The following is a 72089-nucleotide window of genomic DNA, read 5'->3' on the forward strand; positions in this document are numbered from 1 at the left end:
GGGGTTTGTGGAACACATGCAAATGGATTCACAATGGTTAGATAGATCATAAGGTTTGGATATTACTGGTCCACCATGAGATTGATCAAGCACAATTATTCCAGAATCTCTTCACTCGAAGATCATAGAGCATCAAGAGATAGAGACATACGAGTAGATTCAAATTGAGCAAAACATGATTGAAGGCATCAGAATGAATTGATCATTGGTTCAATACCATGAAACACTTGTTTGAGCCTATTTATCATTTGTTTTCATAACCATGAACCATGACCTACATTATGTGCCTTAAAAAGTCATTTCTAATCATACATGGATTTCTAAACAGAATAGACTATCTTCAGATTTCATCCCACACATCAAGATTAATCTTTATTTGCAAAAGGTTTTCTAAAATCTTTAATGCATGATAGAGAAAAATAACAAAGAGGGTTCAAGACGTAAATTTTGAATGACTTTTTGAAACTGAATGAGGATTCAAGTTAAAACCCTAAAAAGGCAGCTCGAGTATAAAAATGATGCAGCTGAGACGATCACACAAATTCCTTGATAAGACATTGCATAATCCGAGTGTGACTATGAGAGCATGGAGTCGGAGAACAGTTCCAGTAGATGAGCATACAAGCTACCCCATCAGATCAGTGAAAATCAAAGAAATAAGAAGGCCAAACCATTGACTAAACACAATAACCTGAGACTTTCTTATCCTTTCCTTGCCTAACCATTTTTCAAAGATAGCTTTGACCTTGACACTTGTCAAATAGCTATAATTTATTGAAGGATTAACAATGTAATTAATTCTTTGATATCCAATGAACTCTTGTTTTATGATTTGCCAATTGTAAAACATAGAAAGGGGTAATATTTTCAAATCTTTGATTAAACATTTTTCAAAACTCTTCTAATTGATATTTTCAGATTTTAAAAATAAAAGAAGAAGAAAAACACTTTTCAAACAAGATAATCTCTCTAGAGTAGATCTTGGTATTTGACATGTGACTCTCAGAAACAAAGCTCATACTTAGAATCAGCGCTGAAACAAGCAATGAGGAACAATGGGGCATCCTTGAAGATACAACAGCAAACGATGGGGCATATTTGGAGATTCAACATTGAATATTTGGGTATCTTTGGGGATTTAATATCCTGATGTGAACGATTAGATCTTCTGAAGGCATTTCTTCCACCAACAGGAACAAGCAGATTATCAGACTTTCCTATGAAAGGGAGTCATCCGAAGATCATCTCACTTGGTTCAGACCCGTTAAGGGGAACCACCTGAATAATTATAATCGGCTTAGACCCGTGAAGGGGAGTCATTTTTTCGCTTAAAGGAACTATTCACAGCATAACTCAAGGTAAGAAAGGTTATCTGTCAACCAAGACCTTCGAGTTCGACTATACTCATCTCAAAGGCATATCAAATTTACAGCATAACTAAAGGCGAAAAGGGTTATCTGTCAACCATCCTTCGAGTTTGATTACATTCAGCTCAAGGACATGTCAAATTTATAGCATAACTCAAGGCGAGAAGGGTTATATGTCAACAAACACCTTCGAGTTTGATTCCATTCAACTCGATGACATATGAACCGCATGGTAGCAACGAGGAACTACTTTCTGGTTGAAGCTGAGGTCTTCAAGTCAAGAAGAAGATCTGAGGCAATCTTTCAGCTCAGTGCAACAAAGCTTAAGTCGAGAAAAATTATTTGTCAATGAAAACTTTCGAGTTCGATTCCATTCAGCTCGAGGAACTACTTTCTAGTTGAATTTCAAACCAAGGTCTTTAAACTGAAAAAAAGACCAAGGTTGACTACGATCGAGTAATAAGAAGTCACCCACGATTTCAACTTCACGAAGAAGGATATCGTGCCCAATGGATCGACTTAGTGTCACAACAAATAGTGTCAACTCAGATAACCAGTCGTCCCCAACAGAGTGGAACCGTGTTATCATCATTCCAAAAGATGGAAAGAACCCTTCATCGCGTATGGAGCAGTGTCATCTTTAGACAATCAGACTTCCTCATCACGAAGGAACCGTATTATCCCCAAATTAACCCGATTTCCTCAACATGAAGGAACGTCATAATTTATCGAAAATGACCTGATCTCTTTAACACGAATGAGCAATGTCATCTTCAACATCAAATTGACCTGATCTCCTCAACGCGAAGGAGCAGTGTCATCATCAGACAATCAGACTTTCTCATCACGAAAGAACCGTATTTTCCCCAAATTATCTCCTGATTGACCCATTTTCCTCAACGCGAAGGAACAACGTCATAATTTATTGAAAACGACCTGATCTCTTTAACACGGATGATCAGTGTCGTCTTCAACATCAAATTGACCCAATCTTCTTAACACGAAGGAGCAGTGTCATCTTCAAACAATCAGACTTCCTCGTATCGAAGGAACCGTATTGTCCCCAAATAACCCAATTTCCTTAACGCGAAGGAACATCGTCATAATTTATCGAAAATGACCCGATCTCTTCAACACGGATGAGCAGTGTCGTCTTCAACATCAAATTGACCTCATCGATACGAAAGAGCAGTGTCATCTTCAGACAATCAGACTTCCTCATCACGAAGGAACCGTACTATCCCCAAATTAACCAGATTTCCTCAACACGAAGGAACATCGTCATAATTTATCGAAAACGACCCGATCTCTTCAACACGGATGAGCAGTGTCATCTTCAACATCAAATTGACCCGATCTCCTCAACGTGAAGGAGTAGTGTCATCCTTAGACAATCAGACTTCCTCATCACGAAGGAACCGTATTGTCTCCAAATTATCTTCTGATTGACCCGATTTCCTCAATGCGAAGGAACAACGTCATAATTTATCGAAAACGACCCGATCTCTTCAACACGGATGAGTAGTGTCATCTTCAACATCAAATTGACCCGATCTCCTCAACGCGAAAGAGCATGTCATCCTCAGAAAATCAGACTTCCTCATCACGAAAGAACCGTATTGTCCCCAAATTATCTCCTGATTGACCCGATTTTCTCAACGCGAAGGAACAATGTCATAATTTATCGAAAACGATCTGATCTCTTCAACACGGATGAGCAGTGTTATCTTCAACATTAAATTTACCCGATCTCCTCAACGCGAATGAGCAGTGTCATTTTCAGACAATCAGACTTCCTCATCATGAAGGAACCATATTTGTCCCCAAATTATCTCTTGATTTACCCGATCTTCTCAACGCGAAGGAGAAGTGTCACCCTTAGATAGCCAGACTTCCTCATCACGAAGAAACCATGTTATCTCTAAATTTACCTAAAAACGACCAGAGCTCTTCATCGCGAATGAGCAGTGTCGTCTTGAGCAACAAATTACCTCCAAAAGAACTTTATCAACAAACAATGATTATTCGAAGAAAATAGGGTTGGTCAAAGAGAGAAGAACTCGTCCGAAGAAAAACAAGAATTTAAAAAAGAAAAGAACGGGTGGATAAAGAATTTAAGTAATTCAGGCAAAAAATGTGCTTTAAATCTTTGCTCCATTCCTGTTTCACAGCAACGAGCAAAGAGGGGCAACTGTAAACACAATTTTTTATCCACCCTGTCACCAGCCAATGCTCCACTTACCAGCACCAGTACCATACCCTGCTGTTCCCCACGCCAGCACTCTGCCTAACAACAACTAACACACCATCAAATGCTGCCCACGCATTGTTGTTCCCCATGCCACACCATGCCCTACAGCTTCTCATGCCCATGCTGGTACCATGCTTGTTAACCACTAGCATTGCCCATACCGTGTCCATGCTCCACTTTTATTTTTATTTCTCTATGTAAGGGTATATAACCCAACCGACTGAAACATTGTAAAGGGGGGATTTTTTCAGCAAAAAAAAGATTTTATCAGCAATTAAAAAAGAGGAACCGAAAATTGTTGAAGCAAAGAGGTATTTTCTAGTTTATTTTCATTCTCGGTTTATTTTCTAAATCCTTAGAATACAACTGAAAAATAGATTTTAGTGTATAATTTTTCGTTCTAGGTTATTTATACAAATTTTGCAGTTTCTAAAAAATAAATAGAGATAGGGAGTTAGATTACCTCGCTGTTAATGTGCTTCGTCAAGGCCAAGGGTGTCGTCGGGGAAGGATAACGGGGGTCTTGCGAGGTAGGTTTAGGTCGTGGCACCACCGTATATGGCGGTCGACCATGGGTTTGGTTCGTTCGGCCAAAAAAATAAGGTAAAGAAACATTGTGTCGTTGAGGGGGTTCCGTTGGGTGGACTTCCCTTGTTTCACAAACCGCCGGTTGGAGTGGAATGACCACCCTTAGAGGGTGATCCAGGCGTTTGAGAGTCGGCCGCCGTTTTCACGAAGAAGGGAGAGCATTTGTTCCTTTAGAAAAGGGAGAGGGGGCCAAATCGTTTAGGTTTCACTGAAAATGACAAAGAGTATGCTTTAAAATCAATTTTGGGTTAAATAAACCTATGCTCATTTTATTTCTTATCATCCTTTACATTGGTCGCTCAAAGTATTGGATTATTCAATTTAAAGCCCTTTAACATTTAACGAGTTTTTGTAAATTGGTCACTAAATATTTGCGTAAAATTATGTTTAAATACCTCTAATGTTGCCGTGCTTTTATTCCAGTCCCTAAGCTCTATGTTTGATATATTTCGTTTTTAGCACTTAAGTTTTTCTATTCATAATTTAGTCACTAATATTCCATATTTTCTGTTTTATTTATTTATGATGTGGGTACATTAGTTTTTGTTATTTTATTTTAGTCATTGATTTGTTAATACTCTAACATTTACTTCATTCAAACTAACCCCTAACTTTTATATTTATGCAATTTATTTATTTTTATTTATTTATTTTTCAGCACCTTAATTTTAGTATTTTATTTTTCTACCCTTTAACTTTCCAGCATTTTATTTCAGTCCTCTTTAATTTCCAGCATTTAGTTTTTCAGTATTTACATTTTGGCATCTTAACTTATTATTTCATTTTATTTTAGTCATAGATCTTACTTGTGGTATATTTACATTTTTGTTTCGGTCTTATTTATTTACACTCTGGTTTGTTTGATATTTTTAATCTTGATGGATAGTTTAGAAAGCTTGCATATTTGTCCCTTATTTATGTGCATATTTAAATAATTATTAACACCCTTTTTTATAAACCATCATTGTTTTCTAATATACAAAAATATATAAAAAAAAAGAAATTTCAATATGAGGGAAATCTATGAAGACATCTCCCAACTAAAGGGAATGTATTTTTTCAAGGATTTTTAGCATAAATGTCTGCTTTGTATTCGATAATTCTTTGTTCCACGTTTATTTATTTTGATTATTTTTCAACTCTTTTCACTTTTATTTCATTTTGTTTTGTTTTATTTTACCTTTGCAAAAATTGTGAAATAACGTTTTTGTAAGGAGAATTTATGAGAAAGTCTCCTAACTATAAAGGAGGTGTGTTCTCGAAGATTATTCACTTTTTTTTAAATAAATTCAAATGAATAACATGATTATAATTTGAATATATTTTCGAGTTTGTAATTCTCAATATTTAAATACCGTATAATCATTTAGGTACCAAAATTTGGGCGTCGTGAGGGTGTTCACCCTTCCCCACACGTAACCGACTCTCGAACTCTTAAAAAAGAATATTTGGTAAAACGCAAACCATTTTTGACGTTTAAGGTTTCCAACCTACCTAACTTAAAGGTTGATGGCGACTCCAAAAATCAAATTATTTTCAAATCGAATTTCATCGTCTTCCCCCCAAAACCAAAATTTTAAAGTCTAACGGATCCTCACAGTAAACGTTATGACAAACTTTATAGCATATTGTAGCACATTAAATATGACAGGTCTTTTATAATATTTTCAAATTTTAAAATATAGTCATTATGTATATAGTTCTAAATTGATTTTTTAATTTACTTTTAAATGGATTAATTTAATACATATATTAGTAAACAGAATTAAATAAGATCAAAATTTACTGTTTGAAAAACCCAATGATCATTGCTGCTAAGATTTCATTAGCTCATCCAGAAATGAAGAAAACCAGAGCTGAAGAGAGAAAAAGACTCATTTTATTGATACTTAGCTGTAATATCTCAGAGAGAATAGCTATTTATTTATTCACAAGATTAAGTTGATTTCCACCGAGCATTGCTGCTAACGAACAAGCCCAATCAACTGAGTTGACTCGGACGCAAACCATACTTAGAGACTCCGACAACCGAAATATAAAGCGAACACAGCCAGCATATAATAGCAACATATATTTCTATCACCGGGCAGTGATGAGAGAGATGATTAATGTAGCTTTAATAAGCCTTGGTGGAAAATAGCACTGAAGCTATCCAATTCATGGGAAGCAAATGCCATGTCAAATTCAACCCCGCCTTCTTCTTCATCTCTGTTCTCCGACATGCAAACTATAGAACGAGATCCGGATGATCTAAGCAGAGCGATTCCAGTCTTTCTAGGTCTTCCCCACCCAAAATATGTCTTTTAGAATCCAACTTTTGGTGATGAAGAGCCTAAAAGTATATATTTTTCCGTTTGGAAGTTTTCTATTATTTTTCTCATCGACTCTTCTGCATCTTTGAGTGGTTGTTTCTGGAACTCCATAATTTCCCTGGAAATAGCAGTTGCAGACACCAGAATTCCATTTTCTCCTAATAGTTCGCTCTTCTTAGCTGCGGCTAAACGTGATATAATACAATTCCCAAAGTATGTTGCGGGTAACTTTAGTTGCTCTCTGCATTCTGCTGCGAAGTGGAAATATGAAAGCGCGTTGGAATCAGCTGACGAAGGATGTTGATGAGTTCCGAGTTTGCCATAATTTGGTCAAACACACCCACAAGTAAGCATATGTTACTACATATGTCGACGTTCTTATTGGCTCCGATCCGTTCACGTCCGTACACTTTCTTGTCACCCAATCTTTCAATAACTCAACCTGAGAACGGTTGATTTTGTAAATGATATGAGAGTTATTGAAGCAAACGTTGGATGGAATCGAACCTTGGGGTTGCGTTTGGATTGCCCTTTCGACAGCGTTGGAGAAAAGGGAAGCTAGTTCTGGATCATCGTTGATTAAATCCCTGTCGAAACTGGGTAAATCATTGTCAAGACAAGCCGAGTCTCCTCGACACCTATGAACGGATGCCCATGTTTTCATAAAGTGAGCCAACGAGTTTGCGTCAGCTGCAGCAGGGAGCAGCCGACACCTATGGAAACGCCTACGTTGGGAAATACAGTGATTTGAATGGCCATCATGGTTACTTGCATGCATCCATTGGTGTCATTTGCAGTTGCAGGTGGCTTCTATGGGACAAGAGCTTGAAGTTCTTGATGGTCTAGTGCATGATCACCACCCACTAGACGGTTAAAATCCGCCGTGGATTCCTTAACCACAAACGAAGCAGAGTCACCCTCCGTGTAAAAAATGCAAGGCATCTGAGGAGGTGGGGGGAAAGGAAAGAAATGTTGCAGAGTGAACGATAGAGATGCTTTGAGATCGGGGAGAATGGTTTGAATGAAATGCAAAGTGGGGTGTTTGAATTCATAGAAAAATATGCGTCGCGTCAAGTGTACCGTGGACGAAGTAGGAAAATTCTATCAAAGAAGGTGAGTGGGACAGAAGTTGTGGGAACTGAACCGGGTGGAGGAGATACATGGCTCGTATCTTCAATAAATTTCACACTGCTCTCTGCTACGGTTGCAATTAATTCCAGACCTGTTTACAAGTAAAACAAAATCTTCCTTTGCATAAATCATTGGAGCTATATTTATACTTAATGATTATTTAAAGCTTAACTCAGCCTTTGCATAAATCATTTCTGGGAATAATATTATTCATGGTGCATGTATTGTCAAAATACTCCATTTCGAGTTTTTAATCTGCATTGTTTATAGCATTGGTTGTTGAGTTAAAATGACATAAACATAAGAAAATTCTAGAATGGGTGTCGCATACCAAAACATACAACTAATATGACATACTGATGCATACCAGTAACTAAATTGTTCTTATTAAATAAATACGAAAAAATATAATTACATATTCACAATTAATCATTTATTATTACTTAATTTAAATTTTAATAAGAATATAACTAGATTATATTTAAATTTAAATTTAAATTATTATTTAAATTATTATTTGTCTTCACCAAATGTTGCCCAACTCGCCTTGAAACGCTATTCATCGCAAAGATACCAAGTTCTAAATCAAACCAAACAACTAAATAATATTTTTAATAAAAAATATAATATAATTATATTCCTATTAAAATTTAAATTAAATAATAATAAATGATTAATTGTGAAAAGATCATTATTTTTTTCATATTTATTCAATAAGGACAATTTAATTATGGTGTGCATCGGTGTGTAATATACGCTCTTAACTCATCTCATAAACATATATGGTAGTGGATGTATACATAAGGTAAATTTCCTCCTAAATTTTTTAATATAATAGCATTTTAAGATATAATCAATTTAAATTTAAGTAAAATTCGATCTTTATCTCTCTAATATTTTAGATTTAATATAGAATAAATTTATATTATTTTAAATTTAAATATCTTATATTTCTCAATATTTAATCCTAACTCCATTTGGAATAAACATATGTCGAAAAAGCTCGTTGGTGTTTTGCAATCAGAGTTGGAGATTCAAGTTGAGGTTATTGTGGTAAAGATGTGAGATATGTGGCGGCCGTCTTTCGGTTGGGTCCGGAATTAGGCATCGGCTTAGGAAAATTGGGTTAGAGTCGCCACCGATTACTTTAAAATGATATTTTAGGTAGATCGGACACTATCTTACTTGATTTGCGTTTTACCATAAATGTGTCGGGTTCGGGAGTCGGTTACGGTCAAAGAAGGATTAGCACCCTTGAACCGCTCTTTCGATATCAATTAATTTGTCGGTTGTCTTAATTACGAAAGTTAAAAATTTAAATTAAAATTTTAACTATTTGATTCGAATTACTTACCTTGGATGATTGGAATTTCTCTAAAAAAAGGGATCGGAAATGTTAATCGAGAAATAATAAATGTTAAATATAGAAATAATAAACTAAAAAATAATCATAAAATCAAAAGAGAGAAAATAAATAAATAAATAAAAATAGAGGAAAATAAATAAATAAAAATAAATCGATGAAATAAAATGAGATAAAATAAAAATAAAATAAAATAAATGAATAATAATAATAATAATGCTAAAAAACAAATAAAAATATATAGTAATAATAAAAGGGAGTGAATTGAAAGAAAATCAAATTTGAGGGTCAATCTCAAAGTAAATCGAAGAATGAATGAAACTCAGGGGCAAAATAAAATGTATAAAAAATAAGGGGGACCAAAATCATAATTAATCCCAAAAAGGTGGGATGCGTTTGTGAGATTACAAGATGTGAAGGACTGAACCTGATATTCCCTAAATTCTGAAAAACACGATGTCAAGAGGTTCAAAACAACGTCGTTTTGATTCCAGTATTTAAGCCCCCACAACACCCCCAAATCTCTCATTTCTCCCCATTTTCCATTTTCCCCATCTCTCTCTAAAAACGAGAGAACATAATTCTCTCGCCTCTCTTTAACCATCCATCATCAGAGGGAAGCCGGCCGCCGGCCGAAACCCCACAAAATGCTTACCTCCACGCCCTCGAACATTACCACCAAATGGCTTCAAACGGCCTAGATCTCAAAAAAAATCTTTGGCTTTTTACCTTTCCCGGCGAACGGTTCGTTTTCCGATGGGCTTGCTTATTGCTTTCCTTCGACTTTCGGTTATTTTGTGTATTTCCTTGCTTGGTTGTACGTTGTGATTTACTATTGCGTTTACTTTTGTTTGATGTGCCGGTGTTTGGCTATATGGTTCGATGATGGTGTTATTGGTTTACTGTTGACTTTGTTGCTCCCGTTGGTTCTGTGTAGATGGTTTGTTGGCAGTGTTTGTTCACTGTTTTGTTTTCTCGTGGTGGTGACTGTGTTGTATGGCAGTGTTTGATGATGATGATACTTGTGGGTTCTCCACTCCCCGTTGCAGTGTTGTGGTGGGGTATTTATACCCACCACCGGTCGTTCGTCTGTTCCGAAATACGGGACTCGTTGGCTGTTGTGGCCGGTCATCCCGGGATGGGTCAGTCTTGGGATTTCCGCCGGTCGTTTTACACCAGACCCTTTGATTTCCTCCTTGTGCGGTGCTGACTATGTGATTCCCCTAAGTAGAAAACCCTAATCGGGTTAGGGCTGGGTCAGGCCCAAACCCGATTGGGTTTCCACTGGATCCGGACTGTGGACCCATTTGGACTAATATGGACCTTGAAAAAAATACTGAAATAAATAATAATAAAATATAATAATAATAATAAAGAATAAAATAATAAAAATAACATAAAAATGTTTTCAAAACCTTATTTCAAAAAATGTTTTTCAAAATAATATATTTTCAAAAAAATATTTTTAAAAAACTATATATTATATATGTTTTCAAAAATGTTTTAAAAACTATATAATATATGTTTTTAAAAATGTTTTCAAAAACTATATAATATATATTTTTTAAAATGTTATCAAAAGCTATATATTATATATATATATTAAAAATGTTTTCAAAAACTATATATTATAAATGTTTCCAAAAAATTTCAAAACTATATAATATATATAGTTTTTCGAAATATTTTCAAAACTATATATATATTTTCGAAAACCGTTTTCAAAAAATTATATTTTTCAAAAACATTTGCAAAAATTAAACTATATACTATATATATATATATAATAAAATAAAATAAAAACAAATCCGGACGAAAATGAGTGTATACAAGTTCACTTGTTTGTTTTGAGCCAAAAAAAAGTTATAGTTGTAACCAGAACATCCCATAAAAGTGGTTAAATTCATTGAATTTTCAATTTTCAAATAGAAAAGAAAAATAACAAAAAACCTATACAATAAATAATGGATGATGCTGCCATGATGAACACGAATAAGCACATTTAATGATGATCACTATTAAATTAATTTATAAAATATTAAATTATAAAATACTAAACATATAATTATAAATTAGTTACAAATCTAAATATAATTTAATTAAAATACAATATTTATAAAACATTAGTTTTTAGGATAAATTATATTGTTGACCACCTAACTATTTATCCCTTTTATTTTAACCACCAATTTTTCAATTTTGTCAATCGGGTCACCTAACTATTTAAATTTTGTCAATCAAGCCACCTGCCGTTAAATATTAACGGAGGATGTGATGTGACAGTTAATAAAATTTGTAAAATTATACATTTAGTCCTCATTACTTACATGTTTTATTAATTTGGTCATAGCTTTTATTTAATTCAATAAATTTAATCCTCAATCTGATGGTGACATGTGTCACTGTGTGATTGGATTTTTTTATTTACTAAATTTTCCATCCAGTCAAATAGTGCCACATGTAACTAATTGAATGAATGGAAAATAAATTAAATCAATAACCGTCGGTGGTAGGGTTTAAACATGGGACACAAGTTAAAAAATTAAACACCTTAACCACTAAGCCAAACCACTAAATTTGTCTAGTATGCATAATATAATTTATAATATAGTTAATGGTAATAAATGACCTTATAAAGACTCAAACATAAAATAATTGAACAATATAAATAAATATATATATATATATATATATATAAACAAATATTATAATTGATTAATAAATAAATATGTTTTATTTATATTTTAAATCACATTTAATGCAAAAATTAAAATAAAAGTGAATTTAATATGTTATAATTTAAATGTATCATTTTACATATTTTAAATTAATAAATTATCCTCATTATTCTAATTTTATTGAACTGAAATGTATCATATCTTATATTTTAATTTAACAACTCTATATTAAATAATTAAATAATTCTTACTTTAAATAATTAAATATAAATTTTTTAGTTTAACCGGGATATAAATAAGTTAATGCATAAGTTAAAATGCTTACTACAATAAGCCTTCAACTATCAAGAAAATTCAAGTCAACGAATCAATTCGTTATATTTCAATTATAATATATTAAAATTATTTTTATTTTTTCATAAAAATGATTTAAAATATAAATAAAATGCATTCACATATTAATCAATTATAATATTTGTGTATATATTTCATATTATTGAATTATTCAATTATTCAATGTTAGAGTCCTTATTAGGCCATTTCCCTTTTTTTATTGCCATTAAATATATATATATTATGTCATTTTTTGTTTGTCATTTGAATGGTGCAGCCTAGTGGTTGATGCGTTTACTTCATTTCCTCACATTTTGGGTTGAAACCTCACTAACAACGATTATAATTTCAATTTATTTTCTATTCATTCAATTGGTGACGTGACACCATTTGATTGAATAGAAATTTATTAAATTAAATAAAAATATTAAGAAAAAAAATCCAATCACATAGTGACACATGTCATCATTTGATTGAAGATTAAATTTATTGAATTAATTAAAAGTTAGGATCAATTTAATAGAATGTGTAAGTAATGAGGATTAAATGTGTAATTATACAAATTTTATTAACTGTCACGTCATCTCCTCTGTTAATATTTAACAACAGATGATTTGATTGACAAAATTTAAATAGTTAGGTGATTCGGTTGACAAAATTGAAAAATTGGTGGTTAAAGTAAAAGGAGTAAATAGTTAAATGGTCAATGGCATAATTTATCCTAAAAACTAATGTTTTATTAATATTATATTTTAATTAAAATATATTTATATTTTTAACTAATTTATAATGGTATGTTTAGTACTTTATAATTCAATATTTTATAAATTAATTTAATGATGTTTATCGTTAACGGTGCCATCCACGCTCGACAAGTGTCGTAGAATTTTTCTAAAATAATATTGAAATTTGATATTTAAGTTCAGTAGATATTTATTAAAATATATTATTCTTTTTGTCCTATTAATTTTGTCTTAGGTTGATCAAACGTATAATTTTAGAAGATAAATTTGATTACATGTCAAGTCATATATGATAGAGAATGATAAAATTGTTCTAAAAAAATTAATTGATAGATTTGACGAATTTGTTTTGATAGATATAAAATAATAATATATATAAGGGTAAAAGAAAAAACATAAGTATGTTGTTATTTGTTAATTTTCTAATAAGATATTTTGAATGAGATATTTTTAAAATTCAAATAATAGACATCTAACGAGGAGAAGAGAGTATCATTTTAGATAAGCTTTGTTTAGGGAGGGCTTTGAGTGTTTGGGTTATACCAAATTTTAAGGAATTTTTTCTATACTTAAAGTTTTTTAGAATCATAAGTAACGGGACTGTAAATAATTAAATATTTTTTATTATAATTCAAAATCCATTAATTTGTTTTAATTATATCATGTCATTATTTTAATAAGAGTTAAAGATTGAATTATCATTTTATAATCAACAATAATATTATTATTACAATAACTTTTCAAACAACACTAACAAAAATATAAATTTGTAATGACTTTCAACCCATTTATCTAAATATTAATATCTTTTTGAAAAATTCTACAACGCTCGTCGAGTATAGATGAACACCGTTTATGATTAGCACTATTAAATTAATTTATAAAATTTTAAATTATAAAATATTAAACATATAATTATAAATTAATTAAAAATTTAAATGTAATTTAATTAAAATACAATATTTATAAAACATTAATTTTTAGTATAAACTATACCATTGACCACCTAATTATTTACACATTTTACTCATAATATTTATAAACATTAACTTTTAGGGTAAACTATAACTATTGACCACCTGACGTTAAATATTAACAGAGGAGATAACATGACAGTTAATAAAATTTTTATAATTATATATTTAGTCATCGTCACTTACACATTCTATTAATTTGGTTTTAATTTTTATTTAATTTAATAAATTTAATATTGAATCCGATGGTGATATGTATCACTATATGATTGGACGCTTTTTAATAACTCTCGTCTCTCTTCCTTTGTGGGTGTTTTCTATGGAATTCTTTTTTTACTGTGTTTCAGAATTTTGCTTATGCTGCCTCTTTTCTCCCATCCTGCCAATTCCCAGTAGGTCTCTAAATTTAAGGTTGCAAGATGAGTTTCTCAATGATCTATCAATTACAAATAGCAGAAGAACTAGTACAAATAGAAAACTAATATCATGTGATTAGTCTCATTTCATTTACTTAGAAGGTGGCTTAGCAATCTCATCATCTTCATCTGCACCATCGTCGTCATCATCTTTATCCGCATCGTTGTCGTCATTATCTTCTTCTTAACTCCATCCATCCCCATTGGCTTCAGGGTCATCCTCGGGATCCCCTTCCTCACCTTCACCTGAGAAATCCTAATTAGATCTGTCATCGTCTGCGTTGTCATCCTCTTCATCTTCCTCATCATCCTCTGCACACTCGTATCTTTGTTTTCTGGACCAGAATGTTTCGTTTTTAGAAGTTCATCGAATGGAAACCTGAAAGAAGCCGATCCCACCAAGCAGTCAGATTTCCTCTTACCACCCATTAGCAGTAAATGAAGATGAAAAAGAAAAGCAATCCCCTTACCTCTCATCTACTGCAGTCAAATTAAGCAATGCATTCATATCATTTAGCACTGATTCTGTCTGCAAAAACAATCTTATATCTAGCTACAAATTATCAAAGCAAAACATAATCAATGCAAACTTCTATATGCAAATTAACAATGTTAAAAAGCAAAAACAAATTTCCATCATCAATTCAAATCCACCACATGATGAATGTTAACACTGTTAATATAATGAATATCATAAACAAATGGAAGGGAAGTGGACTACAGACATGGCTGTAGACAAGGAGGATCAACGGTTAATTTATATAATTTAATTTTTAATTTTTTTTATGATAAAACTGAGTATAATATAATAATATAATACAAATCATGAATTGTAAAATATTTGGCTGGGAAGTCAGTTTTAAGTCTCATAAATAAACTACATCCAAGAATACATATTGCAGCTTAACTTGTCTAAATAAATCCACGCATCATTTAATGATCCCTAGAACTTGTACTCATAAACACGGCTACTCAGGCTCAGCCAGCCAGCTTAACAAAAAAAAGGTTCCATCAAGGAAAGAAAACAAGTGTACGATTATGTAAAGTAGATAAATTTGAGTGGTTAAAATGCAAATATTAGAAAATCTACTAATTCTATGGATTGCTTTTATTTTCTGAAACAGCAAGACGGCTGGCTCCCTGTCAAAATTCCTAGGAATAAAATTGCTTAGGCAAAGTGGCTTCGGCTCTTTTGCCTTGGGGCTGGCTTCGTCATCATCAGTTAAAACGGCACGGACGCCAAAGTGGAAAGCGGAAACCACCCTCTCTTCCTTCTTTCTCCCCATTAAGTGCCGCCCCCGCACTTTTATTCGAAAACCAATTATTGGGCAGCAAAGTCAACCTCAGATCATTAAAAAGAATAAAAAGAAATTTGTATTTTTGTTTCTTTTTTTGGGGGGGATTGTTGGGTTTTTGAGAGATGTCGTCGGAGATCGAGGCGGTGGAGGAGGCTGTGCCTCTGAAGCAATTGGGTGACTCTGTAGCGAATGGAAATGAATATGGGGGAGGGAATCTTGGGATTGTTGGTGATGTTATTGATGATGAGAGCTTGAAGAACGATGTCTACACCGCTGCTGCTTATGGGGATTTGGAGAAACTCCATAGGTTGGTTGAGTTCGAGGGCTTCTGTCTTTCCGAGCCTGATGGCCTTGGTTATTATGCCCTCCAGTGGGCTGCTTTGAATAATAGAACCGCCGCTGCTCAGTACATCATCGAGGTTTTTATTTGTTTATTTTGATGGATTTGATGAGCCTTCCTTGTCCCAGTTGCCAATCTTTTTTTTTGATTCATCGAACTGGGTTTATTTGTTATCCAATTTATGCAATTTGCTTTCTTTTAAACATTGATTTGGGTTTTAATGTGCTTATTGAACTGTATTTTTGGGAATACAATGCTTTTGAGATATGCGAATGATTTTTTTAAAATTGTTTGGATTAAAAGGTTTAGTTGTGACATGTTACTCTTGAAGTTATCATTGAATAAATCCGGTTTAACTGAGTAGTTTTTGGGTTGTCTTGATATGCTAGCTTGGTGGAGACGTGCATGCAGTGGATCATAATGGACAGACAGCCTTGCACTGGAGTGCCGTTCGTGGTGCAATACAAGTTGCTGAGGTTTTACTCCAAGAGGGTGCTCGGGTGGACGCAGCTGATATCTATGGATACCAGGTTAGCTTTTCTTTAATGTGGTGCATTGTACTATAATTTTTCTTATTCAAGAAATTGGTATGGTCTCCACTATGGATTTGGGACAATGATCATGATATAAATTATTGTTTCGGCTAACTGTTTTAGATATTCTTCTCCACTTGAAGTTGGCCGATATTTGCATGGACGTTATTTATATGTATTTTTAGGAGCATGCGAACTCATCAACTCATGGTTTTTGTCAATGGCGGATGTATGTGTTCTCTAGGGTGAGCCCGTGCCCACCCTGAAATCTGAAATTTTTTATGTTAGTTGTCAATTTTACTGATGATGTCCACATTGAAATTTTATGTGCCTGCCCCATACAAAAAAATTATGTTATTAATACATATGTGCCCACCCTGAAAAATATTTCTGAATTCGCCACTGGTTTCTGTAAGACAAGTAGATCATGTTGATATTATGAGGCTTAAAGAGGATGTTTTTACAATGCATTTTAGTTAACTTTATATATGTTGCTGGAGATGATTTTACTCCCGTGTTCTACTATTTGTCTGGCACTTCAAGGATTGTCTCAAAGCATAGCATTTCATACTGTCTTTCTTGTTTGCTCTGGCTTGATAACATATCAAGTCCTCATTATATTATCCCAAATCTTTTTCCCCCTAAAATTCTCCTTCTGCTATCATCTAAATCACATGCAATTTTATACAGTTGTCTACTGCTGTTTTTTTTATAAGAATTTGTCTACTGCTGTTGCTGATGAACTTACTATTTTTCCTTTTTTCTTTTTGATTTTTTTATTATCTAGAAGTCTAGAACATGAAGTTGGGTTTCTATTTCTTAATTTAATGCTTAAACTTTATGTTTTTTTGTTCTTTACGATTTAATGGTGGGGTAATAACTCAATCGATATATTTCTTGCTTTTATTTCTATCTCCTAACGGATGCATACTTAGTTTTGAAATTTGATGCAGATAACACATGTTGCTGCCCAATATGGTCAGACTCCTTTTCTCTATCATGTTGTTTCGAAATGGAATGCTGACCCTGATACTCCTGACAATGATGGGCGAAGCCCTTTACACTGGTACTTGAGTAGTTCTACATGCACCTTACCCTTATTTACTTGATGGTCTAGGATAAGGCACTATGGTGCCTATTTTCTTTTGTATCTTTTTTTTTTTGATAGGAATAGGAGGTCTCATTAAAAACCTCCCTCATAGTTGACTCTTGAAAAGTGGCAACTAATTGAGGGAGGAAAAGAGTACCTCAATTTATTAATAGACCAGAATTACATAAGATACACAATACATTCTAGACCTGAATAACATAAGATATACATAACACTCTAACCCTCGATAATAAAACATGACATTAATACAAATAGCGTTGGGAAACAAAGACCCCTTAGCCTAACCCATCCTCAGCTAGGTCATCAGACTCAACAGAAAGCCTGCAACACTCAACCGATCCCCTGCTTAGCTAACCTGTCGGCCTCCATATTGCAACTCCTAGGAACCCATCTAAGAACGACGCCCTTAGCAGTAACAAGAACTCCAATTTCCTCCACCAAATCACTGAAAAAAGTAGGAGCAGGTTGTAGCTTTAAAATCCATTCCACTGCACATTTGCTATCACTTTCCAAAATAAGTCTACCCTTGTTAGCCCAATTGGAAGAAAAGAAAAAAACCAATCCATTCTTAATAGCTTTCAGTTCAGTCACTATAGGGAGACCCGACCCTACTGCAGAAGAAAAATTAGCTAAAGAGCAACTAAAGGAGTCTCTCAAAACACCACCAATACCACCCTGCATCCCATCTCCAGTCACTGCCCCATCAACATTAAGTTTGAACATATCCGATGGTGGAGGAGTCCAGCCAATAACCTTCTTAGTAATCGTACTATGGAGGAGTTTATCAGCCCGCGTAGGATCCCCTATTAGAAGGTCGGTCTGAATCCGAACCCCAGGGTATTTAGCTAAGAACCATTTCGCCAATCTAAATTTAGTGATAAAGAACAGAACATTAGAGTCACACTTGCCGTTTTCAAAAACAACCAAATTTCTTGCCTTCCAAATAGACCAGAAGATGACAGCCGGAATAAACCTCCAAATAAGTGAATTATGACATAGGTTCGACCACGAGCACAGAATAGCAGAAGGGTCTTGAGGCAACACCGAAGAGATATTCCATAACCTTAGGAATTTGCTCCACAAATCCGAGGCAACAGTGCACGATAGGAATAGGTGTGCAATAGACTCATCCTGAGAAAGACATAATGGACACAAAACATCCGAAATCTGAATCCCTCTTTTCTTCAATTCCACTCTAACTGCTAATTTTTTATGACAGATCTGCCATAGAAAAGTTTGTACTCTAGGAGGTGCCAATCCATTCCAAACCCACTTCTTCCACTCATAACTCTCTTCCGACCTACCTTGTAACGACTGTCTACAGGATTTGACCGAAAACATGCCATCCCCCTTTCCTGACCATCCCATGAAGTCATCCACAGATCGTTCCAACGAAATTTTGTCGATCAATGACATTAAAGCGATCCACTGGTCTAATTCCCAATCACACAAATTTCTTCTAAGTTGAATGTTCCAAACCCAGACATCATCTTCATACTCCCCAAACTCAGAAACCATCCCCCATTTATTCGTCGACAAAGCAAATATTCTGGGGAAATGGGTTTTTAAAGGCAGATTAGTAATCCAAACATCACTCCAAAAAGCAATCGACCGACCATTTCCCAAATTCATCTTTGAATTCTGTCTCAAACAATCACCAATCTGATCATTCTTAGCATAGTTACTGAGGATACCTCTCCATATCCAAGAGTCTAAAGGTGAAGCCGCATTTGAAATTGAAAGAGACATACTACTAACGTTGTTTTTGCAACAAATCATATTCTTCCACACACTATATTTTTCATTAGCAAATTTCCAAACCCATTTCCCAAGTAGGACCCTATTAATCAACCTTAAGTCAAGAATTCCTAGACCACCCTCTTCGATTGGTTTACTAACCGATTTCCAATTCACCCAGTGAATTGTTTTTTATCAAGATCTTCACCCCAAAGGAAGTTAGCCATCAACGAGTTCAACTTCTGAGTCACTTTTAGAGGGATCTTGAAAATAGATAGAAAAAAGATTGGCAAGGATGATAATACGGATTTAACCAAAACAAGTCTGCCCGCCAACGACAGCGATTTAGCTTTCCACCCAGCTAATCTCTTATTAAAATTCTGGACAACCGGTTCCCACATACCCTCTGAATTTTTCCTAGTTCCAATCGGTAAACCAAGATAAGACATTGGAAAAGACCCCACTCCACAGCTCGCTTTCATAGCCCAATCTTTAACTCTGTCAGCTTCCATATTAACCCCAAATAATGAACACTTAGACAAGTTTAAGTGTAACCCAGACATAGCACCGAAAACCCTCAATACTCTCCTAATATTTAGAATTTGCATTGGAGTATCTCTGCAAAAAAGGATTAAATCATCTGCAAACTATAGGTGTGACAACTGAAAGGAATTACCAACCCTACCAATACTGAACCCTTGAAACAGACCTATATTAACAGCCTTAATCAACATAAGATTTAATAATTCCCCCACTAAATTGAACAGGAGAGGGGATAGACTGCACCCTTGTCTCAGCCCTCTGCTAATATTGAATTCCTCAGTAGGTGAACCATTAACTAACACCGAAATAGAGGCAGAAGAAACACAACATGTAATCCATGAGATCCATTTTTCCCCAAAACCCATAACCTTCAAAATTCTGAATAAGATAGGCCACTCAACCGAATCATAGGCCCTACAGAAATCAGCTTTAAAGACAACTCCTTTTCTCCCTAGTTTTCTCCAATATTCAATGCCTTCATTTGCCAAAAGAGCACAATCTAGCAATTGTCTACCCGGAATAAATGCGAACTGTGAAGGGCTTACTAAACCATTAATAACAGAGACAAGCCTTTTGGAGAGTACTTTAGAAATAATCTTGTAAAGACTGCCAACAAGACTAATAGGTCTGAAATCCTCAATTCCTTGAGGATTCACCTTCTTGGGAATTAAAGTAATAAAGGAATGATTCACTCCTTTTTCCCATTTTTTCCCTCTGTGAAAATCTTGAACAAACTGCATGATCTGGTCCTTTAATATAGTCCAGAATTTTTTAAAAAAACCCATTGTAAACCCATCTAGACCAGGTGCCTTAGCACTGTCCGACTTAAAGACAGCATCCCACACTTCCTGTTCAGAAAAATCAGCCTCTAACCCAGTCTTTTGTTCCTCTTGTCAATTTTGCGAAATTCAGATTACATTCATCCACCTCCAGAGAAGTTTTCTCATTGTAATTGACTTTAAAAAAATCAAAGATAGCTGATCTAATCAGAGTAGGATCAGAGATATCTATCCCAGCCACTTTCAAAGACGAAATAGCATTCATTCTATTCCTATTAAGAGCACATATGTGATAGAATCTGGTATTTCTATCCCCTTCCTTAATCCATTTAAGATGTGCATTTCTGTGTGATAATCGAGAGGGTTGATTATTTTCCTCGTCCAACATTTGAGGAGTTTTGCATGCATCATACTATTATTTACTTGATGGTCTAGGGTAAGGCACTGTGGTGCTGCTAATTTCTTTTGTATCTAAATATGTGCATTTCTGTGTAATATTTGGGAGGTTTGATTATTTTCCTCGTCTAGCATGAGCTTCGCTTTGTTATGTTCCTTTGATTACTTTGCTATTCCAGATTTCCTTTTAATAAATAATGAACATTTTTTTTTGGTACTAAACAAATTATTTTATTTATTTATTTGATGGTGAGTAAGACTACTCTTGAAACACCTAGTTTGTGTGTGGATGTTATTTATTTGTTATCTAAAATTTATAAAACGGATTTCAATTTTGTGATTTTAGGTTGCGTAGTGATGATAGTGATATGGTCCTACAGAGTGCTCTACTTTTGTAAATCTTGATTTACAATTTTTTGAGAAGAATTTAACCTACTTGGGAAAATTTCATTTTAGTTGTTTTCATTCTGAAAATTTCGAAGAGTCTTTAAATTTGTGTTGAACTTTCCTTCAGTGAAATCTCTCTTTGAGTTATTAAATTTAACAAGTTTTCTTTCATATTCCACTTACTTAATTTGTTTTCCCCTTGAATTTGCTTGATTTTGTAATGAAGTTTAAAATTATGAGGCCTGTTATTTTATTCTAACTTCCTCTCTATATGGACAACACCAGGGCCGCTTATAAAGGTTTTACTGATTCCATACGTCTTCTTTTATTTCTTGATGCACATAGAGGGCGTCAGGACAAGGAGGGTAATTTTTTTTATTCACAGGTTTAAAGTGTCATTTCTAGGGAATTTCATTTGGTTAATCTGTTGTTCTACTCTGTTGACTATTTCATCTTTACATCAGGTTGCACTCCTCTCCACTGGGCTGCTATTAGGGGTAATCTAGAAGCTTGCACAGTCTTAGTACAGGCGGGTAAGATGGAGGACTTGTTGGTCACTGATAATAGTGGCCTTACACCTGCACAGCTTGCTTCTGATAAAAATCACAGACAAGTTGCTTTTTTCCTTGTAGGTGCCGTAACATTTTTACTTTGTTAATAATTATTCTTTGGTGAATTGTTCTTTGGATATTTATTTGTTTTTGTTTTCAACCTTGCACATTCCATCTCTTTCTTGTTAGTGATGACTGCTAAATGCCCTCTGCCTTAATGAAAGACATTTCTGGCTTCTTCTTCTGCCCACATGTATATTTTCGGGTGAACTACTAACAAGAATACAAGCAGAAGATAATTAATAAAATATTACATAAATGTCCAAAATGTCTTATGTATTCATTTAAATTTCGGGGAGCTTCTTGAAATGATTGATTCCTTGTGCATTTGCAAACTCAGCATTTTCCTCACCTTTATGCAGCATTAAGGTTTATGATATATGAAGCTGGGATTTCTCTAGAAATAGTAATTTTGTTCTTAAATAGTGAAACCTTCTACCTTTCCTTGTATATGTGCAACATGGGAGTGGCATTTGAAAATTATTGACTTCACTATGGACATATTAGGATGCCATTATTATTTATTTTGATTGGTCGTTTTAGTGTTTCAATTAAGGCTGTAAAATTACTCTATAAGTGGCTTAATATGTCTCCTAGCTGTTCTGTATCATTAAGATGATAAGCTTATGAAATCAGCTGAATTACTCCCCACCTATTAATGTTTTTTGTACATCTGATACTGCAGGGAAATGCTAGAAGGATTCTTGAAAAACGATGTGATGGGAACAGCCGTTTTGGACGATTGACAAGAGTAAGACTTGCACCACTTCTTTGGTGCATTATCTTGCTACTACTGGTGACCTATATTCACTCTGTCATAATGAGTATGCCTTTTGATCTCTTCATGAAAGTCAATTGTGCCATAAGACATTACCTGTCTCTGTCTCTTTATGACCTATTAACTTGTTTTTTGGACATTTGCTGCAGATTCCAATCTGCCAAATTTGACAGCTGGGTTTAGCCTTCTGGCATGGTTTGGTGTTATCCTAGCATCTACTGGTTTGGTCATGTTTTATAGGTGTACCAGGTATATTCAGTTATGCAGTCATTTCTAATTTCAGAAAGTCTGTCAGGTCATTGCGGCACTGAATACATTTGGTTTGAACTCTGAGATTTACAGGGGCAGTGTCTATGAATCCATAAGATTATGTCAGATGCATTATCAAAATTGAAGTATATCTTGTAATTTTCTCGTTTCTTAATTTAGTTAGGTCGTTCTCTCTAAGAGAAGTAAAACTAGGTGTATATCATGTTCATGCCTAGCTGTGCTATAGTCTGGATCCCTGCATGTATTTGCTAGTATTGAGATTCATTGAGGAGCTTACTTATCTAGTTGTTTTGTCATTTTATTTTTCTTTGCAGCAAGGATCCTGGTTACCTCAAGACAAATGTCCATGATCCTCAGACTATGAAAGATGATGTGTGTTCGGTTTTTCCTTACAAAGCCCAACTGGTTTTGTTTTATTTGTTTTCTTGTCCTCTTTAAATGTAATTGTTGTCAGTCCTATATATTTTGTTTCTTTATATCCTAAATGTATCTTTTCTTTTAGACAATTGATGTAGTTTCTATGTAACATATTTATCCTATATATTCTGTAGGAACCATTATTGAAGATCGAGACAAATAATCCTTCTTTGCTAGCTGGAAATTGGTCTCAACTTTGTGCGACATGCAAGGTGCTCACCTAATCTACCCTTTATTGTTTAAATTACTCATTTGATAATTTCTGATTGTTTTGCTATGATATTTAACATGATAATCAGATTGTCAGGCCTCTTCGTGCAAAACACTGTTCCACTTGTGATCGTTGTGTTGAACAATTTGACCATCATTGCCCTTGGGTATCAAATTGTGTTGGCAAGGTGCTTTATTGTTGATGAGTTTAATGTGCTTGTTTATTTTATTTTCCCCCCTCTATAAATTTAACATTTCAGCTTTTGTATTTTTAAGATCCTGCACATCAATTAAAAAATAAAGTTGAGGGAATCAAAAGCTCTTATATCTGAGACTCTTCCAAATCATAGACAATCATGAATGATGTGTTATTGCATGTTGGCTACAATTATGCTTATAGGTTAATTTCATGTTCAAGGAGGATATCATATTGTTACTTGATTATTAGTGATTGTATCTGTTGATTAATTTCGTTAAGGTATCTTGTGATGCAGAAAAACAAACGGGACTTTTTTCTTTTCCTTGTTTTAGAAGTTTCGGCGATGTTGATTACTTGTGGAGTTACTATTGCAAGTACGTCTTTTAATCTGTTCCAAGTTCAAACTACTTTCCAAAGATAGCAAATATTTTTCCGAGCTGATTGTCCTACCTCCATATATGTTCTTGTCGTATGCAGGAATTGTGCAGGATCCGTCGGCCCCTTCTTCATTTTCCCCATGGATGAACTATTCTGTTTCTCATCATATTGGTGCTATTTCCTTTTTAGTTGTGAATTTTTTCCTCTTCTTTGGTGTGGCTGCATTGACTGTTGTACAAGCTTCTCAGGTATGACATGAGATCTTGTGATCAAATTTCGGAATTACTTTCTCTGGTTTTATATAATGTCTCATATATTGAGCTCATTTATATGGAACAAGAATTATTTGAGAAACAAGAGAGAAAATACTCGATTTGTTCACTCTTTCCAGAGACTCATTTTGTACTTTTCTCGCTACAGATATCTCGCAATATAACAACAAATGAAATGGCAAATGTCACACGGTATAGCTACCTAAGGGGCGCCGGTGGTCAGTTTAGAAACCCATATGATCACGGATTCCGGAAGAATTGCTCAGATTTACTGATCAAAGGCTACAACGAAGACATACAGGCTAGTGAAGATTCAGCACATTCTGAAGGCATTGGGATGGTCCAAATGTCTAGGGATGATGGTGATTTGCATAGTCTTGCCAACCAAAATGGCCATATTGCCATAAATGTGAATTCTAGCAGCACCAATGCGCATCATGGGCATGTTCATTCTTCCCAGTGCAGCCATAGTAACCATGGCAAGTTGGAAGGCGAGAGCAGGAGTTTGGGATCGGGTATTGGTAGTGGAAGGAGTAGTGCATATCAAGTATGAGTAAAACTGATTTGCATTGTATTCTAAGCATACATCCAATTTCGGCTTTTGTTTTGTAAATCTAAGGGTTTGTTTCTGTTTTTCTTTTGTTAAAAGGTTATGCATGTGCAGTCATTTCCTTCTCATGAGTGTAATTGTGTATTGTTTTGTTATCTGATGTTAGATTTTGCAAGGTGTTATTGAAAGTCCAGGAATGCATTTACGGTTAAACCGCGTACTGCAAATAGTACCCATCATCATTAATATTATTCCAGGTTCGGAGAAAATACATCTATATATAGTAGTAATGAATAGCATAATTATTTAAAATATAATTTTATTTATTGGTGCTATTATATGTGTGTGAAGTGCAAAATTAAGCAAACGGCCTCTGGTTGTTGCAGTCAAGATTGTCGCCATAGCTCACTTGAAGTATGTCACAGTATCTCTTGTAAAACCCGATTCGGTCCTCGACTTGAGGGTTGGATCCTTTGCCACATTCAATGCCACCATTGATGATGTTGGTGATGACACCATATCCTGGGACCCGATTGGCAGATGTGTCATCGGCAGACGGCTTCCATTGGCCGGTGATGACATCGTGACATGAAGGTTTTGGCGACTGAGGTGTCATCCAGAACCAAAGACCGGTCTTGAAAGAAATGGTCGGGTCCTTCGCTACCAAATCGGGGTCATTCAGAAGATCAGCATTTATCGCTTGTCCTGCTGGACCGTAGTTGTAGTTGCTGCCAAAGTCATGGTCAATGAGCTTTCCATACATTAAAATGATTGAATCCATCGATTTATATTGAAAAAGAGAAAGACACTTACTATGAGATTTGGATAGGACCACGGCCAAAATATTTCTTACCAGGGGCACACGGCCATTGTTGATTTTGAACACAGTAATCCCCAGGGTTTCCCTGTTCCTGAACGTAGCAATATCCCCATGCGTATGAACCGTCAGGTGCAGTTGGCCACCCACCTGTAGTTTCATGGGAAGTTTGAGCCAAGAAGGCAGCGATTTCTCTTTTCTGAGTATCAACATCGCCAGTGGTCCCGAAAGCACCGAAGGAGTTGGCAGCAGCGACGAAAGCATCGTATGTATAGAAACCATTCCCGGGGCAGTTTGCATCATTACGATGCTTTAACATATCATTGAACATCTCTTGGCTGATGAGCGAACCGATATCAGCCGAGGCCCTCAATGCGGAGGCCGAAATGACCACAATCATCAGAACCAAAAACCTCATTTTTTTGCAGCTATAAACTTAAGTGTTATACGTCTAAGCTGTGGATTTCATATGAAGGGATCAAGCTGGTATTTATAGAGTGACCGAGGGGAGAGAAATAGCATACAAAACCCTTAAAAGTCTCTTCTTTATCATTACAAAATGGAAGAATGATGTAATTAACTTGGAAAAAAAGCCCCATATGGGTGACTAGTTTTCATCGGTCTCGATTTGTTATATTGAAAGAAGGAAACTTGTCTTCTTAGACTTGGTCCAAGCTTAGCTTCCATGCCAAGAAATTGGAACAAGTTAAAAGCATTTTTAAATTCAGACGTTTCTGTATTTATTAGTGGAGTTGATTGCGGAGGAAATATTGAAGCTGAGCAGCCACGAACAAATTACAGGTCTTATCCCTGTCTAATTAAGGTCTTAAGAATTGTATGAAAATTAAGCCTACTGTCTGTAAAAACGAGAAGCCATACAAGAGCAGCGTCCGAGAAACGCAAGGATTTTTTTAGGTAAAAACCTATTTCGGAATGTACCTGTTGAAACTGGAAGAAGTTTGCATCAAATTATAGTGTGAACGTTCCAGTGATAATTTACTAAAATATAATTTGTAATCGTTTAATTGATGAAATAGTGGCTGCTAATATTGCGAATGCAGATTCTACTCCAGTTCTGGTAAGATGACATTTGGCGTGGATTCAGCCTCCCACTGGCTGGATCAAGGCGAGCTCAGATGGTACTGTTAGACTCAGTGATAACATAGCGGCTGCTGGTGGAATCCCTCAGAGGATGACTGGATTTTCGGTTTCACACGAAGCCTTGGCAGATGCTCAGTCCTTGTTGCTAAGATTTGGGCATTTCGCAACCTCTTATTGCATGCTTGGAGACTTGGTTTCCATTATATGGAGCTCGAAACGGACAATCATGAGGTTACTAAAATCTAAAATAACTTGTCTGATAAATCTAATATATGGAGCTGGAAATGTACTGGTTTCTATGATTCTTGCACTTCGGGATCGGGGACTGGACTACAAAGGTATATCTGTCAAGAACAAAATGCTGCTGCGGATAGAGTCGAGGTGATCCAGTTGGTAATAATGTCTTTATGGAACCGCCGGTGGAGTTGGCTACTATACTCCTCAAGGATTATCAGGATTCTAGCTAGATGTTTGTTACTCTCCATTATCGAAAAAAATATATAATTTGTAATTAAATAACGCAAAATATAATAAAACATTTTATAAATCAATTTTTAATATTTTCCAATGGAGTTAGCATCAGGGATTTAAATTGAGTTTTCGGTCGCGTCGCGTTTAACGCGGTTGCGGACATAACGGACGCCATCGCGGTCACTATGGGTGCCGAGGTCGTGAATTATTTTAAATTTTGTATAACTTATTATAAAACATAATAATTATAATTATAATGAGTCATTTTTAATGATTTTTAGAATGTTTTCTAAGCTAAAATGACATATATGTAATATAGTTTAACTATACAGAAGACTTTAAAACTCTGGTAATAGGATAAGATAATTAATTCATGATAATATTGTGAACACATTATTATTTAAATTACTGAAATTAGGACTAAATTAAACAAAAATTAAAGTTTACATTCTAAATTATAGATTAAATTATAAATTTTAAAAATTGGAAGGATAGCAAATTAATATTTCCTAAAGATATATTTTATAACTTACTTAATAAAAATGGGTCTAGAATGTTTTGTTTTAAGACTAATAAAGCCTAAAATATTTAATCATAAACTCTATATATATATATATATATATATATATATATATTTCCTATATATATATATACCATTTCATTTTACTTATTTTTATTACTTAGGTTTAATATATATTATACTTATTACATTTTGTATATCATACACATACATATTGCTTCACAAAGAAACACACATATCATCATACAATTCTGATCACACATTTCATAACACAAAGTAAATAAATCATATGTAATAAGTTTATTATTATCTCTTTAATAGTCTTATATTCGTTCTTTATCTTTTAGTCATATGATCTTGTACCTATTCTTCTTAACCAAGCTATATACATATATATACCCCATCATATCACATATATCATTTAACACCATAAAGATTACAAACAAAACACATAATATCATACAAGGTTCTTTTATATCATCTTCTTTATTAGCCTATGTACACATGTGAGAACTATAGATATGTGAGTCTATAGAGGTTGTGCACTAATGTTGTCACCAAAGCTCGTATAATTGCACCGAAGTGCCACGTAGAATTGCACCGTAGTGCCGCGTAGAAATGCACCGAAGTGCCGCCTAGAAATGCACCAAAGTGCCATATAAGATGTCCCTAAGGACCACGTAGAAAAAAAATCCTTAAGAATCATATACATATGCTAAGGATCAAGTATGTGTCGCAAAAGACCTCACACATGTTCCAAAGAATACATATATATCCCGAAGGACCGCATAGACCCTCGACTCTTGGCATGCCCAACTATACTTCTAGCTCTCATGACACATAACATGGGCAGTAATATTCATATTATTATGCATTCACATATTCATACCACATATACACATAGTCTCATAGCTCTTTCACATAGCTCATTATCAATTTTCATAAGATCACATCCAGTAACGTAGTTCATTTCAATATAATTCACATGCACATATATTCTTTTTCATATAATTACGTAGTCATATAATATTTCATATGACCTCATATATCACATCACATAGATACATATTCAAATACTCATAGTCACATAGCACTTAAATTGTTCCTATTTACAAAATTAATGGTCATATAGTTTCTATCACAAAGTCACTTATTTTATCTCTTATTCTCATATGTTCATATTTATCATATAACACATAACTTTTATTTCATATTTATATCACATTCCTACATCACTAATTCATAATATAGTTTATATCATATCATCTATCTTGTTCTTTATTTCTGGGTATGCACTGATATTACATAACCTATGTCCTATTTATAAACATATATCTTATTTTATAGGTGCATATCATCACTTTATATTCAAGTTTCCTAAGTGATATATTATTCCAGTTTATTCTATAATTTAATCTTATCTAGTTTTCTTTAACTCTACACTAATTCTCATAATTGATCATATTCTCTTGTTATTACATATTTTATCTTATAATCATATATTCACATAGTCTTATGTTTTACTATCATATAACTTATATTTATTCTCTTATAACTCTTCCTATTCATATATTTTCATTTCCATAAATTCCATAAATCTTATCACATGACTTATCTTTTTATACTCATATAATTTCATATCTATTCTGATATCATCATATAATTTATGTAAACATATATCTTACTTATACCGGTCCCTATATCTTATCACACTATCATATATTCATACAAATCATAACACACATATAATAACATAACATATTACTCATACACTCATAGCAAACACATGCTCAGATTCATGAATTCATGCATAATACTATCGGAAATAGACTTGTCGCAAGTCTTATTTCCATTAAACATCATATAATATCTAATATGCACTCACTTGGCCTCACTAGTTAATTCGATCTCTTATCTTTCCCTTGATCGATCTTACTTGCCAAATATTCCAGAATTGCTTTAAGCTCAGAATCTACATAAATATACATTTTAAGACAACTATTAGATACCTACACCTTGTAATTTGATACTAGCAACTTAAACAAACTTAATAAACCAATATTCACATTTTTCCTTTAGGGGGAATCGGTTCCCTACTGTGGGAGTATCGGTTCCCCCATGACATTCTGTAATTCTGGTTCGTTTGAGGGGGTATCGATTCCCCTTGAATGGGTACCGATTCCCCCTAGCCCAGAAATCACGTTTTTCAGCACGAAAATTACTTCATTTCCTCTCAAACACTTCATATATCATCCCATTTCTTATTCTTAACTTACATATACATGCTTAAACTCATTACTACTCATTCAATACATCTTTAACTTCAAAATCTAATCCTCTACATAGAATTCAAGAATCACACTAAATTTTCTACTTGTTCTAAATTCAATTCCATCACTTCATATCTCTTAATTCAACCATACACAAATCAAATTTATTTTTCAATTTGAGTAAAGAACTCTATTTCAGAATTTCATTCAAAAACTCTTAATCTTTAATCTCTCCTAATTCTACCATCCTTTGTTTTTAAGCTAATTTAAGCTTTCCTTAAGTTTAATTATCACCCAATGATCATAACCAAATCTTAAATTCAGCTAAATATCAACCAACAAGAGATCTTACCTTTGCTTATAGCTTCACGGTGGAGAAGAAGAGAATGAAAAAGAGAAGTCTGGAAACTTTCTCACAATTTCCACGTTTTATAATACTCAAAAAGGAAAGATAAAAATATTTCCCATAAAAAGACCATTTTGCCCTTTAATTCATCCATCTTTGCTATTTAATACACTATTAAAATTCTTTACTTAAATCCCGAAACTTTTAATTTATTTCCAAATTGAACACAAAACTTTCAAAATTCCCATTTTAGTCACTAATAGGATTTTTGGGATATTACACACACACACACACACACACACACACACACACATATATATATATATATATATATATATATATATATATATATATATATATATAAAGTACATATTATATATCATGACGACCAGATCAAAAGAAATAACAGCCTTAAGATTATACAACAATGATGAGAAAGAACAAGGATCTGATAATAAATTTCAGAAAAGAAACATGCACTAGAATTGAAATAAAACCAATACCAATAGGATTAAAATGGAGATCTACAAAATAATATGCACAAAATTAAATGACGTAAAAAAAAAGAAACAACATGAAATAAGGACTGGAATGAAGCAAATCTAAACTCTAAGGCTAAAAATCAAATAAATACACAAAACATGTAAATGAGGACTAAACGAACACAATGCAAAATAAACAACCAAAAATCTAAATATTTAGAAAATATAATACTAATCATTTAGGATTAAAACAAAACACGAAATAAATAAAGAGCTCGAAATAGAAAGATGAAATTTCATTAAGGATCAGATTACAAACATTACAAAGCTCAAGGGATTTAAACTGTAATTTACCCCGAATATGGAAAAACACGCGTATGAGAATACAAAATAATGAGGACCAAAGTTATAATTAACCCTTAAATCTAACACTCGGTCTTCCTCCCTTGGCCTAAAACGACACCGTGTTGAAGAGCTTATATTAGCTCACTTAGGGTTTCAAAACCCTCGGCCTCTCTATTATCTCTTACCCACCGTCTCCCTCATTTCAAGAAAGGGAGATAATCCTCCCAAGTCTCTCCAAAAAAAAAAAAAGAACCGAGGCTCATCGGCCGCCGCAGTCGGCGACGATGGCGTGGGAAACCCCCACGAAATCAACCCTTGGCCTTCATTTCTCTCTCCCTTTGAACACTAACCCTTCTACTACCCCAAACAAAAAATTGAAAACCCCCTATTCGAAAAACCTAGATCCAAAATAAGGGAAAGTTTACCCTCGACGTTGGCTTCTCTACGTTCTGGCGAGGCTACAACGACGAGGTTTTCTACAAGGGTCTCCTTCTCTTTCTCTATTTGGTTTTTTCGGTCTTTTTTTAACCCCGAATACCTCTATTTCTCTCTTCTTCTTTTTTTGAGAGCCTCAGAATCCTCGAATAAAAATCCCCTGATATCTCCCTCTGCTTCTTTTATTAATTACATGTGGGTTGATGATAAGATATTGTAGGGGAATGATTTCCTTAAGCTTGGGCAAGTGAGAAAATCTCTGACCCCGATTTGATTGGATTTTTTTTTAATGGGGTTTCTCTGATTTATCTGTCCTTTACTATTGCTTGTCATTATTGGATTGATTTGTGCAAATCGGCTCCGGCGGCGGCTAGGGGAAGCTCAACTGGGAAGCTGAAGAGGCAGCGCGACTGCTCTTTTGGTTTAGGGTTTTAAAAACCCTAGAGTTGATGGGTCGGATCCAGATTATGGGCCTCAGTCGGATTGGATCTGCTGAGTGGCTGGGTCGGATTCGAGCTCCAGTTGGGCTCTAGTGGGCTGGGTTATTACTGCTGATACATTCATCACAAGGCTCACATCAAAGGAAGAAGTAATAACTCTTCCAAATGATCCACTCGTCCAAGCATTGGAAAAGAAGATCAGAACAAAAGAAGACTTACGACGACTTTTTGAATGGGATCCTGATCTTATTTAGTCAAGATGTCTTCTGAAGATACGACCTTCTATCTCTTATCTTTCCAACGGTTCTTGAATCGCATTAATCCGATATCAGGAACTCAAAATATGGCTATTTTACTGAAGACGGTGCATGCACAAAATCCTATACGGGATTAATACGAGATTTTGTAAATATTACGAATTTTCAATATTTTTATTGATTATTTGTAATATAACTTAATATAGGATGATGCATTATCTTTTAGGATTAGATTTATTATTTATTAGGAATTAAGGTTGGGTTAAAATATTATCTTTTGTTATTATTATTTTATTAGGAATTAGAGTTAATATATGTTTAGTTTATTATTATTTTATTCATTAGTTATTTAGGACCTTTATAACTCAGCCCCTATATAAAGGAGGCTTCATTAAACTTTGTAATTGAAGATTTCTTTGATTAATAATACAACGAGAGTTTGTTTTTGCAAGTGTTGATTGCCTTGTTCCTTCGAAGCTTCTTCTCCTTGAGTTCTTTCAAGTTCTTGTGAGGGAGATTAATCTTCACACTCTAATTTTCCTTTTCATCGCGACTAGGAGGATTGGTTAGAGCCATATTATCGTGTTTGCCTTTTCATTGCGACTAGGAGGGCTTGATAGGACATTATCCATCGATTTTCCACATATCCATCCACGTCATCAATCATCTTTACCGTTCACCTTCATAAGGGAGATCTTTTGATTTCTTGGTTATCTTATTTTATTTGCAATTCCTTTATCTTTTCTTTATCTTGTTTTAATCTTATTTCTTATCTTGTTTCCAGCACCAAAAAGAACCCTAAAGAACCCTATCTATTGCCGCCACCTTCCCCATTCATCCTTATTGTTCTTCATCGAGACTTAGATCTTTTCTAGGTTTGATTCTTCAACAAGAGCAACGTTCATTAACCCGCCACCGCTTTCCTATCAATTGGTATCAGATTTGGGCCGATTCTTGGAAAGAAGCAAGCAATCTTGCTTGTTCTTGCACACAAAACCGTCAAGGTATCCCAACAGAGCTAGTCCATAAAAGATTTATCGTTTCAGGTTCTTTTTATTTAATTTAAATTTAGATTCAAATCCTTCTTGTTAGTTTGCTATTTTTTAAAAAAAACAAAAAAAAAAAACAAAAAATCCAAAATTTTAAAAAAAATTGCAAACGAAGGTATTTAGGGCTGATTTTATCCAGATATCATATTCATCCTAATATAAATCTCTAGTCTGAAATTCACCCAAATCGGAGTTCATTAGAGCCTTCAAATACGTTCTTCAAGTTTCATCGGCAGATTCGGTCTAGAATATTGTCGAATTTCTTGAAAATTATACAGGAGGAATTTTGTGGTGAAAATTTCCAGATTAAAACTTCATACATTTAAGATCATTCAAACAAAAAATCAAAATTTTTGGAGATCAATAACAACTTCAAACAAAGCGATCAAGAAAAACAGATTGTTTGAGGACTCACCGTTCAACAGAGTCTACTGGATACTACTGAAGGTATTTGGTTCTGAAATTTTACAGGTGGTTTCTTGACGCATTTAAAGAAATTCAAGAATTTTTCCAGAATTTTTGGACACTGGTAACCACCTCAAAAACGTTGCTCAAGTTGATCCAGCGTTTTCTAGGTTTTCTGGTTTGGTCCCTTTTTCTTTGACTCTTAGTGCTTTAGGTTCTTTTGTTTTTCCCTATTATTGTTCTTTTTCATTATCTAACACATTATCTTCCTTGTGTTAGTAGGACTAAAGAGTTTTCATACTTCTTCCTTCTTTGCATTCTCGTTCTCTTGGAGTCTAACCCTTGTTTGACCTTTAGAACTTTTAAGTTTTTCTTATAATCTTTGCTAGTAATCAAACTCCGATACGAACTGTGGAAGACTACTTGGTAAAGTGAGTTTTAAAGAGTACAAGATCGACTTACTTGCATCTCGTTGTGTTACTTTCTTGGAGTGACTTGTGAGGTTTCTTGCTTTGTTGAATTTTCTTTCTTTTATTTTTATTTTACTTTAAAATTTTCTTTTGAGTGTTATTATTTCAGAATGGGAGACACTAACAACAAAACTTACGGCTATCTTAGCCACACTTGCCCGACTCATGACTCAAGTTGAAAGATTTGATGAAATCGTGAGAGAACGAGAAGAACCACAACTGGATCTACCAAACCAGAATCCAAGACCAAACAATGCTGAACTTTTGGTACCCGGGAAAGAACAACCACGTTTCCAAGCACCCAAACTCTTTACAAAACCAAAGTTCACGATCCCGTCTTTCAAAGGAGACAACGATCCAGACAGGTACATCGAATGGGAAGGAAAATTTGATCTCATGTTCGCATACCATGACTGCCCCCAAGCTAAACAAGTTCACCTCATCACCATACAATTTGAAGGATATGCTCGAAGTTGGTGGATGCAAACAAGGAAAAAGATCCAGAACTTCCAAATTCCAACAATCACTTCTTGGACCGACCTCAAACAAACCATGAGGAATCGATTCCTACCGACACATTATACACGAGAAGTTAAACAACACTACACTGACTACGACAAGGTAGAAGTTCAGTTGAAGATTACTACAAGGAGATGCAGTCCTTACTCAATAGGGCTAACATAACCGAAAAAAAAGAAGTCATCGTGTCAAGATTCGTCGTCGGCTTAAACTCAAACATCACTGATCTTCTTGATCTACAAGGGTACGAAAACCTTGAAGATACACTAAAGAAAGCAATGACAATCGAATCACAAATCCAAAGGAGATCTCGAATCAGTGAACATTATCAAGGTACTTCATCCTCTTACCAAGGTAATCCTTCAAATCCTTCCTCATCTTCTACTCTATCTTCTCTGATAAAGCCAAGAGATGACAAACCTGACAAGGAGAAAGAACGACCAGCAAAGAATGACACACTTCCAGTCCCTAAAGATCAAATAATAATTTGTGAGGAGGTAGGGAAAGAAAAAAAGAAAAAGTTGAGAAAGAGGCAAAAGCAAAAGAGGTCACTAGTTATAAAAGCCAAAAGAATAATGACCCATGAAAGGTGAGTGAACCTAAATGTGAGAAGAAAGAGTGACTCAAAATCTATGTGTGAGCACAAAAGAATTGAGAGAGAACCTTCTTTACAAACAACCTTGCATCATTGTTCGCTTTAGGGAATCAATTGTTTCGATTTCTAACATTAACAAGGATTTGCCTAGTGTGTTTTCATCTCTTTTACAGGATTTTCGAGAAGTGTTAGGTGATCTACCTAACGAACTACCACTGAAAAGAGGAAAACAATGCCAAACCAATCTAATTCAAGGTTCTATCATACCTTGTCAAACCATACAATCTCGAAGAAACCAAAGAGTTGGATTTGTTACAAAAGGCTACATCCAGGAAAGCCTTAGTCGTGACGCCATCTTAATGAAGAAACATGATTTGAACAACTCTACAGGTTTTATTTCGTGCACAGGAAATCCATGTAAATGATGAAATAGTAAAGCAACACGACTGGCCCACACCATCTTCCATAGCCAAGAGTTGTCGAAATATTAGGTGACCCTCCTGACGGGTTACCACCTGAAAGCCCTAATCGCTATGCCATATCAATGAAGAGTCACGATTTACGGGAGTCTAAATGTAAATATTTTATTACTCATTTTAATGACATTGTAACCTACTTCTTCTCCCTCTTACAAGGAAAGGCTCGTGAAGTTGTCATCCATACTAAACACAACTCCTTTAAGTGCGTAACAAACCGAGGTAAGAAAAACACATTAGACGATGCACTACCACGAAGGTATACTCTTAAGCATGCTACTATTCCAAGAATTGAACATATAAAAGATGTATATCACGATAACTCGGATATTTATGATATTTCTACCCATACTTTTAAAAGTGCTTTTAATGAGTTTTATCTTGTATATAAGTTTCCTTTCCAGCTAAACATGTTCTACAATCCACAAATCTCTTGCCGAGAATTCTTAATTCATGAACCACTTAGGAGACTTAAGGGATTACTTTAACAAACCAATTGACATGGTTTTTAAACACTCATTCTCACCACACACAATAAAACCATGGAGAAATTATCTGAAGCAATCATACACAAAGCAAAGTGGTCGACACCATGTTGAATTTCAACCTAAACATCAGATTACAAGACTTGTATGCAAAATAGGATTTCAAGACTACAAGAAATCAGTTCCTACAAAGAAGAAACCTCGACTGAAACGCATAAAGACACATCACATTGATCCTGGTAAATGTTTCACAAGTTTTCCTTTCAACGCATCTAAGTCTTTTTCTCTTGGATTTTCATATTCGAGGTCAAATCCTTTTGAGGACTGGGGGAATGATACATGCACATGAGTCCAAAATACATGCTTCTTTGGACAAATGTTTCTACTCGAACCTATTAGAAGAACAAAGTCTCGAAGATTCAAAGCATATCTATTCGGTATAAATGTGAATGAATCATTAAACGATTCTAATGTTGCTCCCTTTAATGTTTCAGATTCGAGGTCAAAACTTTTTGAAGAAAGGGAGGATGATACATGCATCACAAGGCTCACATCAAAGGAAGAAGTAATAACTCTTCCAAATGATCCACTCGTCCAAGCATTGGAAAAGAAGATCAGAATAGAAGCAGACTTATGACAACTTTTTGAATGGGATCCTGATCTTATTTAGTCAAGATGTCTTCTGAAGATACGATCTTCTGTCTCTTATCTTTCCAACGGTTCTTGAATCGCATCAATCCGATATCAGGAAATCAAGATATGGCTATTTTACTAAAGATGGTGCATGCAGAAAATCCTATACGGGATTAATACGAGATTTTGTAAATATTATGAATTTTCAATATTTTTATTGATTATTTGTAATATAACTTAATATAGGATGATGCATTATCTTTTAGGATTAGATTTATTATTTTATTAGGAATTAAGGTTGGGTTAAAAATATTATCTTTAGTTATTATTATTTATTAGGAATTAGAGTTAATATATGTTTAGTTTATTATTATTTTATTCATTAGTTATTTAGGACCTTTAGAACTCAGCCCCTATATAAAGGACGCTTCATTAAACTTTGTAATTGAAGATTTCTTTGATTAATAATACAACGAGAGTTCGTTTTTGCAAGTGCTGATTGCCTTGTTCCTTCGAAGCTTCTTCTCCTTTAGTTCTTTCAAGTTCTTGTGAGGGAGATTAATCTTCACACTCCAATTTGCCTTTTCATCGCGACTAGGAGGATTGGTTAGAGCCATATTATCGTGTTTCCTTTTCATTGTGACTAGGAGGGCTCGATAGGACATTATCCATCGATTTTCCACATATCCATCCACGTCATCAATCATCTTTAACGTTCACCTTCATAAGGGAGATCTTTTGATTTCTTGGTTATCTTATTTTATTTGCAATTCCTTTATCTTTTCTTTATCTTGTTTTAATCTTATTTCTTATCTTGTTTCCAGCACCAAAAAGAAACCCTAAAGAACCCTATCTATTGCCGCCACCTTCCTCATTCATCCCTTATTGCTCTTCATCGAGACTTAGATCTTTTCTAGGTTTGATTCTTCAACAAGAGCAACGTTCATCAATCCGTCACCGCTTCCCTATCAACTGCTAGGGTAATTGTATTTGGGTCTTGGGCTTACTGTTTTGGGCCTTAGTTGATAGTTGGGCTTGATGCGGCTTGCATCAAAATGTAATAAAAATTACTAATAATAATTAAAAAATTAAATTAAATAGAAAAGACCCAGACAAAAACAGATGTCTACACTCGGGTATATCCCATTGGATACAATCTGCAAACGCGTTACAAAAAGAATATTATTATTCACTTTTCAATGGCAGATCATGCAGTAAATACATTAATCATTACCTCCATGATGTCTCCAATGTTGATAACAAAAGCATTTTGTAGGGGTTTAATGGGGACCCATGCACCATCTTTCTTTACTTGGAGGCCTTCCATCTCGTTGATATGGAGTAGAATGGTGAGGCCAATGGGATCAGAATGAGCGCATAGACCAATTGCAAGCTCAGGCTCTGGACATGGGGGATAATAGTTCATCCTCATCGCTTGAAGCCCTTCTTCAAACATGACTCATGTCATGGTTTTTGCCAAAGCTTCTTCTCTTCGATTGGAAGATTGAAAAACTGTTGGACCTCTATCTTCATTTTTTCCACCAGTGAAGTGCTCACCCTATGGTTGACTAACTGCAACACAGTACCATCCATCTTTCAAATTCAAACCCCGAAATCCCAGTCTATATTTTGAAGTTGGAGAAAAGTTAAACAAGTACCTAGAAGAAACCTCATTATTTGCATGCATGATGCAAGCGATCCCTTTCTTCCTGTGAAGATAACTTGTGCATATCTATAACAGGAACCTGTGGTAATAGATTTGCGTGAGATACGACAGGAGAGTCCTGATCGGTGCGTACGTATCGAGGTGGGAGTTTTCTTTGCTAACTCTTGGACGCTAGGCACCAAGAGAGAGCTTCCTAGCTTTGTTAACTCTGATTTTGTACTCATAACTTTCACTATGAACTTTCCCACTCTATCCAAATTCTCTCAAACCTAAAGGGTGTATATGGTGCCTAATGGCAAAACTCATGAGATAATGTGATGGAAATTTTATTTCACGAAATAATACTTTCGCCAGATTAATTGCTCATATAGGGCGAATGCTACAGTCTCCATGTAGGTCGCCAAGTGCTCCGGACGACGTAGGTGAGATGGTGTAGGTCACCATGCCGTCCACGAGCTGTGTTGAGGTCAAGGTCACCATGCACCCCAGCATTACCATAGGTCACCACGTGAGCCAAAGTAGGTCACCTTGCAATTCCAGGTCGCCATGCACGCCCGTGCTAGCTCTAATAATTATTATAAATAATAGCCATTAAAATTGCATGCATGGTACATGCACACATATAATATCAACAAATACAAATACTGCAATTACATTGGACCACGTCTCTAAAATTAATAGTAATTTTGAAGCAAATGAATAGCTCACACGACAAAAGCACTAAATTAACATTAATTAAGGATCGATTAGCAGATAATCCACCATGGTCAAAGCATGGAGAAGAACACGTATGCAACTCCTTTTGGAAAACCCATGTGACCTGGAATTGCAAGGCGACGAACTTCGGCTCACATGGCGACCTATGGCCATGCTGGGCGTGCATGGCAAATTTGAACTCAACACAACTCGTGGACGGTATGGCGACCTACACCATCTCACCTACGTCGCCCGAAGCACTTGGCGACCTACATGGGACTGTAGCATTTGCCCTAACGAGAGCATTATCTCATGAAATAAAATTTCCCAGCACATTATTTCGTGAGTTTGGCCGGTGCCTAATATATACGCGTGCACATGTCAGTTTTTTTTTTGAGAGAGAATTCAAAGTTAGAGCGATATATGAGAAGGGTAAGATATAAAATTTAAAATAATACAAATTTATTTTATATTTAATTTAAAAAGAAGAAATAAAAACTAATTTTATTTAAGTTTAAATTGCTCCACCTATTCTTTATATACATCTGTCTTCAATATTATATTTTATATTGTATTCGGTTTCTCTACTAAAAATTGTTGGATATATGAACTGCAAAACTACACCGTTAGCACTGACTGAAAATATAAACAGTAATTAAGAAGAACATATTCGTAAACCGTGTCGTGGTAAGAACCACTGCCTTAGAAACGAATTCGCCCTGATGTGTGTAATCACTGCAGTAGGCGGACCGTCCCCCGAGGTTAACATGGTCGCTCCGAATTCCGTACACCTGAAACCAGAGTGGACTGCTGGTGGTATTGCACTTCTGATCGGAAAGCACTCAGAGAAAACTCATAGAGAGAACTTTAGAAAACACTTTGTAAGTTAATTGTGAATGTTTTTGGAGTGAGTTGAGAAGCTGAATATATCTCTCTATTTATAGGCTAGAAATAGGGTTAAAATAAGATTAAACCTCTTATTTGTAACAGCTTAAACGTCTAGATGAACCTGACTCAGAAATAGTCCAGGTTCATTGTATCATTATTCAGCTGTTATAACTCCCAAAATTATATCATGTAACCCCTGGAATTAAATCAAATAACTCCTGTAACTCCTGATATTAACAGCTTGTCTCCTCTGTACAAAGCTGTAAATCAGTCCAGGTACATCTTAACGTTTCTGATTTAATTTAGGAATAAACTGTTTAATTTCTGATAACAAATAATTCAGCTGTTATTATTTGAAATTCAAACAGTCCTCAGCAGCCTATAAATATCAGTTGATATCTTTCACATTTTCCATTTGTTTCTTTCAAAGAGAAATTCCTTAAGAATTTTCTCTAAAAAGATAGTATCCGCGCGGACGTGTCGAAGACACGTATTACCACGACCACGACCACGAGCCGAGTCGAGCCGTGCCGTGCCGAGCCGAGCCGAGACGGACGGACGGACGGCGGCGGTACGCGAGAGCCCCCCTTGTTCTCTATCACTCAATAAGGAAGTGGAATGTCAAGCCTTAAATACCATTCCCAATAGTGTTTCCAATACTATGTGGGATTGAGCATTACCAACATTCCCCCACTAATGCGAAAGAAATCTTCTGAAACTCAAAAACAAGCTTTCCAGAAGAGAAATAGCGAGATTAATTGCTTAAGCACTAGTGAACATATCTGGAACTAGTACATAGTGATGATGAGCAATCCTTCTCTTAGATAAGTGAAACTAGTCTGGAACTTTCTAAGATCAGGGTAAACTCATAACACACAACTAACCCCTTCATCCACCCGAGTCCTCGATGTGTAAGATATATATATACAAAAGTATATATTTGGCCATCTTACCTCAGGATTCTAGTAAGTGTGCTAGAAAAATAGCCCAACATTTTTCATAGAAGGCGGCTAACCCTTCTCACTTACATGGTTATTTCATCAAGTTTATCTCAACATAAACCACCCTTTAAAAGGAATATGAAATAATTAAGAGCTTTTATAATAGCTTAACCTCACAAAGGGTATGGTGACTTTTTTCAAGTTCATTATAATGAACCACCCAAACTCTGGGTTAAGAAGTCATTAAGAATAAATATTCAACCTCATTTATCGGTAAATTCAATAAGTCGTTCTCACTAGAACCATCCAAATACTTGGATTTGAATTTATTAAGAGTTTTAAGAAACTCAATCTTTCTGTCGGTAAGTTCATCATTTCCTACCCACTCACTCTGGGTTATGAACTTATTAAGAATAGATATTTAGCCAAAATCGGTAATTCATCAAGTCTTTCTCACTAAGACCACCCAAAGCCTGGTTATGAATTTATTAAGAGCAATTAAGCTCATCCTGGGCATGCACATTATTCATCATAGGGATAGGCAGTAGGAATGTGCACTATGAGTCTTTCCATGGTTTTGTTTGACCACATGGAACTTAGATACCTAAGTTGGGTATCCACCATGAATTCCTCAACCAATGGGCTTTAGACCATCCCCCTCGACGAATCTAGGACCAGCTTCCGACTTAACCCTTTGGTAAGTGGATATGCTAGGTTCTTTTCCGACTTCACATACTCTAAAGAGAGAGCACTCCATTCTTTATCAAGTGTCTAACTGATTCATGTCTTATGTGAATGTGTCTTTCTTACCATTGTAAGCTTGGTTCTTAGCCACACATATCGCAACTTGTGAATCACACAACAATGAAACTGGAGGAGTCGGTCTTCCCCACAACGGAATATCTGCTAACAACTTCTGAGCCACTCGGTTTCTTACCCAGCTAGGTCAGAGCTATAAACTCTGACTCCATGGTAGAACGAGCAATACAAGTCTGCTTTGATGATTTCCACGAGATCGCTGCTCCACCCAAAGTAAAAACATACCCGCTCGTAGAGCTTACCTCATCATTATCATAAACCCAGTTGGCATCACAATATCCTTCCAGTACCGCAGGAAAGCCAACAAACTCAAGTTTCCAATCCACAGTACCCTTAAGATACTTCAGTAAGCGTTTAAGCGCAATCCAGTGCTCACCACTCGGATTATGAGTATATCTACTTAGTCTACTCACATCATAAGCAATATCAGGCCGAGTATAGTTCATTAAGAACATTAAACTTCCGATTAATTTAGCATATTCAGTTTGGGAAACACTACTTCCTTTATTCTTAACTAGATGTATGCTAGGGTCATAAGGAGTTCGAACAGGGACGACATCAAAACTGTCAAATTTCTTTAGCACTTTCTCTATATAATGTGTTTGACATAAAGAAAATCCCTTCTCAGTTTTGGTAACTTTGACTCCTAAGATTACATCTACTTCTCCCAAATCTGTCATCTCAAACTTAGTAGACAAGAAATTTTTAACTTTGTTAATGGACTCAATGTTAGAACTGAAAATCAACATGTCGTCAACATAAAGGCTTATGATAACACATTCAGTTTCAAACATCTTCGAATACATACAAGCATCCGAACCATTCACAACAAACCAAAACTAAGAAGTTTTATGAAATTTCTCATACCACTGTTTGGGAGCCTGCTTAAGTCCATAGTGACTTTTTGAGTCTACAAACTTTGCCTTCCATACCAGGTACCTCAAAACCTAGTGGTTGTTCCATGTAAATCTCCTCATCTAGATCCCCATTCAAGAAAGCAGTCTTAACATCCATTTGATGTACCTGCAACTTATGAATAGAGGCTAGTGAAAATAATGCACGAATCGTTGAGATTTTTGTAACGGGAGAGTATGTATCAAAGTAGTCTAAACCAAACCTTTGAGTGAACCCTTTGACTACTAACCTTGACTTGTACCGCTGAATCAAACCATCTGGCCTTAGTTTCTTCCGGAAGACCCATTTGTTGGAGATTGGTTTAAATCCCTTAGGCAAGTCAACTAATTCCCAAGTATGATTAGACATTATCGATTCTAGTTCATCATTAATAGCGCTTTTTCCAAAAACTAGCATCGATAGATCTTATAGCTTCTTCAAAAGTTTTAGGATCCTCATCTAATAGAAAAATTTGAGCTATAGGATCTGAAATGAAGTCTAAATCATTTATCTCAGAAATAAAGGAAGTAATAAAGTCTGGTCCAAAAGAGGTTTCAACTCTTTGCCTTTTACTTCTTCTAGGCTCAAAATCAATTTGTTCAGAAGACCTAGCAGGATTACTAGAAGAAGTTGATGGAATATATTCTATTTGTGTTTCAATATTTATTCTCGGTTCCTTTAAAGGAAAAGTATTTTCAAAGAAACAGCATCTCTTGACTCACAAATAGAATAATCTTGTAAAAGCATAAATTTGTATGCAGCACTATTCGTAGCATACCCTATAAACACTGCATCAATGGTTTTAGGTCCGATGGTAGACTTCTTAAAGTCTGGCAAGCCCACTTTAGCCAGACACCCCCACACTTTCAGGTATTGTAAATTAGGAGCGTATCCTTTCCACAATTCATATGGGGTAGAATCTAATTTCTTATGAGGAACTCGGTTCAAGATATGAGTTGCCGATAGAATGACCTCCCCCCACATGTTATCAGATAACCCGGAACTTATTAGTAAAGAATTCATCATCTCTTTTAAAGTTCTATTTTTCCTTTCGGCTATACCATTCTGTTGAGGAAAATAGGGGCTGATGTTTCATGAATTATGTTATTCTTTTCACAAATATCTTTTAAGAAATTAGATCCATATTCACCACCTCTATCAGATCTAACCCGTTTGATTCTCCTATCTAACTAATTTTCAACTTCTGCCTTATAAATAAGAAAGAAGTTTTTAGCTTCATCTTTAGTTCTTAGGAGATAAACTTTTGTATATCTTGAATAATCATCTACAAAAGTTATGTAGTATGTTTTCCTCCTTTACTTTCAGTGTTTCTAAAATCTGCTAGATCAGTATGAATGAGTTCTAACAGTTCAGTCTTTCTATTAGAAACAGTCTTAAAGTGAGGTCTAGTATGCTTAGCTTCTACACAATCTCACATTTGTTAAAGCTAGTTGTGTCTAGTTTAGGCAGAATATTCATATTCATTAATTTCTTTAAAGCATGAATATTCACGTGTCCTAATCTAGCATGCCACATATCAATGGATTCAACAATATAAGCAGAAGTGGTAGATTTATTTTCATTAAATTGAGTTTCTATGACAAATAAACCATTGCTTAAAAACCCTTTCCCCACATAATCACCATTTCGGGAAAGTACAAGTTTATCTGCCTCAAAAACTAACTTAATGCCTGCCTTATTCAGAAGCCCACCACTTATCAAATTTCTACGCAAGGCAGGTACATACAGAACATTATTTAAAGCCAGAGTTTTACCAGAAGTCAACTTGAGTAAAACCTTGCCTTTGCCTAGCACTTCAGAGCTGCTAGAGTTCCCCATGTACACACGTTCACCAGTGTTCCCATCCTCAAACTCGGTGAAAAACTCCTTCCTTGCGCAGAAATGCTTCGAAGCGCCAGTGTCAACTACCCATTCTGAACTGTTCTCCACCAGATTAACTTCTGAGACCACCGCAGCAATGATCTCATCATCTTCTTCTACAACGTGCATCTGTGGCTTTTTGTCATTCTGGCGGTCTGAACGGTGTTGGCATTGGTAAGCTTTGTGGCCAGGTAAATCGCAGACATAACACTTGAACGTCTTTCCTTCCGGTTTGGCCTTTCCTGACTTCTTGAAGTTGGTAGCCTTCTGTGGTTTCGTCTTCTTGTCTTGATTCCCACGTTTCATGATCTTCTTAATTTAGACTCAACTAAGTTAGCTCTAAAAGATAATTACTCATAGAATTAGTAAGCTTATCTTTTAAACGGTTGGCTTCTTCAATCTTCATATGGCCCACAAGTTCTTTAAGCGAAATGTCTCTCTTTTTATGCTTAATAGAGTTGCGGTAATCGAACCAGGACTTGGGCAGCTTCTCAATGAGTACATTGGCTTGTAGCACCTCACACATTTGCATCCCTCAGCGATGATGTCAGCGACTAAGTTCTCATAGTCATGGACTTGATCCATTATTGGCTTGTCGTCTGTCATCTGGAATTTGAGCCATTCGCCAACAACGTACTTCTTGATCCCCGCATCATCCGCACCATACTTCTTGTCGAGAGTGTCCCATATTGCCTTGGCACTCCTTTCTCTAAGGAACATATCAAATAGTTTATTTGACATGTGGCTGAGCAATGTCCTCGTACCGTCTTGTTGTCCTTCTCGTATTTCTCGTAGGTAGTGAGAGCGGCGACGGTAGTTGCTAAGGCATCATCATTGAGGACCGCATCCGCATCATTACCGACAGCTGGGGTTGGCGGCATGGTAGGTGGTGGCTTGAGCAACACGTAATCAAGATCAAGTTGCTTGAAGAATATCAGAATTCTTTGGGACCACCTTCTATAGTTCTTTCCATCAAGTGCATCGAGCTTGGAAAGATCTGGAATGAGTTTGCTCAAGGTGTCGACATGATTGCAGTTTATGGAATTCGTTTCTAAATTGTTAGATATATGAACTACAAAACTACACCGTTAGCACTGACTGAAAATATAAACAGTAATTAAGAAGAACAGATTCGTAAACCGTGTCGTGGTAGAACCACTGCCTTAGAAACGAATTCGCCCTGATGTGTGTAATCGCTGCAGTAAGTGGACCGTCCCCCGAGGTTAACACGGTCGCTCCGAATTCCGTACACCCGAACCGGAGTGGACTACTGGTGGTATTGCATTTCTGATCGGAAAACACTCAGAGAAAACTCACAGAGAGAACTTTAGAAACACTTTGTAAGTAAATTGTGAATGCTTTTGGAGTGAGTTGGGAAGTTGAATATAGCTCTCTATTTATAGGCTAGAAATAGGGTTAAAATCGTCCATAAAATTTCAGGATTAAACCTCTTATTTGTAACAGCTTAAACGTCTAGATGAACCTGACTCAGAAATAGTCCAGGTTCATTGTATCATTATTCAGCTGTTATAACTCCCGAAATTATATCATGTACCCCTGGAATTAAATCAAATAACTCCAGGTACATCTTAACGTTCTGATTTAATTTAGGAATAAACTGTTTAATTTCTGATAACAAATATGATATCTTTCACATTTTCCATTTGTTTCTTTCAAAGAGAAATTCCTCAAGAATTTTCTCTAAAAGATAGTATCCGCGCGGATGTGTCGAAGACACGTATTACCACGACCACGACCACGAGCCGAGCCGAGCCGAGACGGCGGCGGCGGTGCGCGAGAGCCCCCTTGTTCTCTATCACTCAACAAGAAGTGGAATGTCAAGCCTTAAATACCATTCCCAATAGTGTTTCCAACACTATGTGGGATTGAGCATTACCAACAAAAATTAGAGGAATCCACCTTTAATTCTTTATAAATTTTGTATAGAGCAAAATGTACTTTCATGTGTTGTTTCTTATTTTTTTTTCCTTTTACATGGTTTAGTGAAGACGAGGAGTTCCCCCCCTATTAAAATTTTAATTCCCTAATACGAACATTTTTATTTTTATTATAGAATAAGATTATTTATCTAATTAAACATAAAATAATCCATTCACACTACCAAGCGACCTCAGTGGTTAAGAGATTTGTTTTATTTTTTTAGATTCTAAATTCTAACACCACGTATGTAAGGATATAGTGTTCATTGTTAATTAATTGAAAGTTTTGAATAAATACTAGCTTTATTCACTTTAATTTATAAAAAAATTCAATTCAATTCAAATTTTAGTTTCAGCTTTTCTAATTTTTTTCTCTCCTTCATTCCTTATGTTTATATTTTTTTATTTAAATCTGTGGCAACGTTGAAGAGTGAGTGTTGTAGATTTTTAAATTTATATTTTAATTAAATTTAAGAGTTAACTTTAAAACTATTTTTTTAATGACGTACCATTTTATCAATGTTCAAGTGATCATTTTATGATAAATTGACAATATGAATAATTATTTTGTGATAAACTAATAACATAAAGATCAAATAATTTATTAAAAAATAATTATTCTCAAACACTATATATTTTTTAAATATTTCCCCCATATATTATCATTTTTAAAGTTAAACCTTAAAATAGCCCTTATTTTATTATTTATCGAAATATTATCTTCTCAGTATAATATAAATAAAGATGTATCATGTTAATTGCGTTTGTAGATATGATTTTGACAAGACCTTCGTCCTACGTGGTACTAACTATGCATTAGAAGATCAATTAGAAAATAATAATATGAATAAAAAAGTATATAAATTTTATTAAAAAAGAAAAATATATGTGGTACGTGCCAAGCCAAACGATGAAAATAACGTGCAAGTGTGCGTGAAAGCTTTGTTTTCAAACACTCAAGAATATATATTTAAAAAAATTATGTTTTGACATTTTAAAGAGCAAATATCTAATCATACAGAGCTTTATTGATGTTATTATCTAACTCGTATTTACAATACACGTATTTTTTATAAGTATCACCGCATATAATTTTGTTTTGGTAAAATTCATATATTAATAAGAGAAATATTATTTCGATGATAATTTAAGAGGAGTATTATTTGAATAGTATAATTTTTGAATAGATTAATTATTACATGACCAACGTAATTAGTCTTACCCTATTTTATTCATCATTTCATTGTTCGCCTCTCACCGTTTGCAGTTTCATCTGCGTTCTATGGGTTACGTCGTTGCAGACAGTCCATTGGATTGGTTAAAAAATCATGTTGTGTTTTCTAGTTCGGGATGATCTACTGATTTATGTCCAAAACTATCTGATATTTCCCCTGCTTCTAATTCATATCGATGTCCTCAATGTAGTCTTTGAAATGATGAGTTGCTTTGGATGTGTGATTCTCATACACTACACTCTGCTCTTCAAACGGTTCTATTCAAGTACTACTGAGTGATTGTATTATGTTCCCTGGTTTCTGCATTGTGTTACCGGTGAGTTGTGTGTTGATCCTCTTGATCATATTGTTGGTTGGATTCTGAAAGAATGTTGGAATCTTGTTCAAAGAATAATCTGATATTTATCTCTTGTTATATGTAGTTTCTGCTCCGAAGTATACTTAGAACGTGATGCTTAATAATCAGTATTCATAGAAGAAAATTTCTGGGGAGAGTTTAAATGTTTCATCCATACTACTTGTTAATTAGGTAAAATAAGGTATTTTCTTGCTCAAGAAGTCTTCATATTATACCCGAAGCTGTAGCTTGACCACTTTATTTCCAATAAAAAAAGGTCTGAATAAGTGAGAAGAAGAGAAATGAAGATGTGGAAAGAAAATTGTATGAAAACTGAAGAAGAAAGACTAGAAAGAAAGCTGGTAGACTGTAAAAAACAAGGAATGTACATAGTTAATCAGATGTCGAAGGAAAAGAAAATGTAAAATTACTGATTTTCTTCTTCGAGTACCACTTACCATGTTCTTTTGTTCTCGACCAGCACAGTGAATCAATTCATTTGTTCAGCGATTGGCTTCAAGAAAATTTAACAGTAGAAAACAAAAAGATTGAAAATGCAGGATGATTGATACCATACAAAGGTTATGGGACCAAGTAGTCAAATTATGAAATTCTAATAAAAGTTAGATATTCACTTCATCCATCTCTGATTTGTTTGTTACCCCCTAACCTAAGTAGCCACCAATCTTTCATTCACTTTGATTACTGATTCAAACGCAGCCTTAAGGTATCCAAATAGGATTTTCCACAGAGCTCACGGGAGTACAAACCTTTTAGGTAATCAGCAAAGCCTATTCTCCTAAACAAGGTAAATCCCATTGGATATTATCTGCAAATATTATTCATCTGCTGACCATATGGACTAACTGGGAATAAAAAATGGTGGTCAGCAAAATAATTACCTCCATAATGTCTCCGATGTTGATCACAAAAGCATTCGGAAGTGGTTTGATGGGCACCCAAACCCCATTTTTCCTTATCTGGAGACCTTCCATCTCGTTGACCTGGAGTAGAATGGTGAGGCCAACGGCATCAGAATGAGAGTTCAGACCGATTACGAGCTCTGGCTCTGGACATAGAGGATAATAGTTCATCCTCATCCCTTGCTGACCTTCCTCAAACAGCAACCTCATGTCATTAGGGTCCATCCCTAAAGCTTCTAACATAAGGTACAATAGTTTCTTGGCAAGATGTTTAAGTTCTACAGAATAAGCTTCCAAGGTTTCTCTGCAATCATTATTTGTTTAACAAAAGATATAAAAGATACTATGGATTAATCGTACTTGACAGATGCAGATCAAAAGAACCTGAAGGCGGGTGGGAGATTAGAGAATAAGTGCGGGTTTCTCAAATAAGTTGGAAGGGTAATCATGTAGAACCTATCTCCCCAGTTCAGCTTTTTCTCTTCAGACAAAACAAAGGCCTGTCCAAATCCTATTTCACTGGTTTGGCCGAAGCTTCTTCTTCTCTTCCATCGGAAGATTTGAAACTCTTGGACCTCCATCTTCATTTTTTCCACCAGTGAATGCTCACTCCGTGGTGACTAACTGCAACACAGTTCCGTCTTTTAAACTTATACCCCAAAATTCATCAGTCTATATTTCCTGCTAGGAGAAAACAAGTACCTGGAAGAAACCCCATTCTTGCATGCATGCAACTGCTCCAGTTGTTGTTGGGAAGATAACTTGTGCATAATTACAGGAACTTGTGGCGACAGATTTGTGGTGATACGATGGGAGAGTCTTCATTGGTACTACGTATCGAGGAGGAACTTTTCAATGGCTCCTTTGCTAACTCTTGGACACAAGGCACCAAGAATGAGTCCCCAACTTGACATCACGGGTTCCATACCTTTGAAGATGGCTTTGCTACCTCTCTCTCTTCAAAGCATCAAATTTAAACAAGGGGGCGGTCTTAAACAAAAATTAAACAAGATGCCTAATAAATACACCTTGACCTTCAACAACGAAGATTCGCAAATCTCATATGTAAATTATATTTTATATAATTTAAACAAAAGTTTAAAGCAGAAGTAAAAGACTACCCTGGTGAATCAGAATGAGGATGGTCCTATGGGTATTCATTATTATTGTTTATTTATGATATTAATGTGGTAGTTTATAATGTGAGTGTATATATATATATATGATGATGTAACATAGTAAATTAATTAATTTTTATCAACTAAAGTTACCCTTTAAGCATTAAATAAATAAACTCCAAATGGATCCGAAGCCAAAGGCAAATACGCGTTGACAAACAAACAAACGAATAAATAGTGAGGATAGCCACAGCCGACAAGCCTAAGTTGTGGTTGGATTAAATAAACCCCAAAGAATAAGACCCTCCTCTCTATTTATTCATCAGTTTGATTGTTTATCACGTTAGTTTTCTCCAAAGTCATCCGTATTTGGCTTCATTTATTCGTCTCCTGCTTTTCAGTTTTGATTCCTTTATTAGAAAATTGTGATTGCTGATATTAATTAGTTAAGATTTATATTCAGGTTTATGATTATATCTTTAATAATATTATCTTTAAAATATAAATTTGTTTTTTCTCTGCAGAGTATAATACCTATATTTTTTTTTTGTTATTAACAATTATATATATAATATTTGAACTATTGATTTCTTTTAACAGATTAATTATTTTTAGATTAAACCTTAACTTGATTGTCGTAACATAGTTGTTATTATAACGAACATGGAATATAGCACAACCACAAAAGGTGGGTAATTTCCCCCTACTCATTCATATTCATGAATTATCGTTTCGCGTCCCTCTCAATTTTAACTACAGATGACAGAGAAGATATCCCCACCACATTTACTCGATCCTTTTAAAGCTACTCGGTAACTTGTATTGGACCACTCACATGCAACCATCTTATAACACACTACAACCCTCCAATGCCATAACCCAACCACCGGAGCCATGGACTGGTACTCCTGGTTATCCAAAACTGGCCTTGACCCCTCACTTGTCTATAACTATGGCTTTGCCTTTTCTGGGAATGAGCTCCAAAAGGAGGATTTAGCATACCTCAACCATGAGTTTCTTCAGAGCATGGGCATTTCCGTTGCCAAGCATAGGCAGGAGATTCTCAAGCTTGCTAGGAAGGAAGTTAGAGAGGCCTCTAATGGTTTGTCCAAGCTCATTTTCGCAATCAACAAAATCAGGAACTACTTAAAGTACGTTAACAACTTGGTTCACCATGAGAACAACAAGAAAACAAAGGCACTTCCGTCGCCGGCGCCGGTTTCTTATAGAGAAAAGTGGAGAGAAGCATTGTCAAAGAAGGAGATGAAAATAGAACACCCAATGCAGAGAACCAGGAGGACAATAGCGAAATCTGGTCCCTTGGATTATAGAGGACAAGAGAAATTCGTGGTCACTCCTAGGAGCTTGAAATTATCAGGGCCCCTTGATAGGAAATTGCAGGAGAGGTTGGTGTTTAGTTACAAGAGCCCGATAACATCGGGTTCTATTGATGTTGCAATGGCGCAAGAGAGGTTGGTGCTCACGAATAGGAGCCCAAAGATTCATGGTGGCAACAGCAGGGAGAAGGCAGGTGGGGACTTTATTGAACATACATTTTGGGAGGAACTGTTTCAGGACATGAACCCTACTTGACTTCACCATGTATCTTTCCTTAGTTTTGTTGTATGGAAATGTGAGATACGGTCATAATACATGGTTCTTTCACAGTTTCATCAATATGCATGCCACTGTTTAAATTCTTTTTGAGTTCATGTAATCTAAATTTTCAATAATTATATATAATTTATTGTTTGCTTGAGATGTAATCTAAATTTCCAAAAAAAGGATTCGGAAACGATACTGAAATTTTAACACTTGTGTTCCAACAATCTCGGTGGTATGAAGTTTGGGCTACTCATCTTCTTACACAGAATGATGCTCAGCGCTAAGCTCACGCCACAGATATAAGTAAGAACAGAATCTGGGCGTAGAGTAAATTCGTGTAGTAGAAGACCCATAAAAGCATAGTTTAAAGATGTGTCGGAACCGTCTTTCGGGTGAGTCTCGGAATTGGGCTTCGACTTGGAATAATGGATTACGAGTCACCACCGATCATTTTAAATTGATATTTAGGTAGTTCGGAAACCATCTTACCTGATCTGCGTTTTCAGAAATATTTCGGGTTCGAGAGTCGGTTACGGTCAAGGAAGGATTAGCACCCTTGAACCGCCATTTCGATACCAATTAATTTGTCAGTTGTCTTAATTGCGAAAATTAAAAAATTTTAATTAAAATTTAAAAACCCGATTCGAATTACTTACCTATGATCGATTGTAATTTCTCTAAAAAAGGTCGAAAATATATTAGACAGTAAATAATAAATAAATGTTAAATGAATCAAAAGAAAGAAAAAATGAATGAAATAAAAAAAATAAAAGAAGTAAAAAAAATTAAAAAAATAAAAGAAGTAAAAAAAATTAAAAAAATAAAAAGTTAAATCTTAAAAATAATAAAATAAAAACAACTAAAAGATAAACGTAAATAATACTAATTAAAAATAATGATAAAAAATAATAAAGTGAAAATTTAGAGGAGTAATCAATATACATGAAGTGACCAAATTGAAAGAAAAGAAAATGAGTACCATATATGAAAATACGTAACTCCTGGATGACCTGAGTGCTAATTAGAACAAAAACTTTCCAAAGGCACTAAAATCTCTAACTCACGCGTGTTTTCATCTTCCTCACCTCTGTTTCTTCTTCAGCATGGCTCTCCCTTTTCGTTTCCTTCAATCAAAATGGTAAAGACTTTTCCTTTCTTTGTATTCTTTTTCCGATCTTGATGCATGCAATATATTTTCGAGTTTCTTCCTTCGAAGGCTTTAGATATCCCGAATGGCTTGCACCCTTGTTTCGAATGCTTCCCCCTCTATTTTTTTGCTTTTGGTTTCACCCCCTCTCGATGTGTATTTCGTATCCATTTATAGCATAAGACTTTGCTAATTTTAGAGAGTTTCTTTTGAACTCAAATGCTTGGTTTGTTAGTGATAGAGTCCTATTGAGACTAAAACTTGCTGACTTGGTGATGTTGGTGCCGTGAACTTCGGGGGGAGGTTGCTGGGCGAAAAGTAGTGTCTACAGCTGCCCCTCTTTTCCCATAGTCGTGTAACGGGGATAGGACAAAGATTAAAAGACACATTTTTCGTTCGATGGAGTTGAAAATTGACTCTGATATTTCAATAACTCCCAATCGAATTGAGCTGCGGATAGCTCCTCCGTCGCGAAGTCGAGTCCATCTTGAAGTGATATGGAATTGAAACCGCGGTTTGGGATTTGAATCGGGATAAGGCTTCTCGTTGTAGTTCACCTCGGTCTTTTACTCGGTTTAAAGACCTTGGTTTGAAAATTCGACTGGAAAATCATTCTTTGACTCCACCATGTGGTTGATAGGCCCTCGAGCTGAATGAAATCGAACTCGAAAGATCCTTGTCGACAGATGGCTTTTCTCGACTTAAGCTATGCTGCTGGAAAGTGGTTTTTTGTCACTAAGGCATGGTTAACCCAAGTATTCTTCTCGACTTGAGAACCTCGATTACAGCCAGACAATAGTGTGATTGAGGTGTCATCAAGCTGAATGGAATCGAACTCGACAATTTTATTGACAGATATCCCTTCTTGCCTTAAGTTATGCTGTAAATGATGTGCCCTCGAAGCTGAGTGTAATCGAACTCGAAGGTCTTCGGTTGGCAGATAACCCTTCTCGACTTAAGCTATACTGCAAATGATGTGCCTTGGAGCTGAGCGTAGTCAAACTCGAAGGTCTTTTGGTGACAAATAACCCTTCTAGGCTTGAGTTATGTTGTAAATGATGTGCCCTCGAAGCTGAGTGTAATCGAACTCGAGGGTCTTTGGCTGGCAGATAGCCCTTCTCGACTTAAGCTATGCTGCAAATGATATGTCGTTGAACCGAACGTAGTCGAACTCAAAGGTCTTTTGTTGGCAGATAACCCTTCTCGACTTAAGTTATGCTACAAATGATATGCCATGGAGCTGAGCGTAGTCAAACTCGAAGGTCTTTGTTGGCAGATAACCCTTATAGCCTTGAGTTATGCTGCAAATGATGTGCCTTGGAGCTTAGCGTCGTCGAACTCGAAGGTCTTTTGGTTGGCAGATAACCCTTCTCGACTTAAGTTATGCTGCAAATAATGTACCTTAGAGTTGAGCGTAGTCAAACTCGAAGGCCTTTGGTGGGCACAATTCCCTTCGTCGTGAAGTTGAAACCGTGGATGGCCCCTTCGTTGTGAAGTTGAGCCTCGAATTGGATATCCTTCGTCGTGAAGTTGAAATCTAAGTTGGTATTGTTTCAAGTCTAATATCCTTCGTTGTGAAGTTGAAATTGGCTCTGAAACTGGGAAGTCGTTTGTTGACAGCCAGCCGCCCCTTCGCTGTAAAGTTGAGCTTGTGTTGTCTCGAGTCTAATATCATCGTTGTGAAGTTGAAATTGACTCTGAATGAAACTGAAAAGTTGTTTGTTGACAGTCAGTCGCCCCTTCGCTGTGAAGTTGAACTTGTGTTATCTTGAGTCCAATATCCTTCGTTGTGAAGTTGAAATTGACTCTGAATGAAACTGAAAATTTGTTTGTTGACAGTCAGTCACCCCTTCGCTGTGAAGTTGAACTTGTGTTGTCTTGAGTCCAATATCCTTCGCTGTGAAGTTGAAATTGACTCTGAATGAAACTGAAAAGTTATTTTTTGACAGTCAGTCGCCTCTTCGCTGTGAAGTTGAGCTTGTGTTATCTCGAGTCTAATATCCTTCGTTGTGAAGTTGAAATTGACTCTAAAGCTGCAAAAATTATGTATGTGAAAAAAATGATAAATATGATGCTCTTAAGTATGTCTAAGATGCATGCAACATGAATTAATTTAATTTTATCTCTAGGATGGAGCCTCATTTTTGTCTGTTTGTCTTGTCATTGGAATCGACCATGCCCCATTTTTTTCTCAGGTTGATGTAGTAAATTCTATATGGCCTCTCGAACTAATTGTTTTCAAGAATGTGAAGTGCTCGAAACTTGACATTGTTCTTTTTTCTTCAATAGATGCAAAATGAGCCTTAACAGCTTCCAAGACTTTTCACACTTGAGATTATCCTATTTGAAAATGTTTTTGTCCTTTTTTCTTATTTTTAGGAGAGAAAATGATAAAAATTCTGTAAAATATTGTTTGCAATTGAATCAAATTATAAACACGAGTTCAAAGTATATCAAAGGAATCAATAGCTCTTTTAATGCTTTTAGAGTTACAACTCTTTGAAAAATGTTCAAATGGATGAGTTGGCTTTAGGTTGGCCTTCTTTCTAAGGTTTCGGTAACCCAAAATTTCATTTTTTGAAATATTAAAACATGCTTTTTTGGTTTGGCATTTTAGTTGGGTGTGGACAAAATGACGCAACTAGCATGATCAATTACTAGACCTTTTATTTCGGTCCTCTGAAATCTTTTATTTGTTCAAGTTTTGTAAGCTCCTCTAACAAAGATAGTGCAGAAATATCGGTCTAAAAATAAAATTTCTGAGTGCTCGTGTGAAATTGACTATAACAGGTGTTCCTTAACTCTCTTAGTCCATCATTACCGAAAATTTCTTGCTTAGATAAATTTGATTTAATTTACCGTTATTTGGCTAGTTGAATCCATAAAGTCGGGGCGTTTAACCAATTGCTTTAGAGGGACAACTTGACATTATAATCAGTTTTATCAAGTTAACTGAAGGGTTCATCTTATCACAAAGTCTTCGACCGAACAATAGCAGTGGAGCAAACACCGAATTGCCAAGTGTTCGAGCAATGTCATGGTTTGAACGTAATCTAATCATAAGGCCAGTGCTTTCAAGTTTCCTCTATAACCAATTGCCTTAGTGGAATAGCTCAGCTTTACGGATTTAATTTCTTAAGATTGTCAAGAAGAACCTGTTATAGTCTAGGTGTTATTGAAAGTCAAAAATTTTATCTTTAGAGTTCATTTTTCAAGCAACTGACATAAACTAGATTCACTTACTCGACTATTCCATCTGTAAAGATAATGATCATCATTGAACATCTTAAACAAAAAGTATAGTAATTGTGATATGCAAATGATGCCCCATGTTGTCCGTACCTTATGAAAGGAAAATGTTACATTGGTTAATTGCAAGAGCAGGGTATGGTGTTTGAGTGTATATTCTGGGTAAGGTCAAAAGTCCTTGTTTTAAATCATGTTACTTCGTCAAAGATCTGTAACTTTGAACTATATGTAGAGTTTCTTAATTCAAATGATATTCAAAGAATTGCAAGTTTGCAAATATGATTCATTGCTTAACGTCTTTAAAGTAACATAAATTTATTTAAAAGTCCTTACAAAAACTTGAGGAAAAAAATGAAAAACAAATTCAAACAGAATGCCTCAAATGATGAAATGGTCTTCCTCACTTGGATTCCCCCAAGTTGTTGAAGTCGATCCAGTTCTGGTTATACATCTTCTGCATGACTCTCTTGAATGCGTAACAATTCTCAATTGTATGCCCTGGGACACCGTCGTGATATTCACAATGAGCATTCTCGTCATACCACTTGGGGTATGTGGACTTCATGGTTTTCACCAGGTATGGTGACACTACATGGGTGTCAAGAAGTTGCTGGTAAAGCTCTTTGTAAGTCATGGGAATATAATCAAAATGTTCCAATTTTTGATGAGACATGTGAATGTAATAAAAAAGAAAAATAATGTGAAATATATAGGAATGCATGATGCATTTAATGTTCGAGGCATTGATAAAAAAATGTGTCTGTTATTAGAAATAATCCTTATTGGAGGCAAAATTGTTTTATCTTTTAAGAGACAAAAATATCCTGACAGCTTCTGACATGTTAACTAGTATTCTGCCTTCGTCTGTCACCGGTTGAATAACCTGTCGAACCGCTCTGGCTTCTCTGGATGAACCGTGCAAATGTTGAGTTGTTTTTTGTATTGGCCCAAGAAGTATCGAATGACTGCATCTCTGCATTTATCTTTTGTTGAACCTGTTCTCAACGAATACATCATTGGAGCCCTCAATTGATAAGAACTATGTGAAGTTCATTTGTCTGTTTTTTGAATTCGTCAGCAAGAGTCTCCAATTTCAGCTATCGTTTTGTCATTGTTGTCTTTGAAGGGACTCCCTTCATCTTGCCCCTGCAACCTCTGCCAGTCATTTCTTCAAAGATAGACTTTCATTGTGCTTGATGTAGACCCGGTTCATTCTGAGTCCTTTATAATGCAGCAGAGTGATACACTCTTCAATTGTGGGCACCACGTCTTTTGGATTGAATACGACACATAGTCGCCTTGTAGACCGTCCTCTATATTTTCATCTCTTGTATTACAACCCCTTTGTCCATTAATGCAGATTATTCATGTTTAACAAACACATTTTTGGTGGATCAACGCCCCTTTTAAATGATACAAGTGATGAAAATAAAAGAAAACAAAATGAAAATGAAAAAAGTTAGTGAGGTGAAATAATAAAAAATAATCATGAAAAATAAAAGTCCTATCTCATATGCTTTAATTCATACCCGGACATGATCTCTATCCCGCATGCTAATTTCAAACAAATCCTAACCGCATATTTTTCTAGTTCGCATGCTTTGAACAGAAAGTAAGGCAGAAAACAAAGCAGCCTAGGGTTTGGAATGAAGTTTTGGGGTGGGCTCTAATTCCAGGTACTCTCCCGGTTTAGGTTCTAAAAAAGGTACTCGAGTTCTCCTTGTTGGTGCCCTCTTGGGCTTTCCAGAACCTTAGTCCTAAGCCCATCACAAGCTTATGTAGACTAAGTTAAACTCGAGATGATACACTCCCTTATGTCTATACGGAGAATAAATTCACACGAAGACATAAGGTATATGAATCCCGAAGGTTACTTGCTAAGCCTATACGGAGAATAAATTCCCACGAAGGCGTCGCTTTCGCCCCCACTTAAAAGGGTTCGGAGCTCGGGTATAGAGCTAGAGATGACAATTTTGAAAATTCTGAAATCATTAAAAAAACGTTAGTGCAACTATTTATTTGAAAAATTAATCAAAGATAAATAATAAGAATCGAATAAATAAATTAAAATTTAAACTTATAATTTTCGCTAAAAAGACAACCGAAAATTAATTTCGGCCTGACTTACTTACCTGTCCCAAGCGGAGTCGCCAAGCTGTCGGAACCGTCTTTCGGGTGGGCCTCGAAATTGGACTTCGACTTAGAAAAATGGATTAGGAGTCGCCACCGATCATTTTAAATTGATATTTAGGTAGTTCGGACACCATCTTACCTGATCTGCGTTTTTAGAAATATTTTGGGTTCGGGAGTCGATTACGGTCAAGGAAGGATTAGCACCCTTGAACCGTCCTTTCGGTACTAATTAATTTGTTGGTTGTCTTAATTGCGAAAATTGAAAATTTTAATTAAAATTTAAAAACCCGATTCGAATTACTTACCTTTGATCGATTGCAATTTCTCTAAAAAAAGGTCAAAAATATATTAGACAGTAAATAATAAATAAATATTAAATGAATCAAAAGAAAGAAAAAAATGAATGAAATAAAAAAAATAAAAATAAAAGTAAAAAATAAATAAATCAAAAAATGAATAAATAAAAAAATAAAAGTTAAATCTTAAAAATAATAAAATAAAAACAACTAAAAGATAAACATAAATAATACTGATTAAAAATAATGATTAAAAATAATGATAAAAAATAATAAAGTGAAAATTTAGAGGAGTAATCAATATACATAAAGTGACCAAATTGAAAGAAAAAAAATGAGTACCATATATGAAAATACGTAACTCCTGGATGACATGAGTGCTAATTAGACCAAAAACTTTCCAAATGCACTAAATCCCTAACTCACGCGTGTTTTCATCTTCCTCACCTCTGTTTCTTCTTCACCATGGCTCTCCTTTTTCGTTTCCTTCAATCAAAATGGTAAAGACTTTTCCTTTCTTTGTATTCCTTTTCCGATCCTGATGCATGCAATATATTTTCGAGTTTCTTCCTTCGAAGGCTTCGGATTTTCTGAATGGCTTGCACCCTTGTTTCGAATGCTTCCCCCTCTGTTTGTTTGCTTTTGCTTTCACCCCCTTCTCGTTGTGTATTTCGTATCCATTTATAGCCTAGGACTTTACTAATTTTAGAGAGTTTCCTTTGAACTCAAATGCTTGGTTTGTTAGTGATAGAGTCCTATTGAGACTAAAACTTGCTGACTTGGTGATGTTGGTGCCGTGAACTTCGGGGGGAGGTTGCTGGCGAAAAGTAGTGTCTACAAGATGTAACCGTAATTATGAGAGATTGCAATGATAAAAGAAAATATTTTTTTAAAAGATCTAGATTTAAACAGTTATATTTATAAAGTATATATATATTTAAAAAATAAAAATATTCTGAATAAATAGAAGTTTAAAAAAATTTAACCGGAGATATAGATTACTGAAACAAGTCAAACAACACGTGAAAGCAAGCAGTTGATAGCTTTTGGAAGAAGATAAAAGGGAAAGGTCACCTCACCTGAAGCTTCCTTAAGGAAAAAGAGGAGTAGCATTGCAAATTTCTTTAGGGTGAAGCTTTCTTGGAATTAATCTTAAAGGATAACAACAATGGGAAAATAGTAATACGTCATTTTTATTTAAATATAACTACTATAAAAAGATTGAATATAAATAGACATCTCAAAGTTAATTATCATCAGTTAGAAAAACAATAAAGCTTGATCTGATTTGGATGATGTAAATATAAGAAAATGATGCGATGATAACCGTAGGCATGGAAGATGTGATTTGGGCTTTGCTCACACAAATTGTTTGCCCTCCAAATTCTTAATATACAATTTCCACACGTAAACAGCTTTTCCAGTTGAGATGAGACAGATAAGATGACAAACAATGAACAATACCAAAATCCAATAAAAATACACAAATTCAAGACAAAGAGGGCAAGTAAAAGCAACATCATCCTTTTTCCACAGATTAGGCTAACTTTATCCATAATGACAAGTCAGAGGCCATAGCAACCCATTCTAATCCCATTTTCAGTTTTCACAACAAAACGAAGTTTCTCCACAAAGAGACAAACAACGTTGTTGAATGCTCTTTGTAAGAAGTAATGCAGCAACAAGAGGTGGGGGCACCATGGAAAATAGCTATCCATCCCTATCCAATGGAATCAATTATCATCATCATGGAACAAACCCCCACATGGGGGAATGCATCAGCTCCTCTCAAAACACTGCATTTTTTTATTCAGATCAGATATCTAGGATACATCTGATGGTCATGAATATGTTGCTCAAGTTGAATTGCCATAAATTTTATATAACTTTATCTTATAAAGTAGATATATCATATGAATGGTCTCATGTTCTTGACTATTGACTACATGGATAGAATGATGATTTTATATTAGAGAGAGAATTCTTATAATTTTAAAAGGAGATAAATTTATAAAATTACATGAGAGAAAAAATAAATTATCGATAGAAAATATAATAATTTAAAATTTTTAGAGACAACAATTTATATATCCTGGTTAATTTATCTACTTTGGTTTCATCACATGGGTTGCCACTTGCCAGATTATGATATTATATTTATTTCATGTTGGTTGTTTTCAATATTATGATCGTATTTAAAGGATGGATCAAACGAGAATAAATTGGAGATTGAATCATATAAGAGGGTAGCTACTATGACTCTATGTTTATGTTTTTAATCTCAGAAAATGCCATTTCTTTTATTGGTAAGGATAATCTAATTATTAAATCGATAGAGTTTACTTATGAAATAAAAATTGAGAAAATAACCTCAGTGACCGAAAATAACTTATAATATACGATTTTAATAATTTTTTTTGCATTTGTAAAAATAACCAAAAAATTCGCAACGGAAACTCCTATTTCGCAACACAATTTCCAAATTTGCAACGCTGATTATCGTTATAGGTAAACACATCGCAACGCGAATTTCGTTTTCGCAACGCGAATTTCGTAAATCGAATTCGCCAATTTCGCAACTCAATTATCGATATAGGTAAACACGGTAGAAAAAATTTGGTCAAAAATCCGAATTCGCCAATTTGAAAACTGAGTTGCGAATTTGGCAAATTCGTGTTGCGAAATGTAAAATCTCGCCTCTTAAAGAAAAATTCATTTCGACAATTCGTTTGTTTGGTTAAAGTTAAACTAACGAACGAACATGAACATACCCTCGTTCATGTTTGTTCAATTCATTTACAGGTGTAGGTTTAGCTGAGTGATTCAGACTTAGCAACTGGGATGTCTCAGGTTGAAAACCACTCCAGTGTATTTTATGTCCTTTAATTTTTTTCTTTAAGAGGCGAGATTTCACATTTCACAACACAAATTTGTCAAATTCGCAACTCAGTTTTCAAATTGTAGAATTCGGATTTTTTACCGGATTTTTTCTAGCGTGTTTACCTATATCTATAATTAAGTTGCGAATTCAAGTTGTGAAATTGGCGAATTCCCGTTGCGAATAGTTGTGTTTACCTATATCGTTAATTCGAGCTGCAAAAATTTTCATGTTCGCGTTGCGAATTCCAAATTCGCAACTTGGAAATTGTGTTACGAAATTGGAGTTCGCGTTACGTTTTTACAGTTTATTTTTGTAAATTCAAAAAAAATAATTAAAATCATATATTATAAGGTATTTTCAGTCACTAAAATTATTTTCTCAATAAAAATACCAATTTCATCATTGATAATAGACTATCGTTAATTTGTTTAAGATCGAGGATGTGATATTGACTTTTTTAGTGGGGAAAACCCTAGCGTATATAAAAATAATTATAAATTTTAAAATATTAATATACTTAAAAAGTTTACTAAGATATCCATTTAGGTTGAAGATTAGAGGCATAAACTTAGTGATCTTAAAGCTACTACATTGTAATTAAATAAACCCCTCTAACATCTATAATAATATAATATAAATTTAGACAAACTTTGAATAGATGGAAATACCTTTCATTTTTTATTATATTACTAATTTGACATTTAACTTTTTTAAAAGGAAACTTTAAATAATTTATAATAATTATAATTATACTTATTTTAAACAGAAATACATATGTATCGATGTAAAGTTAATTGTTTATCAAACATGTAGTTTAAGAAGTTGTTTATTAACCCACTTGATCATGAATATTATATCATATTATTTTTGTATCTTTTGACTTATGCTTTATGTGACACTTAATTATTTTTTATCTTAAAATTACTTTACATCTCTTTCTTATATAATTTTTAATAGATTATGTTTGTATACAGAGTCTTCGGACTACGCTTAAGTTTTTAACTCAATTTTTTTATTTATTTTTCTCTTTCAGACATTGACTCCCACAGAACGATGAGTTCACGTATAGGACCAGGGAAAACCAAAACAATGTTCCATAGCCTGTACCACCACTGCTAAAACTTCCACACTACCGGACAATGGCAAAACAAATGACTAACGGATTCCATCTCCTCGCTACAGATCACACAGGAGTTTGACGACACACTCCCTACTCCCCTCTTGGCAAGTTCAACCAACGTCAGAATTCTATGCAACGCAGCCCTCTAAACGAACACTTCCACTTTAAGCGGCGCAAGGTTGGACCAGACAAGGCTCTAGAATTTATCATCAACAGAATCTCCACTAGCAACGAACAAGCAAAAACTGTTAGGTGTGTAGGTGTAAGATGGGGATCCGATCCATATTAACCTGTCCGACACAGGGCGATCAGCGATAGCACACCCAAAAACTCCTCCCATATTCCACGTTCCCACTCGAAAAGCCCTCGCCTTACCTCAATCCTCCACGACCATAAGCCATTGTCCAAAGAACGAAATTCAGACACTTTACTAGCCTTTTTCACAGCCAGACCATAAATGCTAGGGTAGGCAACCCGAAGAGATGGAACTTCAGTCCAATAGTCATTCCAGAAGTCGGTGAATTCACCGTTCCCAACATGGTATCTGATGTTACTGACAAACGGGTCGTCGTCTGTCCTAAGGGGCGCGGAAATATTCCTCCAGACCCAATACTCTGCTAGCGGCAGCGGATTTTAGAGACGAGGGTGAAATAGTTGAAACCACACTTAGCTATTATTAGTTTCCTCCAATGGCTCTCAGTATCGCTCCCAATCTCCACAACAATTTATTCAGCATCGCGCGATTCTTGGTTCTCAAATCGACGATACCTAAGCCCCCGAGCGATCGAGGCTTACAAACCAAGTCCCACTTCACCCAATGGATTCCTCTCCCGTTATTAGATCCCCACAAAAAAAAAACTTGCAATCAACTTATTCAAATTTTTAGCAACTGCAGCGGGCATATGGAAAATAGACAGAAAATATACCGAATTATTAGATAGAACTGATTTCACCAATATGACGCGCCCACTGAAAGATAGAAATTTTTGCTGCCATCCCCAAGCCTAGACTGTAATTTTTCCACAATTTGATTCCAAATCTCAATAGAGTTCTTGCACTATCCTAGCGGAAGACCGAGATAAGTAGTGGGAAGCCGGCCCCACCCACACTTGATAATACCAACTCACTCCTCAACCCGACCATTCTCGACATTAACCCCAAACAAATTAGACTTACGAGCGTTGAGCTTAAGGCTAGACGCCACTTCAAACACCCAGAGGATACGTTTGATATTACGGACCTGCTACAAATTGGCCTCAGAAAAAACGATTAGGTCGTCAGCGAATTGGATATGTGATAACCGAAACTCATTTGTACCCACAGGCACTCCTTGCACCATCCCCAGAGCTGAGGCTTTTGAAAACAAACCACCAAGGGCTTCTCCAACGAGGTTAAACAACAATGGTGAGAGTGGACACTCCTAACGGAGCCCTTTCTTTATCTTGAACTTCTTGGATGGGGAACCGTTCACTAGGACTGAAATCGAAGTCGTCAAGATGCACAAGCGAATCCACCTTTGCCATCTCTCTCCAAAACCCATTTTCATCATAATGAGATCTAGGAAGTCCCAATCTACAGAATCATAGGCCTTCCAAAAGTCTGCCTTAAATACGATTGCTTCTCTTTTTCTCCGGTGTAAATCGTCTATGAGTTCGTTTGCAATCAGTGAGCAATTCATTTAAACATTTGCCTTAATTATTTAAGTTTTTAAAGATTATGAATATTTAAACAGAGTATAGATATTCAAATAGAAAATATATATTTAAGTATCGATAAATATTGATAGTGAATAAATGATTTCGATATTAAAATGACACATTAAAATCCCTTAAATTGTCTAGTATCGAACCTAAATTTATATATTGTAATACATATTTAACTGATTTCAGGCAAAATTTTAGAATTTATCCCTTTCTTAATTGAGAGATAAAAACACTTTGAGTACCTTTGAAGCACTTTCTGTAGTGGTAATAATTTCACCTTCACATGATCCCTTGGCAACTTCAAGAGCAATTCAAAAATTTTAAATTTCCTTTATTGATGTTTATTAGGTATGAAATTAGTTGTCCTACACACCCACTACCAAATTTCTTCAATATACAAAGACAGATATTTATGGTTTCTTTATTTCTTTAATCCCATATATATATATACATATATATGTATAATTGTGTTTTAATTTAATCATCTTTAATTTCATTATTATTTAATTGTTTATTGTTTTCATATTTCCCCTTTCTTTCCATCAAATTTAGCAAAGGTAAGCATATCTTCAAGTTCAAGGTCTAAAATAAATTCAGTTCCAACTCGCCCTTGCGTGTCCATTTAGATAAATTTTCGCCCACTTTTAGGAGTTGTCCAATTTCGATACCTGCAAAACAATCAAATATAAAACAATTAAAATGACAAATAAATGAAAATTTAAAAATAAAACAAAATTAAAGGGAAAAAAGACGGAACATACGAAAACGATGAACGGGATGAGTCAACGGGAGAAAAGAACAAACGGGACAAACTTCTGAAATGGAAAATGGGAAATGGTGAACGGAAAACGACAAACCAAACGGATCACGAGAAAGAAAACTAAGATGGAATGGAAGGTGCTTAATGTCTCCATCAAAATTAAGATCTGGCTTGGGAATTATTGATTAAAATCCAATTAGATTAGAATTAGATTAGATTCTTTTTTTTTCTCAAGGCTCCTCAAATTTGCCATTGCCTGCGAATATATGTATTTACACCAACAAACTATATGATAATTTGTTCCTCGGATTTTACGGTTTCGGTCACCCGGAGTACACTAAAAATCATGTCCGCCCCGAATCCCTCGTCCAGATCTCTAACCTTTTCGCCAGTATCTTACTTCAACGCTACAGTCCGGCGTTACTCCAAAGCTCGATCTCTTATCACCAGAAAATCTCGGATACTCAACCAAAAAACATTAGAAGCTTACACATACCGCGAAAGGGATCTTTATAAATCCTCCGCTTTTGACATCACGGAGAGCCGGCTAGGCCTAGGCTGGAACGCTGCTCGGCGACGTTGCTGGTGAGATGAAGGTCTAATCAAAGCCGACAACGCTCTCTTAACCAGATCCCCTTCGACTCCTCCAATTCTCACCAGAGAGTTCGTCATCGCAGATCTACGCGCGTTGAGCCTATTACTTGGCGCGTAACTGGACGCCGCATGCGAATTTTTGAAACTCTTATGAAGGCTGCAACGGAAGGAACCAGGATGCGTCGTGGGAGAACACATACAAGAACGCTTCGGCTGTTGCTTCTCCAAATTCCTAACGATCTCGGTGTTTCTACGGACGGTGGTAATCGAACGGTTCGGTGAGATCGGACGGTTATCAAGCGTGAATCGCACGGACGGCGCGGACTGCGAGTGGTTGTAGATATTGACACGTGACGGAGATAAGGATCTGTGTTGATTAAAGAAAGTTGAGGAGCGTGAATAAAAACTTGAACTCGAGAAAGCAAAAGCTGATGAAGAAGATGAAGACTCTGAAGCGTAGTGAGAGCATAACCGGCCGGATGGGGATAGGGATCGGAGAACCGGACCGCTAGTTCGTCTCGAAGATGTCGCCATTTTTTCTTGTATTGCGGAGGAGAGAGAGAAATCGTGAAAGTGAAGGGAGGAGAGTTTTTTTCTACTATTTTTCTAAAAAGCCGTGTTTGGCAGTTTAGTTGGGCAAACCTAGCTTTACTCGAGCCATGCATTTATAGGCTGAGGGGGGGTTTGAAATTTCGCGATATTTTCAAAGTAGGTATTTCTAAATCTTTGGTTTTGCAGTTTTACCCCTGAACTCTGTGATATTTATTTTCAATGTCGTTGTCATTATTCTTTGCCGCTGCACTGTCATTGTTACTTTAAGAAAATATAAAGAAAAGTTGGAATTTATCTGTTTTATTTAAAATTTAGTAAAATTAAAAGAATTATTAAGTCATAAAATGTTCATTTGAATAATTTGAAATTATTATAAAATAACATTTATTTAAAAAATTAGTTATTTTAAATGTATATATCTTGTAAATACAGTTACTTAAACCTATGATTTTTTAAAGAGATTAACATTCTCTATTATCACTAGGGATGTTCGATAGCTGTAAAATATTTTTTGAAAAATATTTTTCTCATTTTTTTTGTATTTGATTGTCCTTAATGTAATTCATTTTTCTAATTTCTTTAAATTTTTTATAAAATATTTCACCATCTGATTTTTCGTAAAATATTTTTCTTAACTATTCATTTCAAAGTATATGTACATAAAGTGATATTATTTTATTTAATATTAACATAATATTTAACATAGTTTTAATAAAAATATTCAATATTCAAATATATATACAATATAATTTTAATAATATATTTTTAATATTATATATATACTCAATTATATTATAATAATATATGATATTATATTTTTAAAATTTAATAATATATAATAAACTATTAATATAACAAATATTATTTATTATTTTCATAAAGATAATATTATTGAATTAGTAATAATAAGTAATATTATTTAATTTAATATTAAAATAATAGTTTATTATTATTTTAATATATTATTAATTATTAAAATATTTAAAATATATTTATTATTTTTTAATAATATAATATATAAGTTGTTTTTATTATATAATATATTCAGTTATATAATAAATCATAAATATAATTAATATTATTTTCATAAAAATATTATTGAATAATTAATAAAGAGTAATATTATTTAATATTAATATAATATTTTATTATTAGTTTAGTTAATATATCAATTATTAAAATATATTTGTTAATAAAATTATGAAAATAATATTTTAATAATAATCTTTACATAAATAATCTAATATTTAAAAATAATAATATTTATTATATTTGATATTTATAATAAATAATTTTATGAAAATTTATCAACTAGAAATGATTTACATAGTATTATCAAAATACTCTAAAATATTTTCCAAAAACTATTTTCTAATGTAATTCATTTTACGTAAATCATTTTTCAGGTAATTAATTTTACGTAAATTATTTTCAGAAAATCAATTACAGTATATCAAACAGACTCAAAGATTACTAATTATTTCAGTCGTGAAATACTTAATTTTCAAATAATGAATTATTAATATAAAATTTAAGTTATTTAGTGAAATATGCAAAAAAGTTGATGAAAAACTTTAATTTTTAGGATTGTATTAAATAGTATTAATAAAAAATTATTTTGTTTTATTTTTTTAATAATATAATATAATTATAAGGTGATATATATTAAAAAAAAATTCAATAATTGATAACGTACATATAATATATAAATACAGTTACTAAAACTTAAAATTTATAAGAAGTAATACTTCTATTAATTATTAACATCATTTAATAAATTTAATTTGGTTTATCTTGTTATGATATAAGAAAGAATTACAAATTCGTACTTTCTCTTCAAATAAGAAATGATAGAGAGAGAGGAAACTAGAGGACTTGAGTTAATTTGATTTAATTAACCTTTAAAATATAATAAATGGGAAATCAAATATAATATTCTTCCTGATTTTAAAATAACAGCGTAAAAGACGGAGCAACTGACCACAGCTGGCAGGGGTCAGTTAATGCCCGTTATTTGTTGAACAGACTGACAGCTTTTGGAACATTGAAAAGCTTTGCTATTTTGCTGCCACGTACGTTATCAGCTAAATGACACCACTGACACACTCTTTTTTTAAATTCCATCGCCTAATATCTTTCAAATTTTAAATTTTGGATAAAGTACACATGTAGTTCCTAAATTATTAAAAATTCTAAAATAGTCCCTAAACTATAAGATATTACTTTATTAAGTCTCTCGACTATTAAAACTTACAAATCATCTGGCTATTCATATATTACAAACTCGTCCTTTTTTGAAAAATTAAAGGCAGTCTAAGCTACACGTTAACTTACTCACTGTGATATGATAAAATTTGATCATAAAATCTCAAACGACTATCATATCTAAGTCAATAGATTAACTTTAAGATTAAATTGTCACAATTTCTAACAAAAAATGATGAGTTTGAATTATATGGATAGTTAGGTGACTATTTTATAATTTTTAGTTGTTAAGTGACTCAGCAAAACAACACCTTATAATCTAAGGATATTCTGTAATTTTTAATAATCGAATGACTCAATAAAACAATGCCTAGTAGCCGAATACCATTTGTATATTTTACTCTAATATTTTTATACACTTGAAAAGTTAATTAAATTTTATGGCTATTCATATATTACAAACTCGTCCTTTTTTGAAAAATTAAAGGCAGTCTAAGCTACACGTTAACTTACTCACTGTGATATGATAAAATTTGATCATAAAATCTCAAACGACTATCATATCTAAGTCAATAGATTAACTTTAAGATTAAATTGTCACAATTTCTAACAAAAAATGATGAGTTTGAATTATATGGATAGTTAGGTGACTATTTTATAATTTTTAATTGTTAAGTGACTCAGCAAAACAACACCTTATAATCTAAGGATATTCTGTAATTTTTAATAATCGAATGACTCAATAAAACAATGCCTAGTAGCCGAATATCATTTGTATATTTTACTCTAATATTTTTATACACTTGAAAAGTTAATTAAATTTTAGTGATTATATTTATATAGTACATAAAATGTTTTTTTACTCTTTATATTTTTAAATAATTTAAATATCATTTAATGTTGTTTTTTAAGAATATAGAAAAGGATTATTAAATTTTAAACTAGCTATCTAATATTTTTCTTTTATAAAAAATTAAATATAAATGACTTAATAAATAAATATATAAATATAAAATATGGCAATCAACCTTCTTGCCAATTACTCAATTCCTTAACACAATTTATTTAAGTTTAAATTAAACTCTAATCATATCATATCATAATTATATTAATTTCATTTTATAATTCAGGTGTAATATTATAATAATATTTGTGTGATTCAAATGAAGGAGTCAACTTTAAGATTAAGATTTGGAGTTGTTAATCGACTTGACTCAACAATTGAATCCAAAATAAATCATATTAACTTCTTTATGAATATTAATGATTATAACTGTCGGTTTTTTTCTTCTTCTTCTTCTAAAACACAATATAAATTAAAATCAACTGTATTATAAATCTTCAAATTACAACAAGATTCTAATCAAATTGCTAACTTGTTAGAAACGGTAAGAAAATTCATTAAGCATTATAAAAATTACAAGAAAATGTTACAACTTCTTTTTAATATTATTTTTACAGAATTTTTTTATAATTTATCTTACAAAATTAAAAAAAAATGATATCGAGTTCTTAAACAATTTTACCCATTCTTCTATAGTTTTTTTTTTTGTAAGCAAGACTCGAATTTAAAGAATTTTGTTAATTTAAAGGCCAAAAGCACTTTGTGAAAGCCAATTTTAGGTATTTCAAGCTAATCAACTATTTCATGCTGGTAATATTCTAACATTTTGTGCAAAACAACATGAAAGACACGTAGCTAGTCTCATGTGGAAATATTCCCAAATTGAGTTCCAAAGTAATTCACTTTATTGAACATTATAGTATATTATAATATTAAAATACATATCATATTAAATACTTATTTTGTTAACTATATACCTAATCATAAATTGACAGCTTTGGACATGCGAAGACGTGTTAGCACTTAGCCGCATCGTGGGGATTAATTACAGTATTAATATATAATTTTCGATGAAAAATATTAATATTTGATTCTTATTGGGGCGGCCAGCTTTATTTTTTCTATAATTAAGCACTTAAAAGAGATAGTAATTAATTCAGTAGTACACATTTATTTTTCATCTGCTAATTTATTCAATTTGGAAATAGTGGGATCTGGAAGAGCATTTTATGTGAAGTTATTTGATAATTGATACTTGTTGTACATGATTTTATTAAAAAAATTAAATAATTAAAATAAAAATATGAAAATAAGTATGATATTAAATAAATAGTTTGTCTAATATTTTTTATGAAATAATATTTGAATCTTTTTCTTTTTGACGATATATGTTTCCGAAGAATCAAAGAATAAATACTAATAATAATAATAATAATTTATTATTAATATTTAAAGACATAATATCAAAATTAACCCAAATATTTATCAAAACAGCGTCAATCTCGTGGTTCAAAGAATGAGCCAAACAGAGAACTAAACGACTCTTCAAATTAATAAAGGAAGAACGAAAATTGATTACATTTCAAATTAATGAAGATATTTATTAAAAGTTAAATCAATAAATCATTTCCATATCTCTCTTTCGGCAGTACCTTTTGATTATTTATAATTAGTTAGATGTATATATGTATAACAATGATTAAAGAACCATCCCAATGTTGAAATGTCTTATTTTGCATTTTAAGGGTTAATTATATCCGTAGTTGTTGAATTATTAGTAAAATTACATTTGTATCATTCAATTTAAAAAAAAATGTTTATATCATTAGACTAATCGTTTTTTATCATTTTAATCATTGGACTATTAACTTCTGAAAGAAGGATGACATAATCATTAAATATTTGATATAAATATATATTTAATGAACAATATTTATATATTTTATTAATTTGTTTCATAATTATCTGTTTTTTTCCAATGCTTTGGACGGATGGGTCTCCGCCAAAATTTGAAAAGAAAGAAAATTTGGGGTGTTGAGTTTAAGTTTATAGCAATAGAAACGTTTATTAAGAGATCAATTTAATAAAACTTATTTAATTTTTTAAGGAGCAAGCTGAAGATATATTAACATATCAAGGATTATTTTTTTATAATTATATATCAATTTGATAAAAATAAGATTAATTTATGTTATCGTATTAATTATTTAATGATCATGTCATTGACCCGTTAGTAGTTAACGATGTAGCAAGTAAAGTGATATAAAATGAGTCCAAGGATGGAAACATAATCTTTTAAATAAAATGACGAAATATAATTTTACTAATAGTCCAATTAATGTAAGTGTAATTTATCTTATTTTATTATTATTTGTGGATGGTTGAAAGGTTTCCTTTTGTAATTGGTGGCTACATCTCCATTAGTTGACATTTAAATTCTGAACTATTCAACACCATTGTAAAAATGTTAGCTTTTTTATTTTAGTATATGCTTTTATTTTTATGAAACTATTTTTGAAAGGTTTTTAAAATTGTGATATTCTTTTGATTGTTTGAATATTTTTAAGAAAAAAAATTAGTA

At 34.2% G+C, this 72089-nt stretch overlaps 5 protein-coding genes across 7 annotated transcripts in view; 2 read left to right on the plus strand and 3 right to left on the minus strand.

Moving 5' to 3' along the window:
* The first annotated feature begins 15289 nt into the window (after window positions 1-15289).
* Window positions 15290-25043, plus strand: LOC120192655 (protein S-acyltransferase 24-like). Of its 3 annotated transcripts, none has more exons than XM_039195400.1 (13): window positions 15290-15873; window positions 16184-16324; window positions 17281-17393; window positions 21566-21645; window positions 21745-21908; window positions 22577-22715; window positions 22819-22918; window positions 23254-23311; window positions 23491-23568; window positions 23656-23754; window positions 24045-24139; window positions 24243-24391; window positions 24564-24711. In XM_039195400.1, exons 1-13 carry the CDS (start codon window positions 15577-15579, stop codon window positions 24587-24589), a joined length of 1539 nt encoding a protein of 512 aa, XP_039051331.1. In that variant the 5' UTR covers window positions 15290-15576; the 3' UTR covers window positions 24590-24711. The 3 variants fall into 3 exon arrangements, with proteins under 3 accessions (XP_039051331.1, XP_039051332.1, XP_039051330.1); XM_039195401.1 differs by having other exon boundaries at window positions 15294-15873; window positions 24061-24139; window positions 24243-24401; window positions 24499-24625; XM_039195399.1 differs by having other exon boundaries at window positions 15301-15873; window positions 24061-24139; window positions 24564-25043.
* A 270-nt stretch (window positions 25044-25313) lies between these two features.
* Window positions 25314-26221, minus strand: LOC120192629 (basic endochitinase-like). Its single transcript, XM_039195377.1, has 2 exons — window positions 25779-26221; window positions 25314-25693 (listed from the first exon to the last, which is right to left on the minus strand). Exons 1-2 carry the CDS (start codon window positions 26198-26200, stop codon window positions 25324-25326), a joined length of 792 nt encoding a protein of 263 aa, XP_039051308.1. The 5' UTR covers window positions 26201-26221; the 3' UTR covers window positions 25314-25323.
* A 22956-nt stretch (window positions 26222-49177) lies between these two features.
* On the minus strand, window positions 49178-50126 carry LOC120192684 (protein SRG1-like). Its single transcript, XM_039195427.1, has 4 exons — window positions 50004-50126; window positions 49686-49921; window positions 49281-49605; window positions 49178-49207 (listed from the first exon to the last, which is right to left on the minus strand). The coding sequence occupies exons 1-4, from the start codon at window positions 50124-50126 to the stop codon at window positions 49178-49180; spliced, it is 714 nt and encodes a 237-aa protein (XP_039051358.1).
* A 1187-nt stretch (window positions 50127-51313) lies between these two features.
* LOC120192686 lies at window positions 51314-52012 on the plus strand. Its single transcript, XM_039195428.1, has one exon. It carries the CDS (start codon window positions 51314-51316, stop codon window positions 52010-52012), a length of 699 nt encoding a protein of 232 aa, XP_039051359.1.
* Window positions 52013-65530: 13518 nt separating this feature from the next.
* LOC120192728 overlaps window positions 65531-72089 on the minus strand; it is a 9147-nt gene continuing 2588 nt past the window's right edge. Inside the window, exon 2 of the mRNA XM_039195461.1 lies at window positions 65531-66486. Coding sequence (XP_039051392.1) covers window positions 65824-66441 — 618 coding nt within the window. The 5' untranslated portion in view covers window positions 66442-66486 and the 3' untranslated portion in view covers window positions 65531-65823. The remainder of the gene's footprint in view (window positions 66487-72089) is intronic.

This window comes from Hibiscus syriacus, unplaced genomic scaffold, assembly GCF_006381635.1.
Source record: "Hibiscus syriacus cultivar Baekdansim isolate YM2019G1 unplaced genomic scaffold, ASM638163v2 tig00116976_pilon, whole genome shotgun sequence".
NCBI lineage: Eukaryota > Viridiplantae > Streptophyta > Magnoliopsida > Malvales > Malvaceae > Hibiscus > Hibiscus syriacus.

Bases quoted from the DNA above. Each gene is read 5' to 3' on its own strand.
- LOC120192684 (XM_039195427.1), bottom strand. From the start codon at position 50,126: ATGAAGACTCTCCCATCGTATCACCACAAATCTGTCGCCACAAGTTCC. The intron at 49,606-49,685 runs GTTCTTTTGATC...TAATGATTGCAG, and splicing joins AATCTCCCACCCGCCTTCAG to AGAAACCTTGGAAGCTTATT. The intron at 49,208-49,280 runs GTAATTATTTTG...TAATATTTGCAG, and splicing joins ACATCGGAGACATTATGGAG to ATAATATCCAATGGGATTTA.
- LOC120192655 (XM_039195399.1), top strand. From the start codon at position 15,577: ATGTCGTCGGAGATCGAGGCGGTGGAGGAGGCTGTGCCTCTGAAGCAA. The intron at 21,646-21,744 runs GTAATTTTTTTT...TCTTTACATCAG, and splicing joins AGGGCGTCAGGACAAGGAGG to GTTGCACTCCTCTCCACTGG. The intron at 24,140-24,242 runs GTACGTCTTTTA...TGTCGTATGCAG, and splicing joins TTGTGGAGTTACTATTGCAA to GAATTGTGCAGGATCCGTCG.
- LOC120192686 (XM_039195428.1), top strand. From the start codon at position 51,314: ATGGACTGGTACTCCTGGTTATCCAAAACTGGCCTTGACCCCTCACTT.
- LOC120192629 (XM_039195377.1), bottom strand. From the start codon at position 26,200: ATGAGGTTTTTGGTTCTGATGATTGTGGTCATTTCGGCCTCCGCATTG. The intron at 25,694-25,778 runs GTAAGTGTCTTT...TGACTTTGGCAG, and splicing joins GGTCCTATCCAAATCTCATA to CAACTACAACTACGGTCCAG.